The sequence below is a fragment of the Vigna radiata genome, chromosome 7, assembly GCF_000741045.1.
Source record: "Vigna radiata var. radiata cultivar VC1973A chromosome 7, Vradiata_ver6, whole genome shotgun sequence".
In the NCBI taxonomy this organism is placed as follows: domain Eukaryota; kingdom Viridiplantae; phylum Streptophyta; class Magnoliopsida; order Fabales; family Fabaceae; genus Vigna; species Vigna radiata.
The window spans coordinates 27,366,026-27,426,707 of NC_028357.1; the positions used below are offsets into that span (position 1 = coordinate 27,366,026).

Here is a 60,682-nt window from a genome sequence, read left to right on the forward strand (position 1 = left end):
AAAATATTAAAATAATATTAATTAAGGTTAAAATGGTAATTTTTGGAGGTGCAGGATGAAAGCTTGGAGGTGTAGGATGAAACACCCAAATTTCTTCGGATCTTTCATCCTGCACCTCCAAGCATTTCATCCTGCACCTCAAATTTCCTATAATATCTTTAACTAATTAGGTAATTATTTATTAATTTTATATTTATTGATTATTTCAACATCCTATTTGAATTGCATATATGACCATCTTTTCTTCTCCTTAATATTTTTTCTGTATATTCCATTTGAAGTTTTCCTTTTCCAGTTGTGTTTTACTATAGCTTGGAGTAGTGCTTCGGAGTGGTGTGGTGGTGCGATTGGAGTGCTTCGTGGTGGTGCTTGGGGTGTTTCTTCTTGTTGTTATTGGTGGTTGCGTATGTTGGTGGGAGATTGTTGTTGCATCTTCGAACAAGATTAAGACTTTATCTTTGTTAATCTGTTTGCATGAAATACACAATAAATAATTCGAAAATGAATTTATCGGCTATTGAGATACGATGTGTGCCAAATCGGATATGAACATTCGATGAAGCGTTTTTTAACTTTCTAACTCTAATAAATATTTAATATAAGTTTAAATTATATTTATTGTATATTTAATTATTGTTATTATTATATTAATTTATGATTATTTATAAATTTATGTATGGATTTATAATGTAAATATATAATTTTTAATTAATATAAATTTAATTGTATAAATATACTAAAATTAATAAAAGTAATTTAAAGTAAAAAAAATTATTATGTGCCCATCGGCTGTGGATATCGGATGGCATGATTCTTGGATATCCACATCCGATTTATATTTAATATTTTACATAAAAAATTTATTTTATATTACTTATATAATTAATTTATTAGTTTATAATTATGTTTAAAATATACTTTTTATAAGTTTAGAATTTAATTAGATAATATATAATTGTTAAAAATATTTTTTATGAATTTTTAAGATTTAATATAAATATTTTAGAAAAATTAAAGTTGTGAAAATTGGTATGGGATATATAAATCCGAGAATTGTATGGTCGGATGTCAATATCCGATTGGATATGGAGATCCGATTTATTTTGCGTTTGTATTTTTCTTTTCTTTTTCCATTAATGTTTGCTGCAAAAATATTGATTTATAGATGCTCCAGTATGAAGAACTTTTCACAAGATCTTTCATAAATTTTGATGTTCAGAGTTACTTGTCTTCAACTATTGAGTCTACAATGAAATTAATGTTAAGGTTTAGTGGTTTTTAGCTTACATACTCAATGTTTTCTTGAACTGGGTTTACTTTGCTTCAAGTGTGCTTAGACATTTTTTTCTGCATTAATCTCAGAGTGATGGAGAGACTTTATTTTCTTGCCGGTGTTTATGGAAACTGTGCCGGTAAACTGATGGATGAGGAGTAAGAGAGTATAACTCAATAAATCACTTGTCTTACAAAATTTTTTAATCTTCTCCGTTAATTGGTTCTTATTGTGTGCTTACCGTACTGTGTGATGTGTGCCTAAGAAGCAATGAAAAAAAAGAATAGAGGAAGACGAAAGCTAGTGCTATGTGTGCAAAAGAAAAAAAAGAAGAAGGGGAAAGGAGAGGGAAGGAAGAAATGATATCTGAGAACCACTTATAACTGTTGTTGTTGCTGTAATAAAAAAAATCTTTCACCAAACTTTTTTGATTTTTTAAATATTAAAAGCATTTTAATTACAGGATAATATTGGAATTTTTTAAAAGTTTGGAGGTACAGGATGAAATACTTGGAGGTGAAGGATGAAACACCTAATTTCTTCTAATCAACATCATTTCTGCTGTTGGCCTTCCAGCCCATTTAACCAATAATAACTCTTCTTAATTTGGCCCAAACAGCACCATCCCATTTGCTTCTTGTTGACTCATTTCTTGGCCCCTTTAACCAGGGTTTTTTTTCTGCAAAAAGAGAGGAATTAGACAAGGGTAAATCAACAAAAAGATAAAATGAAAGCCTATAACAACAAAATTCTAAAAGAACATTTTTAATTTGACATTTGAAGAAAAGAGGAAAATACTATTTATCATCTAAAAACCACAAAATTAACATTATTTTTACAAAAATCTAAAATTAAATGAAAATCTAAAAACTATCCTAATTCTAGAAAATAAGAAGCTAAAAGAAAGTAAAATTAACTTCTAATCATAGAAAAATAGGAAAAAACTGAAAGTTATCAATGAATTTATCTTTTCGCACATATTCGTAAACGATGAGTTGTTCTTGAGTCTAAATGAGTTGTTAATAGTGCAATTAACTAATGTTACACGAGTATCTTGGGAAACGATATTTGGTCTTACCAATTTATATTACTTGAACGATTTGGTACACTTGTCAATGAGTTAACAATAACACTAATTAAAAATAATAAATAAATATATAATTAGAAATGAATAAATTGTTTCATGTATTAAGAAAGACAATCATGAAATTGCTTATAAATTATTCATACTTTTGCATACTCAAATGAATCGCCTAACATACCTGTATAAAGAGGTGTAAAATGGTTACGATAATTAGAAATACAAGAAAAATTATGACCAGTAAAACAAGACTCTTGATTCACCAAATGATAAGAAGTTGATTCAATAAATTACCAAGCATTGAGTAATCAAATGGCCTTCAATTACAATAATCATGTGACCTATTTCAGAAAAAGCTCACCACACAAAGATTTACAAAATAAATATCTTTACTTTTTTTTTACAAATGACATCATTATGACATATATAAAGAAAAATGTTATTTGTTCTTCGAGAATACATGTTTTGTAATTCCTCTTTGATGTGAACAACATGCACAAGCAAATCAAATACATAAAAACATATTAAGAAGAAAGAATAAAAGTTATTTGGACTAAAACTCTTTATTATGAAGATTATTGGAATATTGTGTTAAGATTGTTACCAATAAGGAGTATTGGTATTTTGATGATGCTGCAAGAAGTATTATTTGAAGAGAACATTAGAATTATTTAAAAAGCAACTTGTAGAATTTGGATGTAGTAGGAAAATCTTAAACCTTGTATTTTTCACTGGAATAATCGATTATGGACAAGCTATAATCGATTATCACTTGCATTTTGTACTAGAATAATCGATTATCATGAAGCAATAATCGATTATCACAAGTTATTCAGGAATAATCGATTATCACTTCATATAATCGATTATGACTTTTTGAAAAACCTGTAACGGACTTGAATAATCGATTATCACTTACAATAATCGATTATTCGTGGCAGTTGGGATCTAACCTTTGGCATTCAGTGAAATTGGCTATATATTGGCTTCTGTAAACTTCAGAGGCAATGTTTTTGAATTGAGAAGCTTAATAGAACATTGTTTGTCAGAGGAAAGTTCTCAGAAGCTTTGTTCAAAGTCCCCTTGCTTGGTCTCGTGAAAGGAGAGGCTCGCGTATCGTGTGTCGATAGTCGAAGCAGGCTCTCTTCTAGTTAGCAAGGTGCTCTGCTTGGTCTCGTGAACAGGAGAAGCTCGCGAATCGTTGGTCGATTGCCGGAGCGGTTCTCTTCGAGTTGGCAGAGTGGTCTTCTTTCGGTTCGCTCGTCGAAGGAAGGTTTATTTATCTGCTTTTCATTCACTATAATTGTAATCTGAAAAACATCCTTTTAGTGAAACTGTTAATCACTATTTATAGTGATTAACGACTGGACGTAGATTCTTTTGAATCGAACCAGTATAAAAATTACTTGTGTGATTTTTCTACTCCTTACACTTGTTACTTTTGTCTGCACACAAACTGTTCGATAAATTTTCTGAAAGAAAATTGTTTTTCGAAAAAGGACCAACTTCGTTTTAAAAAGTGACCGAACACGCTTATATGCTACTCTTAGTTTTAATTCCACTGCGTTATACTCTTCGAACCATACCCCCCTGGTAAGTTATTTGGACTAAAACTCTTTATTATGAAGATTATTGGAATATTGTGTTAAGATAAGATCGTCTAACGCTTGCGTTAAGACAAGACTGTCAAACAAACCTTGTTTTGAAGTTTAATAAAATGTTTAAAGGAAATAATAACATAGATCGTCTAGGATAAAATTGCAAAATGATAAATACATAAAACTTATCATAAACATTATGTGTTACTCAAATAGACAATACTTAAACGCTTACTCTCGTATAATTCTTAAACATTTAGGATCATCTAATGAATTAATGCATGAACGTAGTAGTACTCTTTTGTTTGTTGTGTTGTGCTCTCTTTTTCAGTGCAGATAGTATATTACCTTTATTCAGAAGGCGACATCAGAATCAGAAGACCGTTTAGAGATAAGAAAATATTCTAGGAATGTTTCCTTCATACTTTTTGTTTGTCTCTTCCGTACACACAACATTGTTGCTTCTGCAAATACAACATAACTTTTTGACTTCATGCAAAAGACTATATCCCTACGTGAAAGTTAAAGCTCTGAGTAACAAGCATTTTTCTAATAAGTTGCATAACAAGAAGATGATCAAAAGTTTTTCATTGCATTCTCTCACGTTGTTGTTTTCTTTAAAGCTTACATTGTTAAACACTTGTTCTTTTTAAAAGAAAATTTCTTTACAAGTTTCATAATATCTTTATATAAATTCATATCCTCTCTATGAGAGTTATCCTTTTGATATTGTATCTTGAAAAACACTTTGTTTTTTTCATATTCAGAAGTGAATTCAAATACTTATAAATTTAACTCAGTGGAGTTAAACAGTTAGTCAATTAGACTAGTGTATACTAGAAGTTGCGATACTCGACCTAATCAATTGGATTAGTTGTAATACTAGAAGTGGTTAAACTTGAATTTAATCTTTTAAAATTAATGAAACCCCTTAAAAATGTTTAAGGGAGAATTGGACTTAACTCAAGTTGTGAGTGAATCAGTATAAAAATAAGTTTATCTTACTATTTTCATTTTCAAAAGTTTTCCTAGTGTTAAAATTATTTAAGTATTTAAAACTTATTGTGTTTGACTATGCAAAAAGTCTAAACACTGTGAAAAAATTTTAAAAATCTATTTAATTCTCCTTCTAAAGTTTTTCTGTCTTTCATATCGGTCTAATAATCATATATTCCATTCAATATTCAAAATTGAATATCTTTCAACAAACACACTCTTAAAGTTATTATAGAAAAAAGGTATCAACGAACAAATCTTACAAAACAATGAAAACACATGATAAAAATATTTAAATCATAGAGATCATATTATAGTCTTTGAGAGTTCATATATTTATATGTTTCACCTAGTAAAATTAGAATTATAATAAAAAAGGTATCAACGGACAAATCTTACAAAACAATAAAAACATGATAAAAATATTTAAGTCATGGTCATCATATTCTAGACCTTATAATTTAAGATTTCACATGTTTATGTTTCACCTAGTAAAATTAGATTTGTGATCAAAAGTGATTCATTGTATTTAAGAGTTATTCTTATAGATTCTCTTCATCAAAATTTTCTTTATAGACAAATCTGACAATTACAAAACTTAAAGTTCCTAATACCAGAATGATATTAAAAATGTTTATTAGAAGTGTACTTTTATAAATAAGAAGTGACAATTAAGTATACTAAATCAGATTGATTATATAGTAAAGTCTTTTAAGAATTTTAATATATATATATATATATATATATATATATATATATATATATTTATTCTGATAACATTTTTTATTATTTACTCTAATATGAAATGGTTAAATATTTATTATTACAGAATTTAATAAAAAGATGATACAGTTTCTCTGTGTTGAATCAAAATGTCGACTAATCCATATTTTCACAAAAATTGTTTAAGTAAAGATGTTTCGTTATACGATCAATATGTTAAGTTCGATAAATATCTTATTTCAATTTGTGAGGAAGTATTAAAAATATTTATGTATACTATACTTATAAGGATATATATTTTGTAACTATACAATTATCGTTAATTTGATTAGTTAACAAATTTTTCATATTTACAGAAGAAATATTTAGGTTATTTCAAGATAAAATATTTCCTATTTTAGAAAATGTAAAACACTAGAATAAAATATAACAACAATATTATTTTTCAAATAATCTTATTTGTGTGTAATCATTCACTCATGTGCTCTTAAAAGCTAACTAAAAATGTTACACTTTAAATAGATTGTTATTCTACCTATTATGCGATATTTTTACACAGCAAAAATACATCATTATTACCAAGCTCTTTCGATCATGTTTACTAACATTTCTTCATTTTTATATAAGATTTTGGCTTAATTTATGAACTTTTCGCTTTTAGAAAAAGTTTAAGTAACTAGAGGTATTGCATTTAAATTAATCGGTGACTTACCGATGTATACATGTTTTAGTTGTTGTTAATAGATGAATGAATATTAAGTTATAAACTTATTAAATTGAAAATGTTTAATATTTCTTCATTATAAATATGGCATTGATAATGAGATAAATTACATATTGTATCAGAGGAATTAATTCCTTTCTAGATCAAGTTTAGAATCTAACCGAATTTAAATCCACTCTTTTTAACATGTTAATCATAGTCAACTATTCCTGATATTAAAGTCATCATGTTACATACAACTGCAAAAAGATACCATAATTTTTCTACTTAATTATTCCGAGAGTCTTAACAACTATATTCTTATAAATATCTATTATCAGTGTTACATATTCATAAATTTATTATTGTTAACTTTTTTTTGTATGTAAGGTTTAATTGTAGCGTGAATATCCAACATAGCTTTAAAACGTTACTGTTCATATAGTGAAAAAGTGTCCGTAACCAATAATGAATATAGGCAATTACTTTTTAAATAATTTGACAACATTTATTTATAACATTTTAATATATTATTTTGTGGGTGCTTCTTCTTCTTCTTCTTCTTCTTCTTCTTATTATTATTATTATTATTATTATATTAAAATGTTTTTAAAGTATCATTATTTTCTTTAATCCACACCTTGATAAGATGAATGCAAAAAGTATCTTTCCATACATTTTGGTCGAAAGATTTTGAATTGAATTTAAAAAAAAATAAAAATTATACAATCTAAAAATTAAAAAATTAGGTGCTTCTCAAAATTGTATAGTCCAATTTTTATTTTTATTTTACTTTTAGAATATGTAATACATTTACATTGCACACTATAAAGTTAATTCTTTTAGTTTGGAATTACATATATTGAAATTATTACATAACTCTTTCAAACAGAAAATTTTTAAATTTTGCTCTTTCATGTACAATTAGTTTGCGCTTCTAGACATAGTTTCTAGCTATGGAATTTTTTTTATTTTTCTCCTCACTTGTTCTCTATATTAATTTTTTTAATTAACACGGTACATCCTAATATGTCAAATAAGTTGTTATATTGTTATATCATGTCATGTAATTTTTTATTAAAACTTTTAATCACCTTTTATGTCAAACATTAAAGCAACTAGTAAATTGTTCTAGTTGTCATCTCTTGGTAAAATTAAGATTTACTCATCTACTTTTAAAATTAAAATAAACAATTACTAACTTATACGAATATAATTTATTATATATTAAAATGTCTCTTCTAGCGTATTCGTCTCTTATTTACAACCTATGTTAATTATGTCACAAGTTTCTTGAAAATTTAAGGACAATTGTTATACTACAAATTCAGTCCAACTAAAATTCAAGCCTAACAGATATAGACTCCCAGAAATGGGGTAAAAAAAAGACAATTAAGGATGCATTTAATTTATTTTTCAGAAACTGTTTTAATAAAAAAAATAAAATAAAATAAAAACACTCCTGAAAATGCATCACTCACCTATATCTTTTTAAATTTTTAAAATACCAACTTAAAATAATTTTAAAACTTCATGCATTCTACAGGTAAGGATTTGATTGTTGAAATAACTTGCCACTAGGCCGAAGAAGTTTTTAAAACAACAAAATCAGAAATCAAGCATGCCCTAAATTGCAGCCATGTATGAACTGTGCAAACAAGCACGAAACAATCAGCTTCACGAATGATTTTATCCGTGAATAGAACCGCTAGTGTAAAATGTATATGCAAGTATCATTATCTTCTTGTGAATCCCCTTGAGTCACGGCAATAAATTTTTTATTAATTACAACTTTCTCATATTAAAACTGAGAGGTAATAATCAAGAGATTCTGTACAGAAGAGAGTAGTTTCCATCAATTTAGATTTCAAACATTACAGTGACTTCTTTGCAGCTATATGTACACGGGTATAAAAAAATCACAAATTTGAATAAAATAATATTTAAAAAAATAATTTTACCTAGGCAAATATCTGCTGAATGACTGTCTCGGCATTTCCGTTGTATTGTGAAAGCAGATGTATGGCATCAGCCCTAGGTAAAGCTAAAAACTCCTGCACTCACCAAAAATTTGAGCATCAGAACAGACCCTGTATGTCAAATAAGCTGTATGGAAAATTATCTTCAAAGCTAAAACACTCCAATAAGAATCATGATAACTAGAAAGACTAAAACAACATTTATGACATGCTATTATTTAGCAGTCATAAGAGAAAGAATAATTATCCTAGAATTGACGCAGATGTACCAACCAAGGAGAAAGACATTAAGATACTGTCGAAAAATAGGCACTCAAGTTCACAACAAAACGGAAGTTTCCTGCAAGTTCAAAATGTATACTTATGCATTTTATTTAATCTACCCTGTAAAAGAATAAATAACATTTGATAACATAGCAATGAGAATGAGGTCTCAAAACAAACTAAAATAAAATGGGAATGGGACACGGTAACAGGAAAAAGGAAGAACAAAATAATCCGTGTAACTACATTTTTATTGTTTTATTGAAAAATCAAAACCCATCATGGAAAGCTTCATAGGTCAGAGTCGTTTTACGGTCCTTAAGATTTTAATTTTTATTATAGAAAAGAATTAAAGGCAAGAACCCATGACATACCATTACTTTAAGTATTGCTCCTTCGTCACATATAACATCCCTTGAGGATACTTGAGTTGGACTGCTACCATCTTCTGACGTCCTGGTCCCTGAAGATACTGTAGCCTGAGAAGATCCATTTGTGCAGCTATCAGCATAGGACTTGGATATAGATACCGGTGCAAGGAAGGGAGTGTTGGCTTCCTTCAAGGAATCAATCCTCAGAAGACCTTCAAAACGATCTTTGCACATTTGAAGTTTAAACCACTCGTTATGAGTATAAAGAGTGGCCCGCATTATTTTCATAAGTTGAGGTTCTTCAACACCAAGCCTTCGACCAACTGCAACCTATTTAGTATATAACAGCGTTACATAATATTACAGAAATCAGATATAATAGAACAAACCCTACACAATAGATACCGATGTGAAACATAAAACCAAATAAAATATCTTACTATAGGGTAATTGTAAATCCTAGGAAGTAGATATTGTTTAGCATGCTAAGCTATCAATACTAAGTAGGTGGCCTTTCTTGCACAAATGGGTTAATATTGTGAAAAAATTACACGACTGGGTAACTTTAAATTTATTATGAAGAATGAAAAGTCATGTTTTAAGAAAGTTGTGTTTTAAAACATACATAATTTTTTTTTTTTAAATAATGCTGTTTTTAATAATCTAACTAATAGTTTTTGAATATTTTTAGATAAAAGTTGTCTCGTTACACAACTTTTGCAAAAGTAAAAAATATTACAAATATCTTTAACGTTAACATGCTTTGAGTTATCTTTATCACTGTACTTTTTTCATAACCCCACTTTTTCCACGTGCATTTCAGCCCATACAGCAATATTACGTTCCCATCACTTCCGAATGTAATAGCTTCACTACTACCAAAACTGTCACAAGTTCGCTGGATCCCACATTTTTCAAGATAAAAGTTGTCAATTCGGCATTCATATTTCGCCATTTGTCATTCCTAGATGGCGAGCAGCCGACCCCAAAAGTGGTATGGAGGAAAACATATTTTATAATATATATAATAATTAAAAAAATAAAAATATAAGCTGAAAATCTGCAAAGAAAACTCAAATTTCACACACTAATGATCATTAAAAATAAAGAAAAAAACTCAAACAAATACTGATACATGTAAATAAAAACTTCTATAAGTCAATCGAATGCTGAATAAAAACCAAAAACCAAAATCGTAAGTAAATATAGACTGATAGAAGTCATGGTCATATACTGAACAAAAAGACCACAAAGGTGGGGTATGTGGTCGCCAGAAAAGAGGCTAACTTTGAGGAGAGAGAAAACGTGTTCAAGTTCGAACACTAGAAGATGAAGACATATGTTCGTTCATGCTCTATTTGTTTCTATTGATTTACTCTAGACAAGGAAGAGCTAGTGAGTAGGTCGTTTGGATCAGCAGATTTGATTTGAGGAGAATTGGGCGGACAGATTTGCCGGATTTGCAGTGAGGTGTCTTCACTCAAGTGAGAAGATCAGTGGGGAAAGCCACCTCATGTGATATACAATTTCGATTTTGCCCTCATTAATCGATTTCTGAATTTCTTTCTTCCCTAATAGAAATGGGAACTTTAAACCCTTTTCTATGTCTTGATCCGTTTTAGTTCACTGGGTAAAGTCGTTTTTTGATGTTCATGTATGATAAATATCTAGGGGGCGATTCGATGCACACTAAGAATGTTGGGTAGGTCTGCAGTTTCCATTAACTCGAGTCTTCCCGGCGAATATTAATATATGTTCACTTTCACAAGTTTCATGGCATTTATCTAAAAGTATTTAAAAAATATTGCAGAAGTCATGCTTCCTATAACATTTTCATTACTTAATGAAAACTGTATAGTTCGTCAAATTAAACACAACTTCTTGAATTAAAAAAAGGTGAAGTAGTTTGAATTGTGTTTTAAAACAACTTATCCATTCTCCCTGATAAAATTTAAAATTAACCCATTCCTATAATTTTTTTAACAAAATTAACCCATGATGGCTTGTGTTCTAGCGAAAAGTATCGAAAAATTTTAAGCTAAAAGAATTCAAATTGTGTTACCTCCAAACTCATGGTGTAGGGATCTATTTATAAACTCAGAAACGGTCTATTCCTACTCTCTCTTAGGGATAGTGAGCCTTGTGTGCACAGTGCATGCATGCATGGGTCTTGGCCCTGAAGTTACTTTGCGGGGAAGGGGATCACCACACTAAAATAGGTGTGTTTCCAGGACTGGTAAGTTTATGCATCCAAGAATATCAAACCCACATAAAGGAATTTACTTGGGACTTGGCTAGTTGAGTCATATTTCGACCCAACTCCCCCAATTAGTGCATTGTGTAATATCCAAGTTGTATAGAGCCGTAGCGGTACCTTGTTGCTGGGTCATCAACAGTCCCAGGGTGTAGGCCAGGCTAGGTGGGCCAAGTCATAATTCAATAGTTGAACTTGGACTGTTACACTCTTAAATAAAAAGTGTTAAGTTCTAACTATTAGCTATAGCTTTTAGCTTAGTGGTATGCGCTTAATCCAACAAATGGTATCAGAGTTAATACTGATGCCTAACCCCTACGTCCTAAGCATAAGTGAAAAGACCATCAACCAGAACGGCACAATGCCAAGTACACATTGGGTACATGGCTAATGTATACTAAAATGCAAATTTACATTTAGGAATTGGAACCCAACTAAATTTAACAAGAATGGACGGTACATTTTGTGAAAAGTTATAAGCTTGCACCACTCACTTCTTAATTCACCTACTACTCCTTCACATCTTTTATTTGTATTCCTATATCTTAGAATAAAGAATCATACTTACCAACAATTTTATCACAACTATTCTAGACAAACACCATGATGAATAATCCTAATACTATCAACAGACTTTAAAAAAAGATGTATAGCATTGGAAAAAGAAATCACATATTAGAGTAGCAAAAATGCACAACACCTGTAGAGAAGCAGCTAGAGCATGTAAGGGTAATGCATTTCCAAGAGCATCTTCATTTGGCCTTAGTAAAGCCAAAAGAGTTTCTTTCAACGGCTTTAATAAAGCAGGATCACTAGAAGCTAAAGGACCCAAATGGGTGCAAGCAACCTTTAACGCAGCACTATAATCACCAGAGCTGACCAACTTGAGGAATTCAACCTATAGCCAGGAATCCTCGTTAAAAGATAGTATTCACAACACAACCACACAGCCTATATTATTCTCTGGGCCTCTCTTATACATGTAATAAAGAAACAGAAATTAAGAAATAGAAGCCACTTACCTGCTTGAGTTGGAAGAGCAAAACAGAATTATGCGCAAAGAAATTGGGATCAATAGCATTAACCTCCTGGACTGCTTCAGCAGCCATTCCTCTGCTAGCTAATTCCTTCATTCCCAACAGAATCTCGTATCTATCTTCCACATTACTAACATCATGTACAGAAAGCCTTTCAGAGCCCTGCAAAACAAAATTGTCAGTAATTATCTCCTAGTTAGAGTACCATCAAAATTATCACAGATATACCTGTTTCTCCTTTGATATAGTTGATACAACAGTACTTATGCTATGCTCTTGCTTGCTGTGCTCTTCCAAAGAAGCATTGGGCATGTAACTATTGTCATCATATCGCCCTCTCCATCGCTTGCGCTTGCTCCTTTCCCCATTTCCAGGCAACCTGCTTCGCTGCATAGCAGCTGCATCTTCATGTTGCTGCGAACCACTGGTGCTACAGTCTTCATGGATGCTTGTGAGTTCAGAAGCATATCGTACTTCAAAATCAACTTGTCTCATGCTTGTCACATCAGCATTATTTTCAGGGGAACCATCCATCTGAGCATTGGTAACAGAAGTTTCACCATCAGAATGCTTGCCAGCATTACAATCAATCTCGAGAGAACAATCCCTTGATGAACAGTACCCAGGGTCTTGTTGGTTGAATTTCACGGGTTCTGAAATAGGTTGTTGCTTCCCAGAAGCTAAGTTCATAAATTGAAAGGAAAAAAATCAAACTTATATAAGATACCATTGTAACTTAGAATGGGACTTTGATATTGCACAACATGCTTTACTAGATTACAAAGCACAGATGAAATAACCAACTTCAAATTTAAACTGAATTTTTCATGATACTAGAAATCCTATGAAAACTAATGTTACGAGAAAATGCCAATAAAAATAAACTAACAGGAGCAAGTAGCATAAAAGTTCTTGACACTTATCACACACAGAAAGAGCTAGGATTCAACAGAGGAGATGCTTTACCAGAGTCAACAATGCCTCTGTAAACACAATACTCTCTAACAAGCTGATCAAGAAGTGGAACATCCAACCTCATCCGACATAATTCATTCTGCAACAAAAAAGTACACAATAATTAAGCTATAGGCAAGATTGGTGAAAAGAGTAAATATATCACCCATGCAGCCATAAGTTAGTATTTAAAGAGGTTGAAATCATTTGTCATATTTTTTACATTAACCAAAAACTGATTTCTTTTTTACTCCTTTTATATTCAAATTCCCATAACCATTAGGGTGATGAGATCGTTCCTTATGGGTGTGCAAGTGCAAAGAAAAAAAAAAGAAATTCTTTTACTACGATCCAGAAGTGAAAGTAAAGAAAAGCTTTTTAAATTAAATTTTCCATAATCAATGTGATATTAAGAAAACAGTGGTTTTTTTTTTAATAGTAATAGTGCAAGGAAATCTATTAACCTGAAGAGAGACGATTCAAAGTAGAATTTAAAGGTGATAACCTAGAAATTCATTTTAAATTTTATTTTTCATCACAAGAAATTGAGATTTTAAATTGTCTATTTTATGAATAGAAAAGAAAGAGATAATATCACTAAAACAAATTATATTTAAAAAAAAAATCAATTTTGAAGTAATTTAGATGTAACAGGAAATTCGTGGGTAAAATTTAAATTGAAGGAAAGGCAGATGAATTAGTAGGATTATACGTAACCTGAAATGCCAGGAACAGATCACCCTTACTGAATCTCAAGCTATCAATTGCCCCTTGTCTGGTAAGCTCTACAGCGTGTGCAAGAGCCTGTATGTCAACCTGGATTCCAAAGTAAAACATATAGCTTAAGCTGAAAAGTGAAGCATGTATGAATAAGATGTACAGATACAATAAAAAAAAATTGTGGCCACAAGTGTTCATTAATACAAACGTGCAAACACAAAATGATAACATTCACCATTAACATACATATTTCTTTTAATAAGCATGAAAAAGTATAACAGTACAGAAGGAACAATAGCAGAGCATTGAGACTCATTAAAGCACATCTGAAAGGTGTGCTATGAGGATCAGTGTATTGTCGGTTTACATTGCAACAGCCAGTTTATGTCGCAAGCAGAAATATTGATTGAGTGCAAGGTTCAGTAATGGAAATAAAACGAGGAGTCAAGAGACAATAGAGCAAGAAAAATCTGAGATTCAGAGCTCAACATTTCCTCTGTAAAGTCATATACTGGTGCTCATATGCAACTGATAACACATCATGACAATTTGAGTGATAATATACATCATAACAAGGTAGTCAAAATCGAGATCTTACTCAAGATCAGAAAGGCAAATATAAATCATAAATAGTAAGATCGTAACACAGGATAATAAGATCCTACAGATTTTATGAAACTTATATTCACACATAAAATCATTATATGCCACTCAAAATTCATAATTGAACTTCATAATATAAAAATAAAATAGTACATCATTAAATAGCTGCAAAAAGAGTGAAAATTGTGGTATTTTGGAGATGGAAGAACGACAGTCTAAACATATTTTAAGGAAGGGAGAGCAGCACTTATTTCATCCATGGAACTGGTATGCATGGGTTTCACTTGTGGGAAGAGAGGGAGTCAAGTGTGGCAGTTTTTCTCAGTTATAGAAGAGAGGTAGTCACTCTTTTGCGTGGCAGTTTGAACTTTTTTTAGAGTCTTTTCTTTTTGGGTGCAATGGTTGTTTCAAGAGAGGCACCCTTTTTTTATGTCCAGTAACAGTTTTAGTAATTGGGCTTAAACTAAATTGGCTAACCTTTTTAGGTTAGAATACAATTCCATCCCATTAAAAAAAAAAAAAAACTAGAGTTATCACCCACCACCCCTCACAAAGAGACTCGTAGTGAAGCCAGCGTTGAGGCCACCACTGTACCATGTTGAGGCCATGAGAGTCACCACTGATAGAGGCATTGCCACTGTGAGGTCTCTTCGCTTATTCTCCCTCACCACCGGGAGGGATTGCATCATGAGGCCATGAGAGAACCACCGCCGCAAGCTCTGTCAGCTGCTCCCTCACCACAGAAAGGGATTGCATCACGAGAATTGCCACTCCCACACGATTTGTGATTTACAACAGCGATTTAAAACAGCAACCTAGCACGATCTGTGAAGATCGTGAGTTTTAAGTGAAGCTAGATCGGAAAGGGAGAAGGGAGAAGAAGATCGTAGACTCATACGGTTTACATTCTGGATCGTGATTTTGACTACCATACATACCATTTTCCTTCATTAATGTGAGGAATTTCAGAATCATCAACATAGATATCTCACCTCATCAAATGGTGGAACTTCGTATAAAATGTCTTGTGGTGTTGCAGGAGGGTCCCTCTCTTCAAGGAGCAATCTTTCAGTCAGATCAGAGATGGGTGATGTAATACCTTGACGTAGACAATATACCCTGTGTATGCTGTAAAAAGACAGGAAATACAAAAGAAAAATAAAATGAAAATTTTGGCATAAGAATCCCAAAATTTGCATAATCCATGGCAATTAAAATAGCACAGTTTAACTAATTTCTGCAAATTGAATGAGCAAAGGCTGATAGATAACCTTATTAAATATCTCAAAGCCATTGAAAAAATTGGGTCATAAGCATTTAAATGAGCCCTTAACATAGAGGACATATATCCGGCTAAGTCAATCCTCCTGCGTTCTGACCACTGCAAAAGTAAGCAAGCCTAATCATGAGCTTGACAAATCCACTATTCACACAAAGTATATAACATCAAACAAAAACCTTACTAACAGATTTCAAAAATAAAAAGGTACCAATACAATTTCCAATCCTTTTATTATCAAATGAATTGCAAATTTCAACTAGTCCATCTAAATAAACATTCAAAAATGAAAAACTGACAAGAAATAACATGTTCTGTCATCTATAATACTTTTCTCACAAAAAGAAGTAAGTTTTTGAAAGAGCATGGACATATCCTCAGAAAACAGTTGGCTAGATGTCTCACTCACCGATAATGGAGATCCAAAAATAAAATAAAATTCATCCTACAAATGTCTTTCCTTTCTACCATTGGCAGTAAGCTAAGCACAAAACATACATAACCACAAAAGTCAGACATCTACTATATCAGAGAAAACAGAACATAAAATCACTAAATGCTTGTTTTCTAAGTGACCAGAAGATTTTAGTACAGTATATTTACAGACCATTAACATGCTTTCATATTTATATATTATTATATATTAGAAAAGTGAATGATTTACCCCAGGCATGACACATATACTACCAGCCTATGGTCCATGTCTACACCACTACCAATTGAACGCGTTGCATACATGATAGTACAAGTTTTCCATAGAAAACCATTCCATTTCAAACATTTTTTTTATTTGCAAAAGCAGCAGCAACAGATACCTACCCAGGCCACCATGTCCAGCGCGGAGCACACCATTATTTCAATAGTACAGGTTTTAAAAGATACAAAGGTTGACATCTCCCAACTCAAATTTAAATTCCTATTCCATATAACACCCTTATTTGTGGAAGATATCCTTATTTAATTTTTTAACAAAGGGTGTTGAATAAGGGTGTAGAACAAGTTGAGTTGAATCAAGTTTTCATTAAAGCTAAAGCTTGGCCGTGAAAACAGACCATGCTACTTAGGCTTGCAAAATTCGTTTAATATAGTCAAATTAAAGCTTAATATGATTGTTCAAATATATGAAGCTTGAGTTCAACTTGTGTAGTGTGTGTATAGCTTGATTATTCTCTTCCTTCTTGAAGATTTCAAGTATTTTTTAAGCATACAATTTGATATTTATTTAATAGACATCTTCACACTAGAAAAGAAGCAAAGATAGACTTACAATTTAAAACAATAACAGAAATAATTAAATAATTATCATCTAGATCTTCCGCACCCAACATTTTAATTTATTATTTGACTGAAATTGGTCAGGAAAATTAATCTGAGACCAGTTACTATATTTATCCCATTCGTATCAAGTCCATATGCTCAAGTAGGAATCAGTCGTAGATCTCCAATAGAGGTGCAAAGCAGCTAACCCCAAGGATAAAAAAGTGTGTTGACAGCTGCTAAGAAAGTTCATTCGCACATGAGTAATTTCTATTAATTCCATCTATAGTCTCAGCCAATGCCAAATCTGGATAAAGGAGAGGGATTATCTTATCTTCTCAACAATCAATGTATAACTTATCAAAATCCAAACATGTATAACTACATCAATATTAAATAGATTCTACTATAAACAGATACATGGTAAAAAAAAATTAAAAATTGTGAAAATTCATGACATTTATACTTAACAATAAAAAGTAATATAAAGCAAAGCATTTAAATAACAATGAAAGTAAAGGAAACAAAGAATGTGACTGAAACAGAAACAAAAATGTAGCTTGATACAGAAAAGAATGTTGCGTTGCTGGAGAATAGTGATTGAGAATAGACTTTTCCAGGTTTGTGTGGATCACATTTTTGTGAACAAACTTCGAGGATCAGTTCAAGTTTCTTTCTTTTTCCATTTGCATAGGACAGCCAAATTGCATAGGCCATTGAATGTTGCAAGCTATTATCTTAATCCAATGATGCACTATAATCCTAAGTTTTATCAAGTGAAGTGTGGAATGTATAATTGTTTGGATAGATTGGGGGGAGATATTGATGAGATCAGTAAGGTTGATGCTCAAATTGAGAGTTTCAAGAGCAAATCTAGATTTTTTTTGGTAGTCTAATAACTCAACAAGCACTCATAAATCAAAACCAAAACTGCAACAACTCGATGATGGGAATCATATGGGGATGAACATCCAGACTTACAAAGGTTTTTCAATATAGTATTGAGTTTGACTTGTAACTCATTTGATTGAGAGCGTAATTGAAGCATTTTTTAGTGGGTAAAAATTTCAATTTACGAAATTGATTTTATAATTATTTGCCTCACCACCCAGAAGCCTAGAATGATGTATTAAATAATTTAATAATTATTTAAGTCCACACCAAGAAAAGAAATCATTAACAACAAAAGACCATGAATGATGTGTGGTGTTTGTGATGGCTAATTCAACAAGGATGTTAGGAAAACAAAACGACTATAACATGGATAATCTTGGTTCTAATGATGAATGGGCTATGGAGGAGAATGAAGCAAATTCAACTAAGGATGCTTCGGTTGAAGAAATCTTGGTTGAAGTTGGAGAAGATGAAGATGCTAGTGGTGTTGCTGCTGCACCTGTGGAGGATTTCGAGGTTCCTCCAATTGCTAATAATGACGAAGGTCATGGAGGAGATGACATTAATAAACATGAAGATCATGTGGAAGAGGATGACCATCCTGCATTTAGTGAGAATGCTTTCCTTGGATAGTTTGATTTATTAAACATTTATGAATTTATTAGTTGTTTTATTTACTAGTAATTTTATGAATTGTAAACCTACTTTTAGTTGTGTTACGTATTGGATCGTATACTTTAGACTTATAGTGAGTTATTTGTATCATCTATATTATTTTTAATGCATGCACAAGTCTATGAATATAATTTTTCATATAATCTTTAACTCTTATGATTTATGGTTTTTTTTCCCCTTTCCAATCCTCTCTCTTACCATCTACGAGTTTGACAACGTTGGTTATGAGTTGTGTATGAAGTTTAGTTAATGGTTTTCTTATGTTTACGAACTATAATTACCATTATAAATTTAAGCAAGTATTTGGTGGGATATATGTGTTTGACTACCTTAGCCACGACAACGGAATAAAGAAATCTGTCATTCTCTCACAGCCTCTTGTTTAGTTGCATTGCAGTAATGGTTCTCGAAAGAGGTATGTAACTTTGAAATTACTACATGAATAGAGTTATGTAACTTTGAAATTGCTACATGAAAAACTTATCCTTTATGACCAATTTCAAGGGCTTGGATTAAAGAATTAAAAGGAAAAAGGTTTCATTGAAAATCATATGAAAGTGCATTAAAATCAGAGGAAAATATTTTCATGTGTTTTATAATGCACTACCATATTATTTGAAAAAAAAAAAAAAAAATCTGTCATTAATTCCTTAACCAGTGCCTTAGGGAACTAGTCAGCAAGACCCTTCAACTTAACACAGTTGTTAAGTTATATAATTGAAGGATTCGTTTGTCAAACTAATTGTGTTTAACTGAACTTCCATCTATAAGTAGAGTCAACACATTTGACGAGTATCACAACTATACCCATCATGTGTGCAAGAACACTACAACAGGAAGTTCTTAGCAAACATCAATGCATATCCCATTCAATTGTCATCTTCTCAGTATAAGTAGACTGGAGACCTATACCTCATTTGCCACAGGAGAAGTGTTATCATCCTTGTCATATATAAAAGCTAGCAGAACGTGCTTGAATTCCTCATATGCTTCCTTAAATACAAAAGCCAACCGTCAAACCCAAACAAAAGAAAAAGAGCATAAATAGCAAATTCAAATGAACGGTTCAGATACCGGATAAGCATCGAGCGCGCAGGGAGCAAGAGACGTCCTCAGACACTGGATAGCAGACTCACGATCCTCCGCGGTCCCCTTCCGAAGAAGTTCAATAAATTTCTACACCACAATTATAAAAAAAAAAAAATAGAACAATATGTTGGATGTATGGTTAGAAACGAGGGGAGAAAGGGAGGGACCTGTTTGTGGAGGCGGAAGAGAATCTTGTGGTCGGTGAGGATGGAGGGGGCATGGAGGCGGAGGAGATGGACGGCGGCGTCAATGGCGCCGGTGTGGAGGGAGCGTCGGATGTGGCGGATGAGGAGGCGGGAGTGGTAGGAGGAAGAGGAGGGGGAAGGGGTGGAGGAGTCTTCTTCGATTAGGTTTTCCGATTTAGCGAAATCGATGAGGAGAGCGTCAAGGGCTTCCCAATTAACCGGTGTAGACTCCATAGAGGGGAGAATCTAAAATCTGAGTGTATTGTGGTGCTGTGAAATTGGAAGAATGGAGATTGATTTGATTTTGGGTTCTCTCTGAGCAAGAAAGGCGGCGATGTGAGGTAAATAAGGATTGCTCTTCTCCTGTTTATAGCTGCCCGCCACCTGTCTCCTTCTCTCTCTTTCTATCTCTTTCTTCCAACTATTAAGCATTTCTCTTTTTATTACGGACAAAGAAAATGCTGTCTGGTTTCCCTCCAAACGACCTCGTTTCATTGTAAATCAAATGGAATGTCTTTGTGCGAAAATGTACAAAATTTTATTTTTAGAAAAAATAAATAAATACACATGGTTTTCTTATTGATACATTTCATTTGCATCAATTAAATAATAATAAAAATTTATAAAATAAACATATAATTTAAAATATTTCTGATAAAAAATAAAATTTAAAATATTTAATTAATGAAAAAATTATATTACTAATTTTTGCTTCACTTTATCTAACTTTGAGTTCTAATATCTAAAGCTAGCATTTTTTTTATTTAATTTAGGTGATTGGTGAAAGTTCCCTGTTAATAAAAATAGTTTATTGTATTAGCAATTAAGGAACATGTTCCTTTCCTTAATTATTGTGAGTATTCTACACAAAATGGTTGAACCAAGTGCACCCACATAGCCAAAAACAAACAACACCAAGATTTTCTAACTGCAGACAAACAAAATAATAAAATCAATCATTAAAAGTTGGAAGGAGTAAATCCACCTGTTCATAAAAATCACAAAATTGCTTCTTTCTTTCTGTTTTTAACACAAATACATATAGCTCTTTTTTTTTACAATATTATGGTGTTAAATTTCAATAAAAAAAATTATCACATATTTAGATTGGATAAAATATTTTATTTATTTTTTTATTGTTTTTATAAAATAAATAATGAAATGTTTATTTATGTTTGGTAAAAGAATTGGAAAGATTAAAATTATATTGGTCAACTTTACATTATTATAAGAATTTTCATAATTATAAATGGACTTTTTTCTATCAAAACAAATTTGTTAGAATAGTAGTAATGAAAGGTGGTTCAGCAACAATTCATTAAAAGTGACCATCAAAGTTGAAGGAAAAGAAAGAAGAGAAAGATAAGGGAAACAAGAAGAAGAGGAATAAGAAGAAGAGGTGGAAATGGGATGGAGAGGGAAAAAGAGGAGAAGAATAAAGGAGAGGAGAGGAGGAAGAAGTATTGGAGTTTTAAAAGAAATGCAGTAATAAGTTACCTAGGAAGTAAAGAAAGAAATTATTGTATGAAGTCTCATTTTTATTGGATCAGTGAACACTTTAAATTCACCCAAAACTCAAACTAAAAACAAGAAAATAGGAACTACACATAGTACACAATTTCATGTTTAAGAAATTCCTTGAAATCTAAAATTAGTGCTAAATTAATTTAAAATAATCAAACATCTTTAAAAATAAAATAACTCAGATATTTTAGCATGAAAAAGAAGTGAACTACTAAAGTACAATTTCAGTACTCCTCTTTGCTTTGTTTTTTTAGATCTTAATGCGACCAAATGTAAAATGTGCATATGGATGAACTTCATAATAGTCCATAAACCAAAATTTTCTTATTGTATATATGTTCCATTCTAATCTCATAATAATATATTTTTTTAAACTCTAAATCTCTAAGGATATAACGACGAATATAACCATAAAAGTAATTGAAGAAACTATAGGTAATAATGGACTAAATTGCTTCACAATTCTTCCATGATCACTTATGATAGATCATAACCCTTTCCACATGGTCACCTATTTTTATATGAGCCAGTTGAGAAGCATCGGAGACATAAGAGACTGCAAATGCATCACTATGAAGGGTATGTTTTAACCCTATTGACCTTTCTAATGAAAAGGCTTGTTTTGCTTCCATGGTAAACTACAACCACATTGAGAAGGAGCAAAACCAATGTTACACATGTTCCTGCAAAACAAGAAAAACTATTTACACCAAACATATATGGATTTGTAATTCTTGATGAGATATTAAAGTGTTAATCACTTTTGTGCCAAACTTTAAAGAATGTTATTTGCTCCTCCTTCATTAGATCAAGCACAAAGTTTTTTCCTTTCAGATTTAGTTTGAATACATCTTTATCATTTGCATCTTTGATCAAACACTAATTACTTTCAAAGATAGCTTTGAAACCTTTTTTAGTCAACTAGCTAACACTCAACAAATTTGGATTGATATTAGTTACAAATAACACATGTTTGATAAGTTTGGTACTTGAAATACATTTAATTGCTATTGTGCATTTGCCTTTGACTGCAATGTATTTTCCATTCCCAATCTTCACTTTAGATATTACAAAAGTACCTAATTCCTTAAAGAGGTCATGATCAAATGTCATGTGATTAGTGTAACCATTATCAATTAGTCACTTCTTGCTTGAATTGGAGATGACAAAGCAAGTGGTCACAAAAAGCTACTCCTCTTCTTCATCAGCTATCTAAATAATTTTTTTTTTGTTACACATCCTCTTTCGTGACTATATTTTGTTGATTAATGCTTTTGCAAATTCTTTTTATTTTGTTGATTAACGCTTTTGCAAATTCTTTGATGATGTCCCATTTTGTAGCATTTTTTGCATTATTGATTTGGCTTCCTCCAACACTTTGAAAAGGGGTGATTTTTTCTTCCATGATGTTTACATAGAGAGAAATAAGAAAATTTTGTTTCCTTTCTCCCATAACTTGAGTTAGCCATCATAACCAGTCTACCTTTAATAGACCTTTGAGACCTCATAAGTAAGGATGACAATGATTCAAGTTGGTTATGAATAGTGTTAATCTCCTACCTGATACACAACAATAAATCTTGTTACTCACACTAGTGTGAAATGTGGCTTCAAAGTCTATCGTCCAATGTTAAGCCGCCAAGCACGCAACGTAAAAATGACCAGTCGCAATGTTGTAAATAAAATCACAAATTAGACATCATTCGTCAATATATTCGACGTCTACCAGTCAAAGAAAAGTTATCTAACTATGATTCATTAAAAACATGAACCAAAAAGACGTTTAACTACATTTATGCACCAATTAGACTTCGATGGATCAAAGGTCCAACGTTTATTGGTGTTAAAATTAATTAAAAGTTTAACACGAAAGAAGATTAAGTGACCCACTAAACGTTGACCTTGTAGGGCATCCGACGTTTGATGGGTATATGACATTGGTCTCCGGAGGATCCCAAGTCACATGGCCTTTTATCTAAAAGAGACAGCGCTAGAAAGAGCATTTCTTTTACTATTTATGTGCATTCCTTCTTCAGTGCATTTCGAAGGTCTCTAGCTAAGCTTTCGACGATCACCAAATGTAATGTTTCTTCCATTTAACATAAATATGCGTTGATTGAATACTTTATGTATGATTTTCTTTCATTTTGACAAATTGGCTTCGTGCATAGACACCATTTGCAGAACCACTGAGTTCTCTTTTCTCCCTCACCAGCAACGACTCTCTATTTGACCGTGAACCCACCCTCACAGTTAGTTTCATTTTTGGTTTTTTATGTATATTGCACTTTGTTTATAAATTAGTTGTTGCACTTTCATTTTGGATATATACCACACAATTTTCAAAATTTCAAGATTAGTTTGGGTTTTGTGTTATATATTGCACTTTGTCTCTTGTTCTTTATATGTGACATTGGTTGTTTTTCGTCTTCATCATTTAGTATGATTTTTGGCATTTTTTTATTAAAATTTTAAAATATTTGTTGTATGAAATGATAATTAAGCACTAAGTGAAACTTAGTTTCCGTTTAAAATTTAACACGAATGATTAAACTCTTAATAGTTTGTATTAAATATCGAATTATCTGACAAGATAGTTTGGAAAAATTATTTTTCATAATTTGCTATAACATGTACGTTGGATTTTATGGATAAATTTGATAAATTTTCGGTTGATATCATTTTGTATTATTCTCTAGATGCATGCTTGATTGTGGTCATAGGTGATCACTTTCATTTAATGTATTTTTGAGACCAATGTGAAATGTTGCTGAAATTTTATCAAATTTATCTTGTTAGACTTATTTGTATGTGTTAACAATTATTAAAAATATTTTTTCCCGAATGGTAGGGGCTTAACCTAGTGAAAGTTAAAAATTTGAGATTGATGGAGTTTGTTACAAACATAGTATGGATTGAAGTTGAATGAATGAACGTCACATAAGTGAAAAATATGAAAAAAGAGTTTCTCAATGTTTGCAATATGTTTAAGAACACGCAAATTCTATAAACGAGACATATTTTTGTCCTTGTGTTTGTTGTCTTAATCAAATATGTTAAGACTTGGACAACATACATGATCATCTATTCATCTATGGCATGATGAGGAATTATATAGTTTGGACTTGACATGGAGAAGCACTACACAAAACCTACAACGTCACGAGGAACAAATTATGTGGACGAATGGATGAATGATCCTTTAAAAGACATGGTACGTGATGTTGGTGAAGAAAATTATGAAAGAGTTCATTTATATGATTCTTTTAATAACGATTCAGAGAAAGAGTTGTATCCAGAGCGCTCCCAATGCATTGGTTACTAATCAACCTAAAAACTCGTCAAGTGAATATACCTTTTAGAGGTAGTCGTTGGACGAAAGTGAGTGGTTGCTGGACGAGCATATATTTTTAACAAAACATTAAATGCTCTCGCTAAACGAGAATAAGGTATTTGAGAACAAAAGACGAGTTTTTTTAAAGAGAAAAAATGTAACAGAACTGAGAAATTGTATGTTTATGTAAGTGTCAATTATTAATTAATGAAAAAAAATGCTTTATTGTGTGGTTTAGGATATGTATGGAATATATTGTTTTACTAGATCATTCAAATTCTATTGAATATTGTGATTCATATAGATAAATATATCTAGATGATAAAAGTTAATGAAGATTCTTATAGCAAGATTTATTGTGAAAAGAATAAGTTTATCAAGTACACTTAATTAACTATTATTTAAATTTTAATATTTAGTTATAGTAGAACCGAGGATGAAATTGTCATCATCTACCAAATATCAATATTATGTGCATAATCTCTAAGTTTGATTCAACATTCAAGTCTTCGAAAAGTAATAATTCAATGTTAGTCAAATTATGTATATAATGGATGAATTATTTGATGTCATGCATGGTAACATATTGAAATCGTTATTCATTCTTAAATCTTTTAAATATACTAGCTAACACTGATTTTGTAGTTTTTGTTTTTATCTATATATATATATATATATATATATATATATATATATATATTAATTATATGATTTATGTTTATATTTTATTTTAAAAAACTTGATTTCATTGGAGGAATTTAAATTAATCACATATATTTATATTATATGCCTAGATATTATTAAATTACATGTTTACCGGTAATGTGACTACGAAATAGAGCGGTTACAATAATTTGTCTTGTAATCATATAAATTAATATCAACATCATCGTTCTACGTGTATATTATCTTTTTATCAGCTAGAACACCCTTAATGAAGACAATTTAGAGATTAAATTGTTGTATTTTATCTGAGTGGAAGAATTAATGTTACTATATACAATTTAAAAACTGAATTGACTTCTCTTGCAAAAATTTTGTTTAAAACATATATTTTAGATACTTGGATAAATATTTATCAATAGTTAAATATTGGTAAAAAATAATGAAATATTTGATCAAAATCCACATGTCTCATTATAAACATACAGAAAACTGTCATGCAGAGTGAATTTAATTATTAAATAACCAGTACATTTTTAAAACATCTTTCATTTAATAATTTTTCATTTATAATAAACATTTTGATGATAATTATTTAAAAAGACGTTAAATAGACAATAGAAAAATTAAATTATGTTAAAACAAGTTTTAAATTAATATAAGATTAATTATTTGGACTTTTTAAAACTCTCCTACATATATCCATCAAATCATTGTTAACGGTGTGTTCATTTGGGGGTGATAGGAGGTGATTGAGGGAGAATGATTTAGTGAATTTGAAGATAATATTTTTTGTTATTTATTTGAGTGAATTTGAAAGTAAATGAGAATGAATTTTGAAGTAAATTTTTTTAATTTGTCATAAAAACTAAATCCTACACCAATTCTCAGAAACTTTATTTCAAAATTCACTCTAGTTTACTTTCTAATTTTAAAATCAAGTTCATCTCTTTAATAAAATGATAGTGATATTTTTTTTTTTTGAATTAAAAATTCACATCCTTATGTTTTAACAAATTATATTCAATTCTCTTGTATTTTTAATAAATGAAATTCACTTTTTGTGTATATTTTCATAATAAAATAATACTCATTTCTCTTATTTTATTTTAAAACATCATATTGATAAAATCCAAAATAAAATTAAAAATTTAATTTTTAAAATATAAAAATTATTAAAAACAGTTTTTTATGGTAAAATATTTAGAGGCGAATCTCACATTATTAAAATTGTAAGGTATAAAGAAATTGATTGTTATTTATTAAAAACATGGGTAGTATATGCCAATTTAAAAACTATAAATCACAATAGAGGGAGAAAGGTAAGAGCAAATTTGTCTTACTTTTATATTTTATATTCGTGGCCAACCAGGTCGTGGTCAACCTAACAGTAGAAGTGTTGCAAACTAATTAAGTTAAACATTAACTGCAAAGTACTCAAGGTTACACAGGTTTCATCTGATAGGATCAAAAACCAATTTAAGCCTTTCTAATTGACTCAACCCCTTTCAGCCTTTGTAAATTTTAATAGCTTACACGATGTTCTGGACCTTGCATTTGTCTAAGTATCAGTCTTTTGGAAGTACTACAATTTGTTTTCAATGTCGTGAAGGCTAAATCTGTTAACATCGAACAACACTGCCCCGTCTCATCTCAAGGCAACTCAACGCATAGTCACACACCTCTAACTCTTGGTGCCAATTTGACAATGCATATTGACTTGATCAAGTTGTGTTCCCCTCTTGGCTAACTTCCAATACCAACCAAACTATGTCCTGACGGCTTAGGCAATGCATGGCCTTTCATCCTCCTCCTTACTATTGCAGCATCATCCCATCTTCCAGCTCTGGAGTATATATTTGACAGCGTCACATAATGACCAGCTTCTTGAGGTTCTAAACTGATCAATTTTTCTGCGGCTACTTTTCCAACGCTAACATTTTGGTGTTCTTGGCAGGCAGCAAGTAAAGCTCCCCAAACATATTTATCTGGCTCCTGGGGCATTTGGTTTATGAAGTCAAAAGCCTCTTCAAGCCTACCAGCACGGGAAAGCATGTCAACGACACAAGAAAAGTGTTCCCTCACTGGTGTCAAACCCAAGTCTTTTGTCATTCTGTAGAAAAGTTTGATCCCCTCATCCACAAGTCCTGAATGGCTACAAGCCGAAAGTGCACACGACAAAGTCACCAAATCAGGTCTAACACCTGAATCACTCATCTCCTGCAAAAGCTTCAGAGCAGTTTGGCCAAGCCCGTGTGTTCCAAACCCTCCAATTATCGTGTTCCATGAAACCAAGTCCTTGGCCAACATGGCGGAAAACACAGCAAATGCATATGCAATGCATCCACGGACCGAGTACATATGAACAAGCGCATTATTAACCGGAATCACAGAACTGAGACAGCATTTCCGAACATAAGCATGCATCTCTTTTCCACATCTCAAATCACAGACAGGCAATACAGTAGATACAGTTGTGCCATCAATCCTCACTCCCCTTTCCTGCATTTTTCTGAAACATTCAAGTGCCAGATCTCCCGATCCTACATCAACCAAACCAAAAATCATCGCATTCCATGTAACAACATCACTCTTATCCATCCTCCGAAACACAATATCAGCACGATCAAGTCTCCCGCAGCCGGCATACAATGTCAACAATGCAGCACCAGCAGACCTATAAAACACATCCCCATACATAATTTTAAGGCCATAGCCATGAATCTCCATCCCACTAGCCAAAGCCCCCAAACACCTGCACGACACAAGCATCCCTGAAAGAGTATCCACATCAGGTGAAACCATGCCCACATTCATCATCTTCCTAAAAATCCCCAAAGAAACATCATGCCTCCCAGCACTAGCATAACCCGACATCAAAATCGTCCAGGAAATCACATTAGGAACCTCAATCTCTCCAAAAGCCCTCCAAGCCTCGCAGCACTTTCCCATCCTACAATAAGCATCCATCAGCGTGTTCCACGTGACAACATCCGGTGCACACTCACGCCCATCCCGTTTCATAACCCGGAACACCTCCACGGCCCTCTGAGGAAACCCATTACACACGTAAGCCGACATCATGGAATTCCACGAAAAGACATCTCTTTCCCGCATTTCATCGAAAACCTGTATTGCACTCCAAACATCACCACATTTAGAGTACATATCCAACACGGAGTTGCGAACTTGCAAGTTGGAGTCCACCCCGAATACAATGACATCTTTGTACACAACAGTGCCGGTTCCCAAGTGCGATAACTGGGCACACGCTTTCAACACCTTGGGGAAGACGTAGCCATCGGGTACGACACCGTTTTGCCTCAGTTTGGCGTAGGTTTGGATGCAGTGGTGTGGATGCCCGTGCTTAGAATAGAAGGAAAGGATGGAAGTAAAGGCGAAGACGTTGGGGTGGGAGAGTTGGTGGAGAAGGGCGAGTGCGGAGCGAAGGTCGTTGCAATCGGCGTAGATTTGGATTAACTTGGTTACGAAAAAAGGGTTGCGGTGTGAAGCGGTTTGGAGAATGCAGTTGTGAAGTTGTTTTGCTTGATTCAGAGTTTTGCAGGCTCTGATCACAGAGTTGAAAGAGTTCGTCAGGTTATGCATAAATGAATGAACAATGAATCAATGAATGAGTTCTTTTCTCCTCATTCTAAACAGTTTTTTCTTTTTTTCTTACATCAGTCATGTGCTGAGAGTTTCTGTTAGCTGCATGTTTTTTTCGCAGAAAAAGATTCTCATGATGGTAAAACCTTAGTTATTCATGGCGTCGAGTTGAGATAATTGTCATGGTTGTTATAAAATAGAGAAGAAAACGGCAAATTTTGAAAAAAATGGAAAGAACAAGAAGAAATCAGGGCCCACAACCTACCATACAAGATGTCCACTGGGCTTGTGACAAAATGAGGCCCAAACCAGAAAAAAGTGAATGGAAGAAATAAAAAATAGTAATTTGAGTTCATTCTAAAATACATCAAAAACATTCTTGGAAAAGAAAAACAATTTACTGAAGTTGAGAACTTTCTACATCAAGCAACATAGTATATTTTTAAATAAAAATAGTTGTAAAAGTCTATTTAATTCTCTTCCGAGAATTATCTCACTTTTCCATTATAAAGTCAATAGTAGATTCGTTTATGGTTAAAGCAACCTATAAAATTAGAATAAAAAAAATATTAATGTTGTGTTTGTTAGAAATTTCGTGATTGCAAATTTGTAATAGAAAAATAAAAAATCAATACAATTCAACACGAAAACGATACAATTTTTTCTTTTAAACTTTCTTCTAAAGATTTTTAAGGACATACGTGTATATATATATATATATATATATATATATATATATATATATATATATTCTTTATTTTAATATTATAAATACTTAAATTATATTAAGTAAAAGTTTCAAAACAATAACGATTAAAAATCATCACAGACTAAAACGAAAATAGAATACTTAAATGACTAAAATCATATTTAATCCATTAAATTTAATAATAATATATGAGCTATTTTTTTTTTTTCATATCAATCATCTTTGTTATTTTGAAGAAATTGACTTTAAATAACTTTCGAGTTAAATCCTAAATATTCATGACACATCTCTTCAAAATCTTTTAAATGTATCATTTTTGAGAAAATCTAAAAGTATCATAATAAATTTGGGACTTCTTCTTGCATATGCAAGCCTTTTGCTTACACCTTCAAATTTTTGGTTAATAACAAAAGTAAAAATTTCTTTTTTTTCTGTATTCCTCTCTTTCCCTTTCTCTTAACCCTTATACAAATTTGTTTTCCGATTTCATCTATTGTCCTCTACGCAAACTTTGTTCTCAAATTTCATTAAAAAAATTTGTCACTGCACCAATCAACCTTTATTCTTCGTCCTACGTACCCAACCCCACATAGACATATTTATTTTCCTTTAGATATATGTTAGTTTACATTTTATTTAAAATTATTAGTATAGTGCATATGCATGTAGAAATGGTGAACCGGTATGGATTTAGGAAAATATAATTTCATCTGATTTTAAAATCTTAGTTACCATTTTTACTAAATTTTGAAATTTAATTTGATTAAGCGTCTACCACAATTACATTGTGAGCCGGATTTAAGTCAAATTTTGAAATTTGGTGAAAGTCTTAATCATATTATAAAATCTACTTTTAAGAATTTAATCAGATTTTTAAATCTGGTTAAGGTTCCATTAAAATTGACTTGTACTTTAATTTAAAACGACATTAACATTTTTTGTTGTTGTTGTAAATACATGCTTATGTGACGTTCTAAATTATATAAGAAAGGCATACATAATAAAGACGTCATCATGCATAATATAGGAAAGCAGTTAAGAGTAGAATGACAGTTAATAAGAGATTACAGTCATCTTTAAAATAGTACTGGAATGAAAACTAGAGTGCTAGAGTTTAAAAGCTTGGAGTAATAGAGTTTCTCCCTAAAATACAAAAAATTTAAAACTTAGAACATGATAAAGTTCTTCAAAATATCCTGGAACAAGAGAAATAAAGGCTAGTAAACTAGGCAGCAACATTGTTGTTCCCATCAAGAGTTGTTTCCAAAGTATCCTCCTCGCCATCTGCTCTCATCCAAGTGGATGATCATCGCAAAAGAAAACAAACGCAAACATCGCACAAACACAAGCAATTACAAGGGTGAGCTAATCATACAAAAAGAAAAGCATGCAATTATATTCACATGTACATATCATATTTAATCTCAAGTCAAGTGTATGCAAGCAAAACAATATATAACACAAAACCTAGCATGTTAATTCCTAGACTTGACTCGTACAGACTTTAGAATGATAGTCGAGCTATGGCGAGCCATGCACCCGTGGTGGCTTGTGATACTTTGGCTCCCCCGCCTTGCCACACTCACGAGGTTAGTCTATTCCGCATCCTAGAGCATAATGAAAGCCTCCAAGACTAAAACCTCCTGCTACTCCTCGCCGCATGGTCTAATCCTCTCTACGTGAGAAGAAAGGCCATTGGAGCGTCAGGACAACCCAAAATTGAGCTCCTACTTTCATTCTAAAACACTAAGAATTTCACAAGAGATTATACATTTGAAACTACCATATGCAACCATGAAATCATGTTTCACTCTTTTCCAATTCACACACATTTGAATTATAATCAAACCACATGTTTAAGCTTTAAAGATCAAGTTATATGTACCTGAACATGCTGCACAACCACTTTCAATCATTTCAAATAGACAATACTGTCATGTTATCTCAATCACACTACAAAACTCTACAATTTCTTGTAAAATAATACATCCCCACAGGTAAAATTTAATATCATACGTAATCTTTACTGTTAATTTTTTATAAAACAATATTATTTTAATATAATTTATTATCTTATTTACTCTCTTGCATCTCTTATATATAATATATTAATAATATATCTCATATTTTTTTTATATATAAATATTATGATAACAATTTATATCATACGTACTCCCCTGCATCTTGGATATCCCTATTATATTAATATAATATATATCATGCTTTCCTAACTTATATTTCTATATATATATATATATATATATATATCATATTTTTCTAACTTGAGCACTACTCTCAATACTAACCTAACTTCTAACATCCCAAATTTATGATAAACACCTGTTTAAACTTATTTTGATGAATTTTACCAATTAAAGCAAAGATAGACTTACAATTTAAAACAATAACAGAAATAATTAAATAATTATAATCTAGATCTTCCGTACCCAACATTTTAATTTATTATTTGACTGAAATTTTATTAGGAAAATTAATCTGAGACCAGTTATTATATTTATTCCATTCGTATGGAGTTTAGTTAATGACTTTATTATGTTTACGAACTATAATTACCATTATAAATTTAAGCATAATTAAGTATTTGGTGGGATATATGTGTTGTTTTCCCTCACATTAGTTTATGATAGGTTAAATCATATATATGAATTTTCTATATCTGGTAGAATATTCCAGAATAGAATCTCGAGTTTGACTACCTTATAGTGCACAATTAATGACTATGCAAGGAATAAGGAAATCTGCATACAGTCATTCTATCACAACCTCTTGTTCAGTTGCATTGCAGTAATGGTTCACGAGTTATGTAACTTTGAAATTACTACATGGATACAGTTATGTAACTTTGAAATTGCTACATGGAAAACTTAGAAGCAGGCCCACCCCTTTCTATACGGTATTCCATTTCTCCTTTATGACCAATTTCAAGGGCTTGGAGTGCACGGATGATAAACAAATAAAGTTTTTTCGTTTTTTAATACAATTCCTTAATAAAAATGATCCAGGTTACTATGACTGTAATTAAACTTGGGAAAATGTAACTAATGCCCTAAGGAGACTGTTTAAAGAATTAAAAGGAAAAATGTTTCATTGTTTTCATGTGTTTTATAATGCACTACCATATTATTTGAAAAAAAAAAGAAAAAATAAATCTGTCATTAAGTCAGTGCTTTCCCTATTATATTATATTATATAATATATATCATGTTTTATATTTTCATGTTATTTAATAATATATATATATATATATATATATATATATATCATACTTTTCTAACTCCAGCACTACTCTCAATATTAACCTAACTTCTAACATCCCAAATTTATGATAGGCACCTATTATTCTAAAGTTATTTAAGTTTGAATTTAACTTCAAAACATAGTATCCTATGACTTATGGACTCTAATTCAATTATGCCATTTTTATTGTGTTTTAGTTCAATTTTATCTGCGTAATAAGTTGTAATTAACTCTAATTCAATTATGCCATTTTTAATGTGTTTTAGTTCAATTTTATCTGCCTAACAAGTTACAATTGACTTGTCTAAACTGCCCAAACAGACCAAATGCACTCAATACCCAAAACTCTAAAAATCACTCCTTCATTTCCCATTAAACACCCAAAATGGTTCCTATTTGGTAAACTACTTGTCTAATTTTCATCATAGTAGATATCTTACTTTCGCCCAATTGGTCACCGGAGAGGACCCAGATGTCTGAACGCATCAAACTCACCTTCTACGCCAGCACATACGACTAGTCACAACTGACCGGACCAGGCCAGAGCTGCTCTATGATCAGTGATGTGCCAACTCAGGTTTTTAAGGTTCCTCTATCCTACCAACAAAGAAAGGCTCTCAACAAGTTCTAATCAATTTATTTAAGTTACCTAAACTAATATGTTGTACTCTAGATGTCAAATGCCCAATTTTTATATTTTACTTCCTCTCACAGTATCTGTGTACCTACTTACTACCCATATCAATGCCATTACATAATCCTTACTCCAACCTTTTTCAACAAAACCAATTATAGCCAACAACTTATCAAAGTCACATGATAATCAGCACACCACAGATACACAAATTTCATAGCCTCAACAATTTACAACTCAACATACTCAAAACCAAAAATATAATATAACAGTACACTAAATTTCAATTTATCAAACATGCACATCATACAGCTCATAAAAAAAATATGAATAGCTCTCCTTACTTGGGTTTCTTAAAGTACAGCTAGTTTGAAAATGTCCTAACGGAGTCTCACCTAGACAGAACACAACAACACCTATAAACCCCATATTGGTGGTAGAAAATAGTTCTTAGAATTATGACTTAACAAAAATTAGAATGAGGATAGCTCTAACTGCATGAAATCAGTAGAACCCCAAACCCTGGGTATAAAAATGGCGGAGGGAAACAGAAAGACCACTTACCGGAATGATATGGAGAAACTGATCGGTTCAAAGTGAAGCTTTTGACGTCGTGTAAGCTTAGGCCCCTTCAAACCAAAAATTAAATCGTTTAATGAGCTGAGTTTCTAGAAAGAAGGCAGAGTAACTATGTGAAAGGGTTTCTAGAAAGAGAAAGAAAAATAGCTAAATGAAGAATCTGATTTTCAGAGAAGCCCCTTCTAAGTCATGTGTCCTTAATTTTTATGGGCTGAACTGCCTAAACATAAGGCCCATCAACCCTTGGCTTATTTTCAGGTCCTTATATTCTCCCCAACAATAAAAATTTTCGTCCCTGAAAATTACCAATTAGAAGGGACACCTTATTTTCATTATATTCTATAGTATAACCACCTATTTGGCAAAGATACTATTCCCCCACAATCTTACCAACATGAGAATTTTGCCTGTATATTAAAATACTCTAGTGTTCAATAGTGTAGATTAGTCTAACCATTATTTCCCAAAACAAGTCTAGATTCATTAGCCTTAGTTCTCAAGAAGTTTTCTTTCACATAACCACCCATTGGTTAGACTTATATATAGTGTGTTTGAAAATTTACCGTGTATTAGTATTGTTTTATTATGTAGTATAACTTTTCTTTTATAAGAAATTAATAAAATTATAAATAAATTACAATCAATAATTATATTAAACTATTTATTATATATTTTATTTTATAACAATATCGTATAATAATATTAATTTAAATATAATAAAATTATAACTTATTAAATTATTTAATAATTTTATATGTATTCATAAATAATACATTCATAATGTTAAATATTTTGTAATATGTGTATTATCAAGTTATGATTTATATAATAATAACTATAAATAAGAACTTTAAAATATAAAGCTAATTTTTAAAATACTGTAATAATGTGTTTAAAATTAATAACTGATAATATAAGTTAATACAAGTATATTAGAATATATATATATATATATATATATATATATATATATATATACTTTTTTATAATAATAAAAAGTAATGAAATTATACTTTAATTGTAGATAATTTTTAAATTAATTATAGATAATTTTTTATTTATTTTGTAGATATTATTTATTTATTTAATTATAGAAAATATCAAACTTTAAAAAATGGTTAAATAAAAAATAGTTAAAATTTAAAAAATGGTTAAGTAAAAAATAGTTAAATTTTAAAAAATATAACTTGGAGGGTAAAATTAAAAAAAAAATGTGCAAAAAGTATATTTCTAGATACATAACAATTAATAGATATTAATATTTGAACTGTGCAATATTATTTGTATGAAGCTAATAGAATAACTGAGATATGTATAAATTTATTTAAAATATATTTGTATTATTTTATAATTTTATCCATTATTTTCTTAAATTAATAATTATATAACCTATGATTTCTCATTTTAGTGTTTACAATTTTTTTAAAATTTTACTTTTAAATAATATTTTTTAAAATTAAAATAATTATTTGATTAATTTTGATTTTTACAATAAATAATATTTGATTAAATTTAAAATAACTATCTATGGTAAAAAGATATTTTAATTTTATATTATAATAATAACAACAATAATAATAATTTTATTTTTTTATTATATATGTCTGTAGCACGTGTCATTTTGATTATTATAGTTAATCAAAATATTATTTACTTATTAATATGAAGTATGAATTTCGTACTTTTTTTAACATCATTATTTATAAATAAATAAAAAATTTATATATTATTTTTCAAATTTCAAAATAATATGAAAATAAAAATTATTCAGAATAAAAATTATTTAATTTTATAATTAATTTTTTACGACAACTATTTTATAATTTATTTATATTTTTATTTCAGTAGTTAAAATTTATGTTGTAACTTAATAGAACTCTTGTTATAGTAAAAAAAAAAAAGACAAACATGTGCATATTAAACATATTAACAAAACTTATGTTTAATATTCGACTCTCTTTCTTTATCCTCAATTATAATTTAACATCAATGAAATGCCAATAAAAATTAGAATAAGATAGTTATTGGATAACAATTTTAGTTTTAATGAAAGAACTATATGTAGAATATTTGCCCTAGTCCATTTTAATTTTTATTAAATAATTGTAGCATTTTATTAAGCATTATTATTATTATTTCCTTCTTGTATCTAGTGACAGATATACATCACTGAAATTCTGAGCATGCCTGATAGTGATAGTGAGAGAATAACATATGATTTAAAATCTTTTTTAGTTCTATACATAGATATAGAAATTACTGAGTGAATCTGTATTAATTCAGTACCAAATAAATCTAACTCATTACTCTAAACAATTTTTTTTTTAAAATAAGTATGAGAAATAATCTTATCTTAAACTTTTTAGCCTAAGATGTGCATGCCTATCCAAGAATTTAATTCTGTAAATTTGAAAAGCATGAACCTTAAAGAAGAAATTGCATGTATGGTAGTGTTTATTGAAGAAGTGAAAATGAAAAGTTGAAGAATTTGAGAAATAACATTTTGAATGGCGACAAAGTGTGGACTCCAATGCCACTATTGATGGTTTGAGGGAGGGCCCTTCGCATTTCTTTTTCTTTTGCCTAACCCATTTGGTGGGATCCACAAACCGACCCTCAAGTTTTTTTTCAATTTCCAATGATTTTGTAGTGTTTGCTTAGATGTCTGCAACAAAGAAAGGGTCATTTTCAGTTCTATCTTTTTCTCTTCTTTTCTTTTTCTTCGATTTATTTTTTGGACAAGGTCCACACCACCATTAACATGGCAGCCAGCCAATGACTCACTGCCTACGGGTTACATCTGTTTTGACGGCGACACACCATCTGGAGCCACGTTACAATGTCTTTCAACTCTCTCTGCACACATCTCATCTCTCTTTCATCTTTCTTTTCTTTACAAAAATACATATAAAAACAAAAAACATGCAATAGAATAATTATATATCAATGAAAATATATTAAAAGGTTAAATATGTTTTTAGTTTTTATACTTTGGAACAATTTTGGTTTTAGTTCATTTTTAAACTATGGTACAATTTAGTCTTCCAATTTTAGAAAACTCTTGTTTGAGTTCTTTTTATCAATTTTTTTTAATTTTATTTGTTGTTTCAAGCACGTTTCATTATAGCATTTGGATTGTTTGCACTATTTGACACATTTTTGTTTCAATGTTAACTGAGAAACGTGTTTGAAACAACAAATAAAATTAAAAAAATTGATAAAAAAGACTAAAACCAAAGTTTTCTAAAGTTAAAGGACTAAATTGTACCATAGTTCGAAAATGGACTAAAACCAAAATCACTCCAAAGTATAGGGACTAAAAACATATTTAATCCCTGTATTAAAAGAAAACATGAACAAAAACTCCTTATTAAAGTAACTTTTTATTGCCTGGTCTATTGGCCATATATAACAAATTAGACCACCTTATTATATAGGTTGGTAGTGTTGGATGAAACCTATGATCGGAATTAGCAGCTCCATGACGATGTTATTGGATTGCGTGTGTTGTCTTGGAACCTTCTTTCTGTTGGGTCAAGTACCCAGCTTCCTTCGCTTGCAAGTCGCAAATGGAGCGACAAGCTTGGAATCATGAACCAGAATCATAGTTTTTTTTGGCTGCGAGTGTTCCAACTATGACAAAAGTCCATGCACTTAATAATTATCCTCTGGTCCCCGAGTGAGCTGAAAGATGAGAGGAGAGAGAAATAGGTCAAAATTGTTACACTGGGTGTCTGAATTTGTAGGGCGAAGTAGTGGATAATTAGGAACAAATTTGTGTTTTCTTATAATGTACATTTTTATGGAATATACAATGTGCATGTCTAATTGATTTCCGACATGTATTTTAGTGTGTTTGGGCAAACTAACTAGAAAGACATGGAAATAGGTTTTATGTGTTATTTTTTTTAGCATTAAGACATTGACATGGGAATAAAATATGGTGCTCCCCACCACCACTGTTTGTATTATGGTCCAAAGGACAAAAATGGGAAGTGTAATATTGATTTTAAGCCCGTTTGTTTTGGTTCATGTATTGACATTTTGAAATGTTCTTTCCTTGTCTCCCACTCAGTTGTTACTACAATGCTTTGGCCTTTTCTCTTGGTCTTTTTCATTTTGGTTTGCAGAATTTTTCTCTTTGATTTTGGACCACTCCAACAGAATGAAAGTCCGTCGTGGTTATGCCATCGTTGTAACAAGGAGATGGAAGAAGTTGCGTAATGATGATCATTATAATATCCTGGGAGAAACTGCAGAGCACTGTCACTTCTTTCCCTTGAGCAAATGCAAATTCATTCTACTTTACAAAAGCATATGAAGCTGTTCAATTCTCTAAAGTCAGAACAATAGATATACAACAAAAAGTTATATTATAGAGAACTATATCATTATCACTTTATCATCATTTTTATCACCAATTAAACTTGATTGAATATGATATAAAACTATTAGATTTAAAAATTCTTCAAAGAAAAAGTTGAAAAGTGTTTGCCACAAATACCACCAAAAATATTCTTAAAATAAAGCTTCATATTTTATCTTTCTAACCATGAAAAAAAAACAATATATTAATTATTAGAAATAAGACGTAAAAAACGGAAACATATATTAAAATGAATATATGAAATTACAACAATCCAAACAAAATAAATACCAGAAAACAAAATCACATTTTGCCCATCTCATCATCAATAGTTTCATTGTGGTTCTGACGCAAAGTTGTCCTTGTTCTCGTGCGACACTGTTGTCTAGCATCGCCCCTCTCGTATGACTTCATTCTCGCACGATGTCAATCTTGGGAGGTTTATGGGAAGGAAAAATGGAGACACGAACACTTGGGTTCACAGAAAGGAGAGGGAGATGGAAGACTAGAAAAAAAAAAAAAAAAAAAGAGAAGTTAGGTTGAACGACGAATAACGAAAAGAATATGATTTTGAAAGTTTCAAAATAGTTGTGATTATTGGGAAGAAAAATTAGTGTATCTTAAATTACAATTAAGAAAATAAGAGATTTAAAAAGAAAATTATTAAGTTTCAGTGCAAATATAATTTTCACCATTGAGAATATATTTTTATTCTCGACACAATATAAATATAAAGAATAGGGTGTTAAAGTGAACTAATTGAGTTAAGAAAAAGTCAACTATTTGAAATATTAGAAATTTTATAATGTGATTTGATCCATGGATTAATAGATTAACTTATTTATAAATACTTTATTTTTGTAATTTATTTTATAGATTTATTGTAATATAATAAAAATGAATGGATTCGATTATTTTTTAAAATAATGAAATTAAAGTATTTATCTAATTTTTCAAATATTATTATAAAAATAATAATTAATAATTAAAATATCAATATGTATCAATTGAGAAACAAATAAATTAAATATTTAAACTATTCAAATATTATTCAACAATAAACTAATACTTAAAATCAAATTATGAACCTATATATATATAATTAAAAATCGTAAATATTTTTAATAAAAAACTTATAAAAAAGATAAAAATGAAAATAAAATATTGTTGGTAGTAGAATACAAGTCAATTCACCTTCAAGTTACTCAAATCGTTTTAACCAATGGGTAAGTGAGTTAAACTCACTTCAACCCACATTCAAAAAACTTAAATTTTATCAACCAAACCCACATTCCTCTTCCTCAGCCTCATCCTTATTGTTCCCTTCCTCGATCGTCATTATCTTGTCAAACAAATTGAACTAAGACACTAGAGTGGATAAACTCTTCAATGAGATCCTTTCACTAGTGTAAAAATGTTGTTTAACGTCACTCTTTAGACGTCGGTTAAGGGTAAGTACGATGTATATTGATGATCGGTGACATTTTCGTAAATAAGTTGGTCATATAAATGCTAGTTAAGAGGAGCAACGACCTCTATAGGATTTTAGACGTTGGGGTTATCCTGACTAGCGTCTATATGTCTAACAGGTGGTTGAAAAGTCATTTCTTTCCGCCTTATAGACGTCAGTTAGGGAGGGACCCCAACGTCTATAATTTATAGACGTCGGAGCCCCTAGTAACTGACGTCTATATGTCTGACAGGTAGGTGAAAAGTCATTAATTTTCGTCATGTAGACGTCTGTTCCCCTCCGACCGACGTCTATAGTATGACAGGTAGCTGAAAAGTTATTTTTTCTGCCATCTTTACGTTTGATCCCGCCACCTGACGTCTATATTCGATTATAGACGTCAATGCCCCGCCCACCTGACGTCTATAATCTGACAGGTATTTCAAAAGTCATTTCTTTCCGTCATCTAGACATCTGAACGTGTCACCCCGACTTCTATAGTTGATTATAGACGTCGGACCTCCCTACAGATGACGTCTATATATACCACGAATATTATTTTTTAAACCAAATGGACGTCAGATTAGTGAGGTCTCCGACGTATATTCCATTATAAACGTCAGTCTCCTGGGCAATAGACGTCTCATTTCTTGTTAAATGAGTGATTGTGAACCAGCAGTTTCGCGCACTAGTTTCTCCTGACAACCATCGTCTTCCTTTGTGTTTTCTCTCCGCTGCATTGCATTTTCAGGTGCGTTTGATCTCTTTTGAACCGTTTAAAGATGTTTTTAATCCGATTAAAGTAATCTTTGATGTATTATGTTTCATTTGAACTGATTAAAATGAGTTGTCGTTGTGTTTTGGTGCATTTTTTCTTGTGTCTTTAGGTAGTGTAATGCACCTTCTCCCTTTTCTAGTTTCCTCGTAAGAAAAGCTTGCAATTTTTTTGGATCTCTTATGGCATTTCAACCTGAAGCCGAACCTCGGTGCTTGCCTAGTTTCATTCCCACAGCCAAAGAAAAAGAATATAGTGAGACCCACCGTATTCTTTTTCATTAGCAGTCGGAATGGACCTAAGAAACGACCCAGGTTCGTCTTGGGGTTGAAATGCCATAAGAGATGCAAAAGACACAATTTTTTCTTATGAAGAAACTAGGAAAGGAAGGAGGTGCTACTACGATACCCAAAGACACGAGAAGAACTGCACCAAAACACAACGAACACTTCCTAGACGTCGGTTAATGTCATGTGCGACGTCTATAATGCCTTTAGACGTCAGTTAGTGCCACATCTGACGTCTTTATAGTGCCCTTAGACATCTGGTAGATTTGTGTCTGACGTCTATAACAACCCATAAACACCATGAACGACGTCTTTATAGACGTCGGTCATGTCAGTGAACCAATGTCTATAACGACGTCATACTGTAAATAACTAACGTCCAAGTAACGTCGCCCACATAGACGTCGATTCTGGATATGACGTCAAAAGCCAAAAGTAACAAACATCTAAAGCCCTTTCTACACCAGTGTTTAGATATCAACATTCTTCCATGGTGTGTTCGATTTTGTGGTACGAACGCTTCCTTGTTGAATCGACATTGGGGGTAGGTGGTTGAGGTTATAGGAGATAGATGAGCTCTAGGTTGCATGCTTCTTTGAGTATGATATCCCTACATTTCCATCAACGCAGTCAGGAACATCTCGGTGCGCTCCCATGGGTCCCCACCCTATCGCACCAGGAGATCGATTTGCTGAAGATCGTGAAGAAGACCTCTGATTCCAAATCTGTAAGGGATATTTTTTATCGAGTTAAACACAACAAGATAGGTTTGTGGTGAAGGATAATTTTTTAAAATTTAAACTAATTAAATTTCACGTAACTCTGTCACATGCTTCATAGTTGAAAAGTTAACATCCTACCTCATTGCAATTTTAACATCATCCACTAAAATTAATGACAAAGTTTCAATTGACTCGATTTTACAAAAACAGAACCTAATTGACATAAAAAAAATACGAAGACCTATATAAGACAAATCTACACAAATAAAAACCTCCAAAATTTTTATTATAGAGTACTCAACTTCCAATTTGTTTCTTTGTCTTATTTCAAATTGACTCTAGAAAAAAAAATCCAGGCTTTATCATTAGATTCGGCTTTATTTACTCTAATTTTACCAAGAGCTTAAAATATATAAAAAAAGAACAGATCAGAAGACACAAAGATAAAAATATAAAATAAATCAAGTATTGTAAAATAAAAATGTACTAAGGAAGGAAAAAAATGCGTATACAATTTTTGGCTCGGTACTTGGAAAGACAATTGGAGAAAAAGATGTGAGAATATTGTAAGAATATTTCACTGAAACTGATATTGAAATGTTTTTGAGAAATTATAAATGTTCCTAAAATAGTCTAAATTTTGCAACAAGACGAGATCGTATTAATGTGAATTTTGAGCAACCTAAAAAAAAAAGTCTATTTTAAATTAATAGTACATAAATCTTTCTCCAATCAGCGAACGGTTGAATTGTGTTTTGTCCATGCAATGGAATTTGTTGCATGAGATTGGAAAAGAGAAAAAGGCCTTGGCCACAAAAGTCACACTTTATGAAGTGACCACAGAGAGGGTCCTTCACAAAAACTACCCTCCGAAAGTGACATGCATGCTTTAAGAAAATTATTCACCATTAGAGCACTGTCTACCACTGACACATTTCATTCACTATTTTATTGAAGGATCAAAATTTATATTTTTCAATTAACTCTTTTAATTAGGATTATATGTTCAATTTTTATTAACCAAGTTCTTTTTAGTTTCCTAGAGACTAGAAAATAAAGAGTCACATAATCCCAATTGACATTAGAGACTCAATTACAAAATATAAAGGTTTTACATACTCAATATTTTTTTTTATAAGAACCCAATTTCAAATTTATAAGAGCTTAGAATTTAATTATGTTTTTTATTTTTATTTTCTACCAAAGACACTTAAGGAATGATGATGAAAAATAATAGTATCTAACTCCAATTGATGGTAAAATAAAACATTATACAAAACCAATTGAAAAATATAATTTTTTAAATATTTAATGAAGTGAAATTTTTTAATAGAAATTTAATTGAAAATATACAAAATTATTAAGGAATTAAAAAATAATCAAACCCATGTGTATTACTATTGAACTCAACAAATGTTGTTTTGTTTTCTTTGAAAGATATATGTGAAAAGAAAAGAAGATCCCTTTAATTCGTTTATCTCTCCTTGAGAGATTCTTCATTTTGTTTTTGCGCCCCACACTCCACAACTTTCCGTCTTCATCTTTTCATGTTTTCTCACTCAACATTTGAATTCATTCCACCGTCTAGCATGATTCACAAAGAGATGACACAAAACATAAAGTTCTTTGTCCTTTAGGAGTTTCTGATTGTGATCAAAGTTCTTCAATTATATGTGTTTATTTTTGATCCGTGAAGTTTCTTTTCTAGGGTTGGATCCACCTTGCATGTGCTTCTAGGTTTGACCTAAAGTATTATTTTATTATCATAATTTTTCTAAAATAGAGTTGATTTCCATGTATCCTATCGCAACCTTAGTCGAGAGGATTTGATACTTCCATTTTTTTCACAAATATAAATAATATATATTATAATTTTAATATATTTTATGTATTTAGTTTTTTCAAATTTATATATATTTATAAAAAAAAATTGACACTTCAAAATGTTTTTTGAAGATTAGTGACAATGTGCATCATTGAAAAATTAATTAATGTATGAATTTAAGTTCAAAGAAATGGAACAATAACGAGATTAGTTTAATTTCTGAAGAAAAAAAAACTTTAGTTAAATGTAAAATGTGATTACTAATTAAATATTTTTCAGCTTCCTCATTTGTTTAATATTTTTTCTCTCACTCAAATTTGTAGAAGAGAGAATAAAGTGTATGCACACACATAACATAAGAAATTATAAAGTTGATTTAGTGATAAAACTAAAAAAATTGATGTAAAAGACTGTGAGTTTAATTCTTTCATTAATATTTAAGAATTGTAAGATTGATTTAAAGGATTTTGAAAAAAAAAAAAAGATTAATTCAATTCCTTCCACTAACATTTACAATTGTTGAAGAAAAAAAAAAACTATAAATGGAAATCCAATATGGAAATTATGACTACAAGTGAGAATTAATGTCAAATTTGGTGGAAACATGATTGGCCTGTAATGTTAGCTTGTGTTGTTAAATTAAAGCTTAGGAAAGGCGCTTTGAGATGTTAAAGTGAGCTTAACCAAGCATGCATAATGAAGGCACTGACTTCCACTAAAAACCCTACTTTTTATTATAAGGCAAAACTATTATACTTTTGTGAGCCCACCCTATAAATCAAGGTAGGGTATCTTTTCTTTTATCTATTTTTTAGTACTTAATGGAATCTTAACCTTTAAAAAATATATACTTTCACCTTTCATGTGAAGGGATTCATTAGTGTTCCGTGAAACATTTTTCACCTTTTTGGTGAATTTCAACCATTTTTTTTTTTCAAATAATGTTGTTTGTCTCTCTTTATATATATAAAAAATAATATTAAATTGGTTTATTTTGGTATGTGTCTTAATTTAATTTTTATTTCAAAAAGTTCGATACAATCAGGACTCCTTTAGTACTATATTAACAACATTAAAAAATGTTATGTACAATGATTTTTCTTATTTTTTTAAATTTTATTTTATTTAAAATATTTTTTTGTTAAATTAAAATTTATTAAAGATTAAATTGACATTATCTCATGTAACAATAATAGTATAAGATGACTATTGTAGTCTTACAATGTTATTATCTTAGTCTCATCTTTATATTTTAATTTGTCTTAATTTAGTCTCAATTTTATTTTTAAAATTAATGAATTTTATCTTATTCTAAATTAAATTTATATGATTATTATATAAATATTTTAATTAAAATTAATTTTTTATTAAATAATTTTAACACAATTATTTTTATTTATATTTTACATTAAACTTTATTTAACTTTTTTTTTTAAAATTTTATATTTATTTTTTTAAAATTTTTGTAAAGTTGTTTAAAAATTATCTTTAAAATTTAACATTTGAATTTATAAAATTTTTATTTTTAAACCACCTCAAAATTTATAAAGAAATTAGTGAATTTTACAAATTTCAAAAATATATAATCATTTAAAAAATAAAAATGTTGATATGTTTACTTTATTTTATTTTTATGAGTGTTATTAATAAACAAGTTTAACATATTTGTTATTTATTAATTTAAATAAACTTAATTTTATTAAAAAAATTTAATAAAATTATCAGTTTTAATAAAATTATTTTTATAATACTTATATAACAATTAAAAAGTTAAATTTTCTTTGAATTAAGAGAATGACAACATTGTTTAATTTAAAAAAAATATTATTTTAGACAAAATAAAAATATAATAACCAAATTAAAATTAAGACAATAACATATCACACCACGGGTGTGATATAATATCAATTTAATATTGATAATTTTATTATTTTTTTTAAATTAAAAATAAAAATAAAAAATTTAAATAGAATAAATTAAATATTAAAAATCACGAATTAATATGTGAGACTTTTTAATATTGTTAGTACAATATTATAAAAAAAGTTTAATAGGTTCGGATATATTTGGAGGTTTGTTTTAATTAGGTCCTCCAATTTTTAAAGTGATCAATTAGGTCCCTAATTTTGTCAATTTGAATCAATAAAAGCTTTTCTATTATATGCAGTTAAGACCGTGAAGTTTTTGAACATGTGGCACGCTGACGCTTCCAGGTGGCATCGTTTCAAGTGCATAGGTGAATTATAAAAGGTGAAATCCCTAAATTAAAAGGGTGTATTTGAAGGTGAAATTCCTAAATTAAAAGATATTTCATCATTTTATAATCCACCTATACACTTGAAACGGTGTTACCTGAAAGCGTCAGTGTGCCACATGTTCAAAACTTCACGGCGTTAACTGCATTTAACGGACAGACTTTTATTGATTCAAATTGACAATATTAGAGACCTAATTAATCACTTCCAAAATTAAAGAACCCAATTGAAACAAACCCCAAATATAGTGACCTCTAAACCTATTAAACCTATAAAAAGAATACTTTACATTAAGTTTCCCAAAATAAAAGTCAAATTAAATATATAAGAAAAAGATTGATGTACTCACCCTTAGTAGTCAAGGAAGAAAAAACACACTTATCTAAAACTTTATGTGATATTCTTTAACTACGAATTTATTTTATTCATATACGACAAAATTTCATGAACTTACCAGCAAAATATTATTGACAGAAACAAATCCATCAACAAATATGAATTATGGACAAATTTTGATGGTTTTAATTACAGATAGATTTTACATATAAATGATAAGTTTAAAATATGGTTTCTTTATTAAAATTAAAAATCTATAAAATGAAATTAATTTCAATATTTAGATGGAGTAATTTTATTAATAAATTTTAAAAAAATATTTTCTAACATGTATATCTAAATCTTAATTAAGTTTAATTACTAGTCCATTTGGAAAGAGATAAAAGTATTTTGTTTAAAATAAATTGAAATTAAATTGAATTAAAATTTAAAATATAAAAATTAAATTGAATACAAGATAAAAACAAGTTACACTATCATTATCACATGACACAATAATGATCTAACACGTCACACGACACAATAGTAACCTAACATGAAATAATTTTTTTTAAAAATTAAAATAAAAATAAAAATACATTGAGCTAAAAAGTTACATGTATAAATCCGATATTAACATCAATCTAACCAAAATTATCTAATTATATCGTTTTAAAAGTTAAAGTAGTTGATTGTACCACATAAGAACTACAAGTATATTTGAATTTTTCAACAAATTAGAAGATCAAACATAGAATTAAGCCTAAAAAATAATAATATTAAGCATTGCGTGTCAAATTGATGCTACAAAATAGTTTTTTGTTCATATAAGTATCAGTTTAGCTTATACAAAGGAAAGAAAATAAATAAAATAAAAGCATTAATGAAAGCATGAATCACTGATACAAAGGAAAGAAAATAAATAAAATAAAAGCATTAATGAAAGCATGAATCAAAGTGTCGACAGATCGGTAATTATGATGATAAGATACTAACAAAACGAAATTATGATTTACTGACAAATTGTTTCGATGACTTTTGTTATTGATAATTGTGATATACATTACTATATAAATTTTCGTCAATAATAAAATTTATAAACTTTCTATAGATTTTTCTAGAGATTTTACAAACGAATTTCGTTATATCAAAATTATCTATCGGTAAATTGAAATGTAAAACCTATTAGAAAGATTTGTCGATAACTTTCAATTTATTGATGGATATGTTGTTATTGGTAATATTTCTTCGATAATTAATAAAATTTTTATAGCATAAAAATAACTTTTTCTTGATAAAAAAAATACCATGGAAAAGAATTGACTTTGACCTCATTTTTCTTATAAAAAATATCACTATAATGATATTATGCAACTTGTAAAGAAAAAATATCAATAAAATGATATTTTGCAACAACTAGAGAATTATTAAAAATGATAATAATAATAATGTGTCACAAAATCACTTTTGAATGATCTTTTTCACACTTTCTAGACAAAATTCCTTTTCTTTCGTTGAAGTTCCTTGGACCTGGATGTGAATTTTTTGCTATTTTCTAGTAGCAATTTCTATGTATTTGGAGTAGTTACACCACAACATGAAGAACTGATCTTTAGTCGCAATGTGCGGTACCTTTTCCACAAACCAAAGAAGGATGAGTTTCTTCATGGGTCTATAAATAGATATTTTTTCCTCTTCTGAAAACACACAACTCAAATTTCTTCTCTCCTTCTCATTTTCTCTCTATTTTTATTTTCTTCTTTTAGATTTCAAGTTATAAAATATTTTAGATTTTTTTACTAGTTTCAAGATTCTTTAAGATATACCATAAGTTCATGTTATATAAAAAAAAAAATTATATAATACACTACAGATAAATTGTTAAAGGCAATGAACATACATGTCTCAAGAAGTTCACTACGTTCATGTTTTTTGTTAAAATTTTCAACAATCTTAAGGATTTATGACTGATATTATGAACAATAACAACAACTTTACTCTAAAAAATCAAAACATTGTTTTAGAAACTCAGACTGTCTTTGCGAAACCATTCCCTGACATGTCAAAAATCAAAGTCTTTTATAGATAGAACCTCTGGCACTGGTCGAAATGTGTGTCTACACTATTAGAGATGTATGAAATTGATTCTACCTTCACATCTTCAAAACCTGACTCCAATACTGTAAACGTGGTAAGCTAACATACTTTACTTAGTGCCTTGTCTAATGACTTATTTTATGAATATTGTTAATATAAGAAAGCAAAATACATTTCAGACTCGTTGATTCTCAGATATATTATTGAAGATGTCGTCAGAAAAAAAAATTGTCATAAGGAATTACTACCTTTGTTAAATGATTGAAGATAAGGACATGAAGATCCAAATCAGCAATACCACAAACTGCTTGAAGATATCAAATAAAAAAGTATAGCCCTAGTTGATAAGTTTGTTTCAGAACTTTTAATAAAAAAGTTTCCAAAGTTCTAGATGAACTACAAACAATAACTAAAGCATAGGTATAGACAAATGTCATTGTCAAAACTAATTGTGCATATCATCACAGAAGACAATAGCCGAAAGGAGTGTGTTGTTGCGAGGACTAACACATTGTTGAACAAAGCAAATATGGAAGAGGATAGACCGACTATAGAAAGGTTTTAGAAAAATCTTGATCACAAGAAGACAAATTTTAAAAAACTTTGTTGTAGTGACTCCACTTTTAAGAAAAAAGATTTTTTTTTATGTAGATAAAATTAGGTCATCATAAACCTCAGTGTAGACATAGAGTTAAAAATGACAATCTTTCTAAGACAAATACACTTGAAGAGGAAGATACAATTGCTTACCTATGACATGTTAGATTAGGACATGTGAATTCATTGTATGTTATGAACTGAAAACAATTGGAGTTAATTAATATGCATGATAAAAAAAAGTAAGAAATTTGATATATGTGTGAAATTTAAATTAAAAGAAAACTAGTCATTTTGTAGAACATCAAAATGTACTGTTAAGGTTAATTCATATTGATATAATTTTATCTGAAACAAATCATGTCTAGAAGTGACAAATATTATTTTGTAATGTTTATAGATTATTATTCTAGATGCAAATTTATTATTTGATGTGTTTTTAACTTACAAAGCGGTAGTAGAAAATCAAATAAATAAATAAATTAAAAAAATTAGATAAGATATAGGTGAAAAATGATGATTATTATGTTAAAGGTAACATTATTCATGAAATAATCCAACCATATTCACCTAGGTCTAATAGACTAGTGGAGATAAAAAATAGAACTCTTAAAAAATTTACGAATGTCATCCTTGTTAGTTAGTTCTAGTGTATCTGGTAACCTTTAAAAAAAGTTCAATTTTTTATAAAATAAGATACCTCATACAAAAATGATAAAATTTTCCATTTATTATGGAGAGATTATTAACCTAATTTTAAATACCTAAAATTAGAGGATAAATTTTAAAAGAATTATACTAAAAAGTAAATAATGAAATAGTTTAACTTATAACTCAAAATTTAAAATTTTATTATTTTTAAAATCATTTTATGAAAGATTACAATAACACATTTAATAAATGATTACAATTCAGTTTTACTTTATGTTGTATTTTTTTTTTCAAATAAAAAGTTAAAAATAATATGGTAATTTGATTTTACATTTATTCATTCTAAAATTAGATTCACCCAATTATGCTTTCTTTTAGACTGAAGAGTTTTTTTTTCTTCTTAAAATGAGTACAAATTAATACATCAGTTTTATAAATTAATTTATATTTATTGTAACGAGGATAAGTAAATGGAAAACTAGATATATGCTTATTTATGCAAATTATTTTTAAAGTTTTATTTTCTTTCTTTTGTTGATAAAGATATTTTGGCATTAACATAATATTACTCTGGTCATAGCAGTAACTAGGAATTCTTTGTACCTCTAGGTTGAGTTTCCTGTGCTGTGAATATGTGGATTTGTCCCCTTATATTTAGCTGCAGAGTGCAGATCCTGCATGCATATATGGTGGTACTTCAATTTTTGTCTGTTCGCACTGGACATAATAAATGCATGGAATGGACCCTATAGATGCAATATCATTTGTGTCAAATGATAATAATAACATCATGATATAATTAGAATGTTGGGAAGAATTTTTATGTATTGATTGAATTGTGAGGTATAATTGTTAGTTTTTGTGGTAATGTAATTTAAAATCATATTACTGTGTTCTTTATTTGATTTACTTACAAAAATAACCACGGGCGTGCATTATGTGCAACATAATATGCAATTAAGTAAAACATAAGTAATATAATAACAAAAATACATACATTTACATTGAGTAATGTTATTTTTTATATTCAACAAAGTAGAATTAGAGAAAAATTGAGTTAATTTGTTGTTCGAAAATGGTTTAATTGAAAAGATTTGAGAAGAGATAAACTAATGAATTGCACCTTTAATTAGTTAGTTTGATCTTTGTGATAAAGATATGTATTACCAAACTTAAGATATCATTCCCATCCATATATGTTTTCAAGGCAGTTTAATAGGGTTGATAATGACTAATGCTTATATAAAAGATATTACCTTAATTACCTCTCATTTTGAAAAAGGTCCCTTGTGGTAATAATTTTGATCTCCATGTTTATGCTGGCAAACCATTTTAAGTTCAAAGAAAAATAAAATATCATTTTAAATTAAAGAAAATGAAAAACTAGTAAACAATAAATAATTAGAAAAGAGCAGTGTAAATAACTGGATGTACATGTATTAACACATAATGAGAACGAAAATAGAGTGGGAAAAGGGAAATATAGGATGAATGATTTGCATGGATGGTGAATGATATATATAGGGAAAGTACGTACGTAGGCATATCCAGAGAGGATCATTAATCGAGAAACAACCTAAACTTTTATGGCAGTGGTCCATATTTTGTCTGCCAATTTATATTTCATCCATCACAACCCACGTGTAAGTAATTGCATGTATGCCACATGGGGCATCTTAATCGTATTTTACATTACCTAATGTTTTTTACTTTTATCATTAAAGAATCGATTGCGATCAGAAGATAAAAGAAAAAAATATCACCAATAAATTACATCAAAATTCTTTTACTTCTTTTGTAAGATATTTAGGATAAAAAATATATGTTTTTTTATACTTTTATTTAATTTTATGTTTGCCTCACATTTAAGCCGTCACGGTCCTAAATTAAATGACCATGTGTGCAATGTCCCCTCTCCAACCATCTAAGCTTCTGTTTTATCATTTGGAAAATCCTTGTCTTCAATTGAAGGGCACACACGACAAAACAAATATGAGCTGTATAGAAAAGAAAAGCCAACCCCCCAAATAAAAAACAAAACTATATAATGACAAAATCCTCACAAAAAATGTTTAACCATTTAACTCAGGAATTACTTTTCCTCACATCAACCATTTTCTTTCACTGATTTATATGTTTCCCTTCTGAAACCATGTTGTCAGAGATCAACCTCCATTCAGCTCTCATTTAGGGTTCAGTTTTCCACATTTTTTCTTTATATTATTCATTTAGACTATACATTGTTAATGACTCAACGAATCATCTCTTTACTTCAAAAATAGATATATTTATCTTCACAAATAACAATCATAAAAACAATAGGAACACAGGCACCAATACTCATATACAAACTCTTATTTTTTTTTTTTTTTATTCTTCCATTAGGAAAATAAGAAAACAATGACATACCGACAGTAAAATGATATATATATACACAAATAGAATTCCTCTATTGATCCCTTTGTTGTGTGTTTCTTTGCCTTTAGTAATAGAAAAAAAAATAATATAAATAGTATTCTAAAAGAACAACTGAATATAAAAGAAATATTATAAAATATTGTGAGAGAATAGCTGTATGTTATGCTAAAAGAGAAAAAAAAGAAGAATGTGAATGGAGAAACAAACAACCAAATAAATGTTAACAAAGAAAAGGGTATAAGTGTAATTTCCTCGAAACACAATTATTTTGCTCGAGACCGGTTCTCTCTCCAATCTTCACTCGCGAAACCGAATTCTCAGACTCAGCCAACCCGAAACAATCTATATATGATTCTTCATTCCTAACCTCATGATTCTCGTTTACTCATTCCCCTCCCAACCGCATCATCAATTCCCGTTTCCGACACCATCCGCCGAGAACTCCCTCCGCGTGTCACCCCTCCATTCGCCGTCCTTCCGGTGCCTGTGATCACCGCCTCGCACCGCTATCAAACCTCTCAACGCCTCAACCTTCTTCCCTCTTGTAATAGTTTCCTCGTCGCACCAAAACACCACACAATACATCCCTCTCTCTCTCTCTCTCTATCACACACACTCAACACTGAGTTGAGATTACAGCATAATCATGGATATGGCTCAGGTGAAGACACGAGCTCGAACTGCATTGGGCGTTGGAGCTTCTGCGACTTCACCGAAGAGAAGGAAAATCGCCATTAACAACAACAGCAACAACATCTCACCGTCCTCCTGCGTCCAACTCAAGAGTTTGAGTAATACAACCTCGCGGGAGTCGGAGGAATGCTGTTCCGGTGAATCTCCGGCGTCGTGTTGCTCCAGCAACGGATCATTCGACGAAAACCGAATCATCAAATTCTCAGATCTGGAGGTGATTATTGTTAATTATTATCAATGAATCACCTAAAATTAATGTCGGCGCAGCGATTTAATTGAACTTGCGTTTTTTCTCTCATTAAGTGCTTCTCATAAATGTGTAATGTGTATCGTAACGCATTTTTTTCAGGTAGAGAACGCTCAAGTTGAAACGTCGACGTGCAACTTTGGTGAACAACAAATGAGGTCTCGAATTAAATTAAGCTTTAAATTATTATTGATAGTTTTAAATTCAAAAAAGAAAAGTGACTTCAATCGTTTCAAATCTTTAATGATTCCGTTAGTTTGAATTCAAATAATTAAAGGTGTTAGTGCATCGTATCGTATGTGTAAGTCATCATGATATGATTATTTCTTCCGTTCAAAAATCTAATTCCTTAACTCTCTGACGTGCATGTATCAATAATGCGCTTATACATATATACACGTCATACATTCCGAAAATTAACGGAAACACTCAACATTGTGTCCGCACAGGAGGGAGATGAGTAGTGACCTTCGAATTACGAATTCGCAGGAGGTGAATTCAGAGGAGAAGAAGCCAACGATGCAGACCAAAACCAAACCTCGATGTTACGTTCCACCAGCGCCCCAGAAAATGCCAGCGGAGTCAGAGCTCGAAGAATTCTTCGCCGCCGCTGAGAAAGACATTCAGAAACGCTTCTCAGAAAAGTAAAAGAATAGTAACACATTTTCATTTCAAATGCGAACAGTAAAAACTGTGATATACTGATGTGTGTGTATTATATTCCTTGTGAATCTGCAGGTATAATTATGATATTGTGAAGGACATGCCCTTGGAAGGACGATACGAGTGGGTGAAATTGAAGCCATAAAAGTGACCAACCTTGAAGAAAGAAAACTGTGAAACACTACTTGCTGACATTATTATTCTCACATTAATTTACTTGAGGTACTTGATTTTAATTACTTTTGTTTTCTGTCTTCCACGGTAGGAGTACGCTTTTGTTTGGTGTACAGTTATGTTTAGCTTTCCTCCATGGTTAATTAAGGTGAAGGGTGATTTATTCCTCGATTGTTATTTGTGTACGGGTTATAGATACGGAGAAGCTAGTTCTGTGCGGAATTCTGTAAATTCCGTTGGTGAGGACTGTAGCGCAAATGGTTCCTATAAGGCTATAACAAAATTGTAGCCTCAATTTTCTTTCTTTGTGCTTCCCCCTAAAATTCGTGTCTGTTTCTCTGTTTTTAACTTTGAAGGGTACAGCAAAGTCAGTGACTGTTATGTTATCTTCTCTTTTTTTCTTTATCTTTTCTTTCCTTCTTCTTCTTTTTCCCCTTTCCAAGACGAAAATTTAACCCGTCTTTATCTGTCTTGTCATTTCATTGATTTGTATATTTAGTGCTGATTTGTCTTTTCCCTTTTTTAAACAATGGAAAAACTTTGCCTTTTGTCCCGAAACTTTCTGCGATAACTTGGGTGTTGTTTCTGCGTGGATGGCGAGGTCTTTTCCGTTCAATATAAAATATTATTATATTAAATCAAAAGGGTACAAAATAACACAGTGAAGAATATTATCAAGCATGGTGAAATGTTGGAGGAGGACGTGATTGTTTGTCTAATTATAGGAGGAAATGGGCGTGAGTTACAGTTACAGAAATGTAGAGGGGATTGGACGGACAGGTGATCTTATTTACCTTTACCCCATGTGAGAAAAGTCTTCCAGTTTTGGAACCAAATTCATTCCACTTTCTCAAGTACAACAAAATTGGTACAGACTACAGAGTAAAACTAGAGCATTGTTATTTCTACTACACTTACCTCTTTCTCGCTTCTTACATATTTAAATACATTACGTACATCAGATAGTACTGCCTGTTATTGGGTAAAATCAAAACCCGAAACAGTTAATTTTTTGAAATCCATTTGTATTATTCACCGGCTGGAAAAAGGATCATAAGGTGCGAAGGTGGTCCTGCTTCTGCCTCATAGCATAACAGATAGTTATGTCTCAGCGAGTTCGGGACGTTGAATGGGAATGAATAAAAGACCAGTGGCGAGTTACCTAATTATTTCGGTCCTCCTTTTCTGGTCAATAATCTATAACTTTACTCAGTAATTTATATCTATCCTTAAATTGGTGAGTAAATAGCATTCTTTCTTTTAAAATGCTAGTAATATATATTTAAAGCATTCTATGATTTTCTCTCCAGCACCGTTATCATTATTAAATGAAAATTTAAATTGGGTGAACAAAATAATTTCTTTATTTTAGTAATCTGTGCGAGTGAAACTTCTCTTATATTTTTTATTTATATTTAAAATTGTGGTGCTACGTAGCGTGGAGAGAAAGAAGGCGTTTGTTCCGTACCTAGCTAGCGGGAGTGGGTTAACGCAGCACATGGGTTGAGATTCCCTGCTGCGCGTGAATTTCATGATGTGGAATGGGTCGTGAAGGCAGAGACGAAGGGGTACTTTATCACACACAGAAGCAGGAAGCAATATGCCTGAGCAATTCCAGCTTTACGTTATTCAATAATCATTGCATTGCATAAAACTTATTATCCTGCGGCATAATTCGAGTGAGATGTCGAATTTCATGATCTCCAAAACTAGGATATTCTTTAAAACAATTTAAATTTCCATCTTTCCCTTATTTTCTTTCCTTTCCAGTTTTCCCTAGGTTCTGTTACTCTGCTCTCCCACCGCTGGTGCTCATGGCTCCCCCAGAATATATATACCTGGTTTCAAATAGATCCCTTTCTGCTCCTTACACTATTCAAAATGGACCCCAGCACCATCATTGAAGTTAGCTCGATAAATTTAGTTATTACGATTTTCAAAATACAATGCAAGAAAGAATGAAATAATTACTTTGAAGATATTAGATAATTTATTGACTTTAATAGGGGTCTCGAATAAGTTTTTTTCACTGAAAGTGTGACTTTTTACTAAAGATTAAAGAGGTCCCACTCTTTGAATACGATTTCGACATTATTATTTTAGAGAGAAGTGATGCATTTAAGTAAGACTTCTTTTTACCTCCATCCTTCTCATTCATAGCACCTTCAGAATCAAATCTCCAACCCCACTTCTGCATTGTACCATAGAAAATTTTCACATGATGTGTAGGAGAACAGCTTTTCTACATTTCCAGCCCCATTTATGAAAACGACTAGAGGCAAGGAAGTGGAGCAAATAACTATTTGAGACAGCATATATTTCTCCCTCACGTTTGAAAACAGGTGGATCTTCTAAGGAGGATGAGTTAACCCTTGTGTCACTCACTCACCGCCACCCACCCTCCTTTCACTCCAACGCTTCAGATGCTTTGTTCTTGAGACATGCAAGGCTTTGACCACTTCATACAGGTAATTCAGGTAGCAATGAAAATAATAAAGAAAAACTAATTCATATACAACCACAATTTCCATAAAACAATTTTTTTTTTTAAAAAAAGAAGAAAACTTGTGCTTGAATTCACGTTTTTAAGTAAAAGAGAAAAAACAAATCTGAAAACATGTTTCAATTCCAATTTACTTTTGTATGAATTTTTTTTACATGTTATTGATTTCATTGAATTAATGAAACTTGAAAGATTATCTTTGTTCTCATATCAAAATTGTCCATAATTTTTTTTTAAAAAAAATTGGGTTTAATATTTTTTATTGATTTTTAATTATTTTTATAAAAAATAAAGAAAAGAATAATTATTTAAAAAAAATTCAAATATTGAATATTTATTAAATAATTGTTACAAATTTATTACTTCCTCCTTATCTTATACTTCATTTTCTATTTCAAAACTTTTCCTACAACTCCTAATAAACTACTTTCTTACAATGATAAATAATCTCAGATCAATCCCACAAATCCTAAAGCTCCTACCAAAAAAACAACTTATCCTATGTTTAACTAGCAACCATATACATTAAAGTGATGTCATTATATGTTCTCCCATCTTGTTGGGACAACTTCATCTTCTTAATAACCCTTTCTGTGCATTGCCAGTTCCAGTAAACAAATAGCTTTCTCCTGCCAAAATATTACTAAAAGCTATCTAGACAATTTTGTCCTACAACTGTCATTTTAGAAAGAGTTACTTACTAAGCATGCATACTCTAACCCGTACCAATTTATAATATAGCTTCCTAATTTATAATTCAGCCAAAATATTATCATAAGTTCTAGGTATTGAATTCTAAAGTACTAAGTACTTAGTAGAACATTTTTATGTTAGTTTACGTAAAATTAAATATTTAGTTTTAAATAAAATAAAATAGTAAATCTAAGGAATGATAAAGATGAAATAAAAAAAATAGCTGTAAAAATAAGAGATACAAATAAATTTAAAATACGTTGTAAATATAAAGATAAAAGTAAAAGAAATAAAAAGATGAAAAAAAGGAATAAAAATTAAAAATCATGATAAAAAACATAAAGTTTGAGTAATCAAACTCAAAGTTGAAGTGGTTGGCTACCAACATGAATTTTATGTGTGCTTAATTAAAATTCATTTATTCCAAACAAAAATTATGTTTTAAAGGATTTTCTTAAATGTTAATCAAATCTCAATATATAGAACATAAATATAATTAAGACGTCATCATGAATAATAATAAAAAACAATTAAAAATAATAAGATTACAGTCATCTTTAAACAATACTTAGAATTTGAAAATAGAATACTAAAGTTTTTTCCTGAAAATACATGGAATTAAAATTTTTGAAACAATTGTTTAACTAAGAGGTGATCAAATAAATATGAACATAAAGAACATAATATAATTCAAATAATTTTCTGATAAATTTAATATTAAGTATTTACGTAGTTTAGATTTCATTACGTTTAATCCTAACAAAGAATAAAATTAATCATTTATGTTCCCACCTCACATTCTGTTTTTATTTATAAGCATCCTAGTATGAAAAAATAAAACATATTTGAGTTTATTCGGAGTTCCTGACTTAGGATGCGTTTGTTTTAATCAAATCCTTGACCAGATTGAATTGTTTTATCTCACTGTTCATAAATCCAAATCATTAAAATGATTTCATTGTGAAAACGGTTTGATATCAACCAAAAGCTTTTATTATCTTATAATCATTTAGCTACGAGAAAATATGTATTTATCTTTATCCAAAAGGAAAATATATTTTCACACCAATTTTTTTACACCATTTTGATACTGCACACGTGTCAAAATGTGGTTGGAAAATTTCAAATTAAAAAAAAAACTTTGATTTTTTTCTTCCAAATATGTCATTGTCTCAGTTTTTTTAATTTGAAATCGTCCAACCACGTATAGTGTCAAAATAGTGTCAAAAATTGGTGTCAAAATATCATTTTTCCATCCAAAAATCAATGCTAAATAAAAAACGTTGGCACTAAATATTTTTTAGCATTGAATTTGCGTCACACACAAATATTACCTTAAAATCATGAGGGTTAACTAGTTTCGTCTTAGTGGACACTATTTCATCACTAATATTTTAAGTTGATATTTTTATTAAAATTGAGTCAAACCGGTACTAATGTATTTTTATATATTTTAAAGTTTACTTAATTTAGTATTGACTAGATTAATGCTAATGACAATACATTTTAAAAAAATTCATAAAATACTTTCATATTCAATAAATATAAACGAAAAAATAGAAAAAAAAAATTGATACTAGATGAAAAATATAAATGAATATAAGGAAAATGAATGTGGATTGAAGAAATGACGATGAGGGAAAGAGATGTAAGAAAAAATGTAGATGAAGGAGAGATGAATATGGAAGAAGGAAATGAGGAAAACGCAGATGAATGTGTGAATGAAAACGATGAGCATTGATGAAAGAGATTAATGTAATTATATAAAAAGTAAGAAAAAAAATTAAAAATAAAGAGACATGTCATATATAAATCTGAATCATTAAATTAAAACTAATTTATGATATATGTTCAATAAAAAAACACACACAAATTGAAAATTAGCATGTGCTAACTTAAATAAATATTAATACTAAATATAATTGAGGTTAACATCTCCTAATCCATGCTAACCTTCTTTATTTTAATTTTGTATGATTAATGTTTATTAAGCTAAATATTAAAAATAAATAAAGTCAACGTATACTAATTTTATTCATTATTATTGTTTTAATATTTAGACATCAATCTTATTTATTTATAAATATTAAAAACAATTAAGAGTTATCCATTAACACCATGATAACATTATCTATTTTTAATATTTATTTTTAGTTCTTTTTATACTTAATGTTACTAACATAAATAAATACAAATATTTAAAATAAATAAGATTAACAGGTAACTTAAAACTAACACAAATATTTATCAAGAAAAAATAATTAAATATAATGTTACATCCTTTTATTTATTTTTTAAAATTAATTTTTTGCGTCGTACTAGAATTAAAAAAAAGTCACTAAAGCAAACATTTATAATAGTTCACAAACCGTACGTAAGAGAGTTTTATCTACAAATTACTTCCGAATAAGTAAATTTCTTGTATTATTTTCTACCATCACTCCATTTTAAATATAAGTCTAAGAAATATATATATATATATATATATATATATATATATATATATATATATATATATATATATATATATATATATACTTTTATATGATTCCAATGGCTAAAATATACAACAATAATTTTTTCTCTTGGTCATATTCCCAGGCAACATAAATATGTATCAAGATTACTTACCACATTCAAGAAGAAGCACTCATGATATTTCGAAATAATTAGCAACATACAACATAATTAGCACTCACGATTAAGGAAAATGAACAAATAATAGCATTATTAGATATATATGACGTCAACATGTTAATTTGGTTTCCCTGCTAGATACAATTCTCATGTTTAAAGACTTGAAAATATTATTGCATTTCTCATAAAAGGTTCTAAAAGAGAAGGAATTGCACTCACTACTTGAAATAAATAAGATTTTTTACAAAGGTTTGAAGCAATAAAATGACGGTATCCTAAGGAAGAAAAGTTTGATTTTATAGAACTTAAACAGAAAATTTTCTACATGTTAAGTATATTTTTATTTAATAAATATTTTTAAAAATTAGTTTGACAAGGGTTATTCACAACTATAATGCTTTTATTAAATACAATCATATCAATGTAATATTTGAGAGTTTCATTTACACTATCCATTACTCTCAATTTAATACTAAGTAAAGTATAATCTTTGAAAGATAATTGGTGAGTATCAACTATATTTAAGCAAAGGAAAAAAGTAGAAATAATTTTAAGATTTACGTTGCTACATGATCCAATTGGTTAATTTGAAATTTAGTTACGAAAGAAATGAAAAGAAAATGGAAATAAATGGGTCTTAGGTTACCACCACGTGATAAAGATAAACCCATATGAGAGCAAGTATAAAAGGCAAGGCTTGTTTAAAATATAGATAGGGTGGATACAACATTCTTTTTAAACATATAAGAACATGACACTCAACTGAATAGTGTTACTAAGTTAATACCCACAGTTTCTATTACACCTCTCAAATAGGCCTTATAATAGGTCCTTGCTCTAACATATGTGGGTTGGGGCCAAAAAAGTCCTTAGGACCAAAACAGTCTTTTATTAAAAAAACCTTCAGAGCTAAAAAGCTCCAAAGTCCTATGGGTTAGAACCAGCCTATGGGCTTTCTTTTTTAAAAAAAAAAGTTAAATATCCAACAATAAATTGTATTTTTGCAGAGAAAAAAAACATTTATGTTAAGTATTATAACTTGAAAAATACATGTAAGCATACATGTAAGCAT

The 60,682-nt window shown here is 30.1% G+C and overlaps 3 protein-coding genes across 4 annotated transcripts; 1 reads left to right on the plus strand and 2 right to left on the minus strand.

Annotated features, from left to right (window-relative positions):
* Positions 1-8,130: 8,130 nt before the first annotated feature.
* On the minus strand, positions 8,131-20,357 carry LOC106768419. The gene is made up of 12 exons (XM_014653573.2): positions 19,918-20,357; positions 19,736-19,837; positions 19,574-19,654; positions 15,828-15,937; positions 15,549-15,684; positions 13,951-14,049; positions 13,246-13,333; positions 12,508-12,959; positions 12,265-12,441; positions 11,943-12,140; positions 8,992-9,318; positions 8,131-8,428 (listed from the first exon to the last, which is right to left on the minus strand). The coding sequence occupies exons 1-12, from the start codon at positions 20,167-20,169 to the stop codon at positions 8,336-8,338; spliced, it is 2,115 nt and encodes a 704-aa protein (XP_014509059.1). The 5' UTR covers positions 20,170-20,357; the 3' UTR covers positions 8,131-8,335.
* Positions 20,358-27,202: 6,845 nt separating this feature from the next.
* LOC106766250 (pentatricopeptide repeat-containing protein At5g39350-like) lies at positions 27,203-29,062 on the minus strand. The gene has a single exon (XM_014650993.1). It carries the CDS (start codon positions 29,060-29,062, stop codon positions 27,203-27,205), a length of 1,860 nt encoding a protein of 619 aa, XP_014506479.1.
* A 23,205-nt stretch (positions 29,063-52,267) lies between these two features.
* Positions 52,268-55,679, plus strand: LOC106765801 (cyclin-dependent kinase inhibitor 7). 2 transcript variants are annotated; one of them, XR_001376081.2, is made up of 5 exons: positions 52,268-52,907; positions 53,043-53,098; positions 53,390-53,584; positions 53,679-53,825; positions 55,215-55,679. XR_001376081.2 is itself a non-coding variant. In XM_014650541.2 (4 exons), exons 1-4 carry the CDS (start codon positions 52,647-52,649, stop codon positions 53,746-53,748), a joined length of 582 nt encoding a protein of 193 aa, XP_014506027.1. In that variant the 5' UTR covers positions 52,269-52,646; the 3' UTR covers positions 53,749-54,335. The 2 variants fall into 2 exon arrangements, 1 of the variants encoding a protein (XP_014506027.1); XM_014650541.2 differs by lacking the exon at positions 55,215-55,679 and having other exon boundaries at positions 52,269-52,907; positions 53,679-54,335.
* Positions 55,680-60,682: the final 5,003 nt, after the last annotated feature.

What these genes read in the sequence shown, in the direction of transcription:
- LOC106768419 (XM_014653573.2), bottom strand. Translation starts at nt 20,169, where the DNA reads ATGGAGTCTACACCGGTTAATTGGGAAGCCCTTGACGCTCTCCTCATC. An exon ending in TCTTCCGCCTCCACAAACAG is followed by an intron (nt 19,838 to 19,917) that starts GTCCCTCCCTTT and finishes ATTGTGGTGTAG; the next exon opens with AAATTTATTGAACTTCTTCG. An exon ending in CTTCTCCTGTGGCAAATGAG is followed by an intron (nt 15,938 to 19,573) that starts GTATAGGTCTCC and finishes TTACTTTTGCAG; the next exon opens with TGGTCAGAACGCAGGAGGAT.
- LOC106766250 (XM_014650993.1), bottom strand. Translation starts at nt 29,062, where the DNA reads ATGCATAACCTGACGAACTCTTTCAACTCTGTGATCAGAGCCTGCAAA.
- LOC106765801 (XM_014650541.2), top strand. Translation starts at nt 52,647, where the DNA reads ATGGATATGGCTCAGGTGAAGACACGAGCTCGAACTGCATTGGGCGTT. An exon ending in TCAAATTCTCAGATCTGGAG is followed by an intron (nt 52,908 to 53,042) that starts GTGATTATTGTT and finishes CATTTTTTTCAG; the next exon opens with GTAGAGAACGCTCAAGTTGA. An exon ending in TTTGGTGAACAACAAATGAG is followed by an intron (nt 53,099 to 53,389) that starts GTCTCGAATTAA and finishes GTGTCCGCACAG; the next exon opens with GAGGGAGATGAGTAGTGACC.